The sequence below is a fragment of the Erpetoichthys calabaricus genome, chromosome 17 (assembly GCF_900747795.2).
Source record: "Erpetoichthys calabaricus chromosome 17, fErpCal1.3, whole genome shotgun sequence".
Classification (NCBI taxonomy): domain Eukaryota; kingdom Metazoa; phylum Chordata; class Cladistia; order Polypteriformes; family Polypteridae; genus Erpetoichthys; species Erpetoichthys calabaricus.
This window is the reverse complement of record NC_041410.2, coordinates 97,434,102-97,506,190: the sequence shown is the minus strand read 5'-3', so window position 1 is coordinate 97,506,190 and position 72,089 is coordinate 97,434,102. Positions and strand designations below refer to the sequence as shown.

Here is a 72,089-nt window from a genome sequence, read left to right as displayed (position 1 = left end):
TAAAGGACAAGTACAGTATTGTTTTTACAAAAGTTTTAAAGTAAAAGTGAAAATAATGCATATGTAACAATTCCCATGAAAATAACAATCTCTTTAAATTGTCTCTCCGGTAAACCAAACCTGGGGGTGGACGAGCGAAGTGAGCAGGGGGTGGAGACCCCAGTCTGAAAAGAAAAAAAAAAAAAAGCAATGGTCTCTATAAGAGCCATTTGCTACTTATTTAAGTTATATTAAATGTTTGCCTATGTATTAGTGTATAGTCTATGGTAGGTTCTTGTAACTCCCACAAACTGAATTGAATTGGTATATTCTAACTATTTGTTGTCCCTCTGACCATAGGTTATTCTCATTTTGTGACCTGCCTTCTTGTAGGTAAGGCATGAATTGTGCCTTAATGTGCTCAGTTGTATGGGCAGAGCCGTACGTTTAGAACGTACTGAATGAGAAGTAAAGCATAGTGAAATAATTCATCCTTAAGTATAGAAACATTTGAAGTTTAACAAGAAGAAACATATTTACTTTTTTTTGCCTTTTATTTTACGTGTGTAACAACTGTTCTCTATTCTTATGTGGACTGTTTGCTTGAATTTCCACTACACCTTTTTAAAACAAATCATTTTGGACTGAGAGATTTCTTTTGGCACATGTCTGACCCATGCTTGATCCTGCCTCACTTACCAGCAGCTACAGTCTCAGTAAATGTTGATCTGCTGAAATCCACAAAATATTCTGATGGGAGTTCCTATAGAAAAGAAAATTCATCAGCTTTGGTAATGTGTGATGGGGCCGAATGAGTGCACCATCAAGGCATGGAATTAAATAATGGTTTGATTAACAACAAGGATTAGCTTCCAATTAAGAAACTAGTTGGAGTGAAACTGGTTGGAGTTTGAGGAGCTGACTTAGCTGGTCTTCTTTTGGTGCACGTCACGTCTAATTTTTGTTTGCGTGACATTTCAGGAAAGAAATTAAGCAATTCGGAGGATGAAATCTTAAAAATCAAGTCAATTAACATGAAGGGAAAAGAAGTTAATTAGCATCAAAAACTGGTCACTAATTAAGAAAAGGGTAAGAATGAAAACTTGCAGCCATAGTAGCGCTCTAGGACTGGAGCTAGAGACCACTGCCCAAAGCTATATAAAGCTTGCAGGCCCCTTGTTAAAAATACATTTACTGATTACATATTTAAAACTACAGCACACATTAACACATAAAAAAAAAATCAGAAATTTTGTGAGGCCCAAAGCTGTGGTTTCTTTAGATTATGATTAACACTCATAATTTCCTCGTTGCTTATACACTAAAGTCCTGGAATCAGCCTAGTCCGCTGTTATTTATTTATTTATTTTTATAGTCCGGAGACTAAAATTGCGTTCAGTACTCCAGGTGAGGCCTCGGCAGTACCTTTATGTTTTTTGAATTGAAGATAGAACTCATGACCAATGTGATGTTAGGTTTCCTGTTTGTGAAGTGTGCTGATTTCTCCAGAAGTGTCTATTTAACACTACATGTGTTTTGCTTGTTTTGAGTATACATCTGGATAAATGACAGGTGGATTATGCATTACAAGTAAAGTGAGATTTAAACCCTTCCCCATGGGAATTTTTCATATCATTTTGTATTGTACAGTATTGGTCACCTTTGGCTTGTATTATATCATAAACTTTTATCTCATCTATGCATGAGAACATGAGATGAAAGATTTTTTCTCCATCATTACAGTCTACTTGAGGTTAATAACATAAAAAAAAAATATTTTTTGAGTAGTCTAATCTCTTCTTATTTTCTGAAACCGCTTGTAAGACAGTTCAGCAAAATCAAACTAATAAAACTGTTTTGAATACTATATGGAAAGCTCTGTGGGTGTGTATGTGTTTGTGCATTATACAATTCCACATCCTTGGTTCAATGTCAACAAAATTCTTGTAGATATATCCCACTAGACTACTAACCTAGACTACTTTGGAATCCCAAATTTTGACTTTGGGGTACTTTTTTCCTTTTTCTTACAGTGTGTTTTAAAAATAGTGCCACCTTTTGGCCGAGGGTAAGTAAGACCCCATATCAGACCAACAGAGTGTAATTGCAGCCTGCAGTACCTGTGAGGTCAGTCACGTAATGCCCAGACATGATGAACTGCCCACTCCATGCCCAGTTACACTATCGTTAAGATTAGGTTTGTATGACTCAAAGAGCACTGATGTTGTGGCCGTTACCTGACCGTGTCATAGGTACTGCAGGCGGCAGTTAGTCCTATCTCGAACGCACTGAAGTCAGATAGGCAGATGAAGAAATTGAATTAAAATTTAACAAATTACACTATGTATATGATATTGTTCTAAATCAATTTAACATGAAAATATTTAGTCAATCTAATCATTTTAAAGTATATATGTAAAGAAAACACCAGACCATATTCATTGGCTTACATATAACTTGTCTAGTTTTTGTCACTGTCGTTTGTCCACTTTAATAATAATAATAATAATAATTCTTTGCATTTATATAGCGCTTTTCTCACTACTCAAAGCGCTCAGCAGTTGCAGGTTAAGGGCCTTGCTTAAGGGCCCAACAGAGCAGAGTCCCCCTTTTTTTTTGGCATTTTACGGGATTCGAACTGGCAACCTTTCAATTGCCAGTGCAGATCCCTAGCCTCAGATGCGTCCCAGTGAATCATCCAGCAGTAGTCTGCCTGTCCTCACACTGATGTCTCAACATCCCTGGACTTTCATTCTCTTTTTCAGTCATAACCCCAATATTTTCCAGGGAAAAATGCCAAATGCGGATACAACGAGTGAACTCTGAAACTCATATTACAACCAATTCCTTAAACTTAACTAATAAATGTCTCAAAATTAATTTTGATTTTTATTGTTACCTAAAATGTTTGAAATTACTTCTATGAATGATACCCAAGCCTCTCATTCCAGGTCATTCAACACAACATCACATCCTCCATCCGAAATGAGTTTTCTAACATCGGGTCTCTCCTTTCATTTATCCTTAGACAATTCCGGGAAACTTTGGGTACAAATCCATAAAACGCTCTCCATCTTTTGAAAGGCTTTAGCAACATGCTGGGTTAACTCAGTCTTCATATGATTTGACGGCAGCAGCACTTGCCCGGGATCCACCACATTAGGACTGAGGATGGTTTTGGCACTAAGATGTTGTTTTATTCTAGCGGGTCTTCCCTTCTGAAGCAATTCTTGGCTCTGCTGACCCACTTACATAGAAAACATGGGAAGAGTTTATGCCCTGACTGCTGACCCGGTAAGATACACAGAAATGTGTTTAGTGGAAAAAAAAAATTGCATGATGGTGAATAGTGATTTTAATTTGTAATTCAGTACCTACAAATATTTAAAAACTAGGCTCGCCTTTTAAGGCGACCGACTTTTATCCTCAATTTGTGTGCGTTCCATGTGTATATCAGGCATGTAAGTGTAGGGAATGAGAACATCAAAGTGCCCATTCATAACATCTCCCGAAAACCTAAGTTTTTTATCCCCTCGAGTGCCTGTCCAAAGTCGTACAATGTCAGCCCGAATCTGTACCGCTAAAGACGGAGTTTCATGCACTAAATAAGCTATAGATGAGAATAAGCAAGCACCATCTCCCCTGATATTTACTACGCGGTGAGGCATTTGTACTCCATCAACATTAATTATTTCCTGAGACATAATTTTGTCTATTTTTCCAGCGCATCGCGCACAAAAGCAAAAGAACGATGGGAGCACCAGAACTCTGCTCACATCGCGTCGCTTCGTACCGCAAGCCGCAAGTAGTAATTCTGTGATAAGCGGAATACCGCTACGCTTTGCACTCACGGGACGGAAGGACAATCCCGACCGCTTTTATATAGTAGATAATCCTTTTTTTCAATCTACACGTGTTTTGAAATTAAAGTCTCTGTATGCTGACATCAGGAGACCTAAAATATCTCTGAAATGCTTCATCCTACTATTATATTTTACTGTTATATTAAATGTTTACATAGTTTTACTATGAGTTATACAAATACAAATACGGCACGGTGGCGCAGTGGGTAGCGCTGCTGCCTCGCAGTTGGGAGACCTGGGGACCCGGGTTCGCTTCCCGGGTCCTCCCTGCGTGGAGTTTGCATGTTCTCCCCGTGTCTGCGTGGGTTTCCTCCGGGCACTCCGGTTTCTTCCCACAGTCCAAAGACTTGCAGGTTAGGTGGATTGGCGATTCTAAATTGGCCCGTGGGTGTGTTTGTGTGTGTCCTGCGGTGGGTTGGCACCCTGCCCAGGATTGGTTCCCTGCCTTGTGCCCTGTGTTGGCTGGGATTGGCTCCAGCAGACCCCCGTGACCCTGTGTTCGGATTCAGCGGGTTGGAAAATGGATGGATGGATGGATGGGTTATACAAATACAAAAATGCCTTTTCTCTTTGAAAATGTGCAAAATATTCATCACTAACCTACGAATTTTAAGTGTTACGGTGCTTCAATAACAAATTAAGTAAAGTTCTGTATGAAAGTACATCCGCCACCTTATCAATAAGTTGTTATACTTGTATAACATTAGCGAATTTAACAAACGATGTTCATAATACTGCGGTGGGTTGGCACCCTGCCCGGGATTGGTTCCTGCCTTGCGCCCTGTGTTGGCTGGGATTGGCTCCAGCAGACCCCCGTGACCCTGTGCTCGGATTCAACGGGTTGGAAAATGGATGGATGGATGGATGTTCATAACAAACTGCAACCAAGCTTGCACGCTGTCATAATTACAAAACTTGTCCAAATGCTTGAGAACTTATTTTGTGATTAACGATTGCCTAGTCGAAGAAATTACCCTTTTATTACTAATAACTGCTGGTGAAATAAAATGAAACCTTCAGACAGACCCGCCGATTATTTGTTTTCTCTCTTTTTTTTTTGACCTTTGCACTCTGCCACTTAAGATTAGTTACCGCCCCTTTGAAAGGTCAGCTTTTCCCCCTCCTCAAAACGGATCGGTGGCCAATAACAGAATCGATTAGGGGGGATCGAGGTTCTCTGGATCAGGTCGCGGCGTGTGCTTCATATTTGGCGCAAGGCAGTCAAACAAAATCACAGTGCAGTTTTTGAAGCGTCCGAAGACGGTCTTTATTTTAAAGTTTGATATACTGAGAATCATTTTGTTGTGTGGCGTTATTTCGCGTGTTAAACGACGGCGAGCACGTAAGAGAAGTGAAACGGAAACACGGCTGCACGTGGTCTGAATGTTACTGCGTTTTCGGTAGTTGCAGGTGACCGAAACTCCGTAACTAATGTGAAGGCTGCATTTGTATTCTCTTGTGTAATAGATTTGAAGATAACCCGTGCTTCGGCATTCCCCCTTTAATCTGTATTTGCTGGAGCTGTAAATTTTCCCAGCACCAGTTGTTTTGCTTTTGAACGCTACAGCGTTCTCAATATTTGTTTCCTTTTTCATACTTATTTTCTTTTCTCCTTTCAGTCTTTGTATACCAAAGACTACTCGTATTGAACTTTCAGTTCTTCCACGTTCTTCTGTCCGAAATGATTAAATTTAAGAATTGCATTTTGTCCCTCTGGATTGGTAGAGGTTTAATAAAATAGCAAACATGTTTCGCGTTTCCCGACTGTCCCACGGTTGCGAAACCCAGGTATGAAATAGTACTGGCCGAAAAACTTTGGAGCAGACAAAGAGGAAAAGAGGCCTGAGAGAGAGGACCGGACCCGCAGCGACACGAAACCTGTTTGACCAACCTGAACCACAAAGAGACGGCACTCGGAGTAAAGGTAGGAAAAATCAACGCCAGCGGACAGGTTTAATAGTTACGAGAATGAAGTGTTAGCCGTTCATATTGCAGCATTTTCAGAGGTAACGAAAAGTTACAGGGATTCATGTGTTGTCTCATTCTGCAACAACAACAACATGGAGGCAAGGTTGGAACTTTTAGGACAGATCTCCCAGAAATAGGATTTCATTATGCCATTATCCTTATATGTGGTTCTTTGCATAAAGGATCAAGTAATGTGGTGGAGGGTAGAACTTAAGTTACCTTTACATCTCCACTGGATGGTATGTTGGGCAATCTAGATGAGTAGAGTAGGCAAGTATGTTGGGCTGAATGGCCTGTTGTCACAATTTTTCTAATGGTCATGATTTCAGATTTAACTTTTTTTTTTCTTAGTGATTCACATGTAAAATAAATAAAAGTATAGAACTGGGTCACATGTTGAGTTGGGAAGAAAAAAGGATCAGAGTTGTGAACAGGACAAAGCTAAAACTCCAAAAATGGTGCCAAATTTAATACTTATTTTTTAATAACTTTTTATACTCCTATTTTGGGGTCACAGGTGACTATCCCTCAGTCAATGGGCACAAGGTAAGTACCAATTCTGAAGAAAGCAGCAGGCCATTGCTGGACCTGCACACGCGCACCAAACCTGTGGGATTAAGCAAGCCCTACGTCTTTGAGACCCAGGAGTGCAATACAATTTATTTTTGTATAGCCCAAAATCACACAAGTGCTGCAATGGGCTTTAACAGGCCCTGCCTCTTGACAGCCTCCCAGCCTTGACTCTCTAAGAAGACAAGGAAAAACTCCCCAAAAAAAACACACTGAAGGCTCAACAGCTGAAACGGTAGGATTCCAACAGCACTTTTCACCACTGCATTCAATTTTACTCATTTCATTCTTCCTAGCCATAGAAAGTCTATCCATTTTTTAGAACCTGCTTGCTGGTCGCCAAGTCTGGTCGTGGAGGACCACTGTGGCTGCAGGTTTTCATTCTAACCTTTTTTTTAATGATTGCCCTGTTTGTGCTGCTAATTAACTTCTTCTTGTGAATTCATTTTAATTGAATTGCTTTAAGATTTATTCCCCAGAACTTCTTTATTGTTCGCCTGAATTGCTTCATTTCTTTCCTTAAATGACACCCAAACAGAAATGAAATGTGAAGTGAGGGAGCCAACAGAAGACCAACTAAGTCAGGGCCTCAAACTCCAACCAGCTGCTTAATGAGGTGCCAATCCTTGTTGTTAAACTTGTTCTTTAATTTTGTGGCTTTGTTGCTGTGCTCATGAAGTACTAGCAGACATTTCTGAAATTGTTGATTTTCACATTCTAAGAGCTCTGTTAAAATGTTTTGGGGACCTGAGCAGATCGACATTCCTGAGACCTTCATCTTTCTTTATTTTCAGATATCGTATCATGGACACCAGTTGTTTTGGCACATTTTGTATCTCATTATTGTTGGGCTGCTAATTAAGGAAAAAGAAACAAGGGGTCTGAATCTTCAAGAACAAGTCAATTAAAAGAAGTTCAAAAGAAGTTAACTAGCAGCAAAAACAAGTCACTCATTAAGAAAAAGGTTAGAATAAGAAACCTGCAGCCATGGTGGTCCTCCAGGACTGGAGTTGGCAACCCCTGCTCTAGATGTTCACGAATGTCTTGGAAACCATGCCAGGTTATTGCAGGATCCTGAAGTTTTCATTAGGTCCTTGGCAGGAGCCATTCCTGGTTATCACAGGATCCATTTACACGTGACACACACACAGAGCCAGTATACAGTTATCAGTTGACCTGATCAGGAAAAAACAAAGCCCGGGTTTGATTACAGGGTTCTAGATTTCCAAAGTAGCTATGCTAGCCATTGCTCGACCATATTGTTACCTCTGATGGTTTGGATGGACAGGTACTCTCCACACCAAATATATACATTTTATCCTATTTGATGTTTCATAGGGCGGCATGGTGGCGCAGTGGGTAGCGCTGCTGCCTCGCAGTTAGGAGACCCGGGTTCACTTCCTGGGTCCTCTCTGTGTGGAGTTTGCATGTTCTCCCCGTGTCTGCATGGGTTTCCTCCCACAATCCAAAAACAATAATGGCGATTCTAAATTGGTCCTAGAGTGTGCTTGGTGCGTATGTCCTGCGGTGGGTTGGCGCCCTGCCCGGGATTGTTTCCTGCCTCGTGCCCTGTATTGGCTCCAGCAGACCCCCTGTGACCCTGTGTTCGGATTCGGTGGGTTGGAAAATGGATGGATGTTTCATAACGTACATAAGTAGTTTTCCTCTTTGTAATGTGAGAAGTCTAGCCATGCTAAAAATAAAAGGAAACCTTTCTAAAAAAAAAAAAAAAATGTCCCCCTGTAGGTGGCCTGTGAATTCTAGCAGAAGGAAAGAAATATATGTTGTGCCTTCAGGTCAGTTTTAAATGTAGACTTTGACCCTGCTACCTCTTTTCAGTTCTTTGTTATAAAATTTCTTGCCATTGTCGGATGTTTTGCAAAAAAAAAAAAAAAAAGTCGCTGAACCTTTTAACTTCCAATTTTTACCACAAGCAAAAACATCATTTATATGACGAATTTCCTCTTTTGGGCTTGAAATATACCACACATATGGTATAATAGAGAAGTATCAGAAAATAGAAGTAAAATATAATGGGAGGGGTATGTTGTCTGGAAAGTTGATTATCACAAGGTCCTGTCTCAAGTGACTTTTTTTTTATTTTTTATATAAAGTATTAATAGTATGTGTGTACGTGTAGAAATCCATGCCCAGTGTTTTGAATTTTGGCCTAATGACCATCTGTGTCGTTTGACCAGTCTCCTCATGTTTGTAAGTTTTCTCTGGGTCCTTCAGTTCCCTTCCACACTAAAAAGATGTTCATTTTGGGTTAAATTTATATGGGACCGAATACGTGTGAGTATTCTTTTGATGGCTTGACATCTGTTTAAATGTTGCATCTTTTCCCACACGCTGCCAAAATGTGTTTCATCTCATTGCCCTGTAATCTGGTTGGGAGTAGGGAGGCAGACATTCATCTTGGCGTAGTTCTACTTTTGCTTAGTTTTCAGTTTCCCATCTAGTTTTTTTTGTTTTTTGGCTTGTGTTTGGATTACATGCTGATGATGCTTCATGTTTTTACTTTATCTGTTTCATTTAACTGATTACATAAGCAGAAATTCAAAGCAGCTGAATTGTTGAAAGTTAATGGTTGCTAAAGACTGACCAAAGTGATCCAAGCATTTGACTGCCTGTGTTGTGTTGATCAGCAGAAACAAACCACAGCAGTGCACTGGGCCGGTCTGCCATCTTATGTAACGTTTATGAAAACATGCCTTCTGTCACTTCACAGCTGCTTTGGAAGAAATGTTGAGATAAACTACGTGAATAGAACCCCATTCTTTTATTTCTGAACACGTTTGTTCAGTACAGAATTTATGGGGGATGATGATGCACATCCCAGAAATGTGAGGCACGAGTCAGGAGCTAAACTTGACTCCTGGCGCTCACACACTTTTTTACTTGCTTGCCTGCTGACATCTTTTGAATCTACTTCCTTCTCTTCAGGGTTACTGGGAGCTGCAGCCTGTTATGGTTGCGTAGGGTGCAATAAGTATGGGCGGTAAGGACGTTTTGTTCCAAGGCAAGCACACTCGCCCAGTTTCATATCTGGACATTTTAGTCGCCAGTCAGCCTATCTTGAATGTCTTTGTGATATGACGGGACATCAGAGTCTCCAATTAAAACTTAGAGGGAGTATATTTAATATATCTGGACGATGCCTTTATCCAAGGCATCTTACATTTACATTGCAGCAATTTGAAGGTTTTAGTTTACAAGTTGGTATGTGAGGTGACTATTGCAGTAGAAATACAGGAAGAAATAAAATAATATAGTGGCTGTAAAAAGCCCAGGCTCCTAGAAAGCATGGATTCTGGTACTTCAATCAGTCGCATTGGTTGTGCATAAGTGGTAGAGCGAGGTTCTTTTTCCGTGATGGTTTAATTTTGGTGACAGTCACTTTCTTTGAGCTTCATTCAGTAGCCTCGAACTTCCGGGCCGGACAGACAGGTGGTGCAGTGGTAGTGCTGCTGCTGCTTTGCAGTAAGGAGACTGTGGAAGATTGTGGGTTCGCTTCCCAGTTCCTCCCTGTGTGGATAGCACTTTGAGTACTGAGAAAAGCACTATATAAATGTAATTTATTATTATTAGATATATACTTTATTAATCCCAAGGGGAAATTCACATCAATTATTATCTATTATTATTTTCAATCTATTAATTATAGACGTTAATAATGTGTGTTGCCCTGTAAAATAAAGATTTTTTTTTTTAATACAAAATTCTATTCATGGAGTATATACTGTATATGTAACAAATGAATGCTTTCCTTATCAGTCAAACTTTGTGTGCAAGTGTAAGAAGAATGAAAAGTCAGTTGGAAAGTAAAATTGAACTCTTTAAGCTCCTATAGTCATATGAAAAAATTTGTGACCCCCTCTCAGCCTGCATAATGTACTCTCCTTTCAACAATAAAGAACAGTGGTGTGTCTTTCATTTCCTAGGAACATCTGAGTACTGCGGTGCTTTCCGAACAAAGATGTTTAGTGAAGCAGTATTTAGTTGTATGAAATCAAATGTGAAAAGCTGGCTGTGCACAAATGTGGGTCCCCTTGTCATTGTGCTGATTTGAATGCCTGTCACTGCTCAATGCTGATTGGTTGATTAGCTTGTTACACCTTGAACTTCATACACAGGTGTGTCCAGTCATGAGATATAAAGGGATTTAAGGTGGTCAATTACAAGTTGGGCTTCCTTCCCTTTGAGTCTCCTCTGACGAGTGACAGCATGGGATCCTCAAAGCAACTCTCCAAAGATCTGAAAACAAAGATTGTTCAGTCTCGTGGTTTAGGGCAGCATTTCTCAACCTTTTAAGTATTTGTGACCTGAGTTTACATAATAGGGGGTGCGATTTAAAACTAAGTTTTTTTTTTTTTTTTTTTTTTTTTTTTTTTTTTTTAACCCTAGTAAAATTCCTGTCGATACACCGCTACAAGTTTAAAATTTCCCTACGAATAGCAAAATTACGCCACATATGGCAACATTCGTGCCCCCTTTTTTTGTTACTTCCCCACAGTTTGAGAACCACTGGTTTAGGGGACGGCTACAAAAAGCTATCTCAGAAGTTTCAACTGTAAGGAATGGAATCAGGAAATGGAAGGCCACAGGCACAGTTGCGGTTAAACCCAGGGCACAGGAAAATGTAAGTATCTTTGCAGAACTGGTGGAAAACTTAACAATCTATTTGTAAACGTGATTGCTTTAGCTTAGGCTCGAGCAGGAGATGTGGACGTAGTACTATATATAAAATTAGAAATAAGTGCTGCTTAAAATGTGACATTGAGTTACACTAAACAGAATTAATGGCTGCTAAGTATTCTCAACACTAGTGCTCCTTGGGGAGCTGCTTTTCTATTATGTGCATCGTTTATTTCTGTTGCTCACACGCTGTGCAAGTGGAAGCTGGTATGCAGCCAACATTGCCATTTAATGCCAGTGCTTTAAATCCGACTAGTCTCCCCTCATTTTGATGGAGAGAGCAGGCTGTTGCAGTTACTGGCATGGCGATTCATTCATGTTTTTGGAGCAGTCAAGGTGCTAACCAAGTGGTCAGTGTCAGATTTGAGCAGTGTGTTACTGAAGTGGGCTATTTGTCAAACTTAAACCTAGACAATTACAGCCCGTTTAAGACCAGAACCAAAAGTAAAATAATGCTGAATGAATGTATACGATCTGTGTAGACGTCTTGCGACTGTATCTTGTTTGCTTTAGTGTAACATGGGTGCTATAACTGCAGCCTTAAGTGGACAGGGCCAGCCAGTGCAGTGAACAAAATTAAAAGCCTCCAGTACAGCATTTTATCATTCAGTAAAGTAAAAAGCCAGCTGAATTATTTTTATAATTTACATTTTTCTTTTGTATTTCTGCTTTTTCCACTCTTTTTTTTTTTTTTTCTTCTTGACAACCTGGAAACTTCAGAAGTTTAATAAAAGCTGAGATTTATGTTTAGCCAAGCTGTCTAAGCAGACACGTGGATTTGAAGAGGCATTAATTCCATGCTTTGTCCTCCCGAGTCTATTTTCTCCACACGTCTAGACGGAAGTCATTCATTTATATGTGACACTTTAAAGTTTTCCACTTCAGTTCCCATCACAGCAGGCCTGCTTCTAAGTTTAAATTTGGCCATTATTCATTTTTCCAGATGCAGTCACCCTGTACACAAGAAATGATAGGAAAATGGGCAGTCTTGTTATGGAGCTCAAAAAGTTTGTTGACAGTTCAAGGAAAGTTAATGTGTAGAATCGATAGATCTTGTACTTGGCACCTCGAACTGTCTGCTTTGGGATGGGCTACCCCGAAAAAATGGTATTTAAAATAATTGGTGATACACACAGGTGTATAGTTTTTAATTCAGTAAATTACATAACTTTTGACTTTTTTCCTTTCCCAGTTTTATTGAGGGCTCCATTTATAAATGAGTGAACAAGACATCTCAATGGTCAAACAAGTAATCCACTAACCTGGTGGTTACTATGAAGACCCTAGCTAATCTTCATATGGGGTCTTTTTAATGGTGAGCTCCAAGTCTGCAAGTTCATGTGACCAGTATATCGTATGTGCTGTAAGGGACAGCATGTTATCTCTGGCAGTTTGTGGCTGATCTGGAGTGGCACCCAGGAAAGAGTTGATTGTGAATTCATGTAAAATCCAACCACTAAACAGCTTGGCTCTGCAGTAATGGATGAAGTTAATCCTGCACAAAGGACAACATTGAAAATGCATTCTTTTGCGTTATGAGGTTAATTTCTATATGCCTACCCTACACACACATTTGCAGACTTTATATACTACTAGGGCGCTCTGCCCCCTGCTCACTTCGCTCGCCCACCCCCGGGTTTGGTTTACCAGATATACATTTTAATGAGATTATTTTCATGGGAATTGTTGCATATGCATTATTTTCACTTTTACTTTAAAACTTTTGTAAAAACAATATTTGGAATTAACTTTTCTTCAAGATCGCATTGAAGTTTGATTCTGTGTTTGGACTTCCATCGTGACCATGCAAAGTATAGCTGCCCGTGAGTGAATATCGTTTCTTTGTTGCTAAGACTTTTTCAAATGTTTGTCCATGCTCTCTCTTCTTCGCTTTGTCATTGACGTGTCATCTAGAATGTCAAAATTATTGTCCTGATAAAATTTATAAGGGCTGAGAGCGCAGGAAGTGTGTCTGACAAAAGCATCCACACGACTCGCAGGTTAGATGACCGCGGTCTTGTTTGAAAATAGTTGTAAGTAGGGCATGACTTGAAAGAATCTCAGGTTAAAAGTCTGTCTAATGGGACTGAATATCGCACCAACGTTTTTGGAATCTCTTAATTCTCGCTGGCATCATGAATTAGACAATCTACAAGTCTCTGACTTAGTTGAAATCTGAACAATATATTTGATTTCTTTTCTCCGTTCCTTTATTTCACAGAGTAATTTCAGTTTGTTTGCGCTAATGTGATCTGTGCTATCCTTTTTTTTGAGAGTTTTGAATTTTCGTACTTACCTCTAACCTGTGCTGCATGTGTACAGTGCCAACATTTTTGAATTCTTTATGAAGTTCTACTTTGTCATCTACTCTTGTCCTTTATTTCTGGCCCCGGGCCTGGTTAAATCTGTTTCTCGCAAAACGTACAAGTGTCTCCCTCGAAGAAAATCATGTCTCCTTCCAAGATTTTTTTTTTATTATTATAATGTGTGAAAGTGTGTATGTATGTAGATTATATAAAATACACAAACCTGTTCAGAAATTATTCAGACCCCTACCCTTTCATTCTCTTGTAGATTTAATTTAAAATGCATCAATCTACACTCGGTCACCCTTAATGACCAAGTGAAAACAACATGTTTTCAAGAAAGATCTTCAAATTTATTAAAATCAAAAACTGAAATCTAGAAGCATTCAGCCCTTTAATTCGGTACTTTGTAGAGACCTTTTGGCAGCAATTCCAGCTTCAAATTTTCTTAGCTAAGTCCCCACAAGGTTTTCACACCTGGATTTAGACCATTTATCCCATTCTTCCAGGCAGATCCTTGTCAAGCTCCATTAGTTTTAATGGAAAGCGTCTGTAACCTTCAGGTCTCCCCCAACATGTTCTATGGGGTTTACGTCTGGACTTTGGCTGGGCCCCACAGAGACTTGTTCTGAAACCACTCCAGTGTGGCAAGGGCTACCCTCTTAAAATTAGAGTAAATCCACAACACAGTAAAACCGAAGAGGTCTGAATGTCTGTGGGTCTAGAGAGATTTTTGTCGTCATGGGAGGTTTATCTTTTTACAGAAGCTCAAATATAACAAACGGCTCCCCTCAAATATATCCATACACATGTGCAGTGTACTTGGGACTTCTCCAGCACTATTGTCCGTCCTGCCGGTCGTCGTCTTCAAGTCAGTGTTTCCCAACTTCGGTCCTGGGGACCCCCTGTGGTTGCAGGTTTTTGTTCTAACCAGATTCCTAATCGGTGACAACACCTGATAGCACTGATCTCATTTAATTAGCTGGTATTATTTTTGTTTTATCTTGCATTCAGAAAAGCACAGCAGCATGATTTTTACATTTGAGACATTTAGAAACATTTGTGCTTTTGCTATTGATTTAAATACTTAACACTTTTGGGTTGATTTCATTATATTTTGCCCTTTTAATAAAGTTTCCTATCTCTCTCTATCTATCTCTCTCTCTCTCTGTGCAGTTTTCCCCTTCGTTGTATCTTTATAAATGACAATTAAAAATGAGCAGAGCAGACACTCCGGCAAACAACACGAAATAATCAAAGGCTGCAACTACTTTAGCATCAAACCCACTAATTAGCAAATAATGGATTAATTAAACAATTAGAACACCTAGAAAAGTAGAATGAAAATCAAGATGAAAATATTATTAAAAAGCAATAAATACATTATTCCCATATAACTGCTTGGTACATTTAAAAATAAATAATAAATATATATAATGTTGCATAGTTTACTGTCAAATAATGCAGAGTACGCAACACGTATTTGGGCTCATCAGGCGCACACACTCTACTGCTCCCCTCTTGGGGATCGAACCCGTATCACGTACCCTTTGCATTATTTAACAGTAAATTATGCAACATTCCATGATCTGCTTCTCGCAATTGAAGAGGGCCCCATGGCGGATGTTTGCCGAATGGCAGACCATTCACGAGCGTTACCTGGTAGATATCCACCCACACAATTCAGGTCGGGACTCAGACTATGAATGCAATGAATATATATATATATATATAGCGGCACGGTGGCGCAGTGGGTAGCGCTGCTGCTTCGCAGTTGGGGGACCCGGGTTCGCTTCCCGGGTCCTCCCTGCGTGGAGTTTGCATGCTCTCCCCGTGTCTGCGTGGGTTTCCTCCTACAGTCCAAAGACATGCAGGTTAGGTGGATTGGCGATTCTGAATTGGCCCTACTGTGTGTGCTTGGTGTGTGGGTGTGTTTGTGTGTGTGTGTCCTGCGGTGGGTTGGCACCCTGCCCAGGATTGGTTCCCTGCCTTGTGCCCTGTGTTGGCTGGGATTGGCTCCAGCAGACCCCCGTGACCCTGTATTCGGATTCAGCGGGTTGGAAAATGGATGGATGGATATATATATAATTTTACCAAACTTAGTTTTCTAATTTCTATATTGTTCCCAAAACACAGAACTTGGGAAATAACACATCACTTAATTAGCCCAGGAGTCCAATTAAAAACAGCAGCTGGTTGGAACAAAAACCTGCAGCCACAGGGGGTCCTCAGGACTGAGATTGGGAAACACTGTTCTAGTGGACTGGTGTCTCATTCACTGTTGGTCCTGGCCTTGTGTCCAGTGCTGCCAGAATAAAAGTTTAAAAAAAAATAAATAAAAAAAACCACCAGGCCCCAACAAGAGCGAATTGAATTCCTGGAGTTTGAGTTTTAATGTTTGCTTTATTTTAGCTCTTCCCTAGTCTGTAACTCACTGAACACACAAAGTTCCCCGACAGGGTTAATGTCCTGCTAGACAAGTTCATTGTTTCCTCCTTCACCTTGACACTTGTTTCATGTAATGTCAGACTGCAGGCAGATTATTTTTCTTTTCTTTTTTTTTTTAATAAACGCTGAGTCAGTCACATGGTGACTTGTGCTGTTTGGATTGCTGTACAGCAACAGGTAGCTGAGTCACGGTCATAAACATTCTGCCATCCCTTCTTTTTTTCTTCTCCCTCCTCCTCCCTCTTTGCTTATCACCATTGGTTTTGCTAGTTCCTATTTTTGAAGATCTGATAAAAGGCAGCTGAAGATTTGATTGCACTCTTAAGTTTTTCAAAAGGGGAGGAGAAAGCTTGAACAGGAAGACCTCCGAGACAGAACAACTGAATCTCTTGAGCGTGCATACAACTCCGGAGGGAAAGCAAAAGAGAAGCACAGCAGGTGACGAGGGCGTGGGGAGCAGAGGTGGGGCATTCCGATTTTGAGTGTCATTTGAATGCTGTTTTTATTTAAGTTGAAATCTGGGGAGAGGGCAGCACGAGACCATTTGGAATTGAGCATTTTGGCAGGTGACACATGGCTTTCATTATAGAAGGTGTTGCGGTTGATTGACTTGTGTTTTCTAAATCATTTTTGTTTTTTAATTGTAAATTTCACTTGAATTTATGGATCGGAGTGCAGTGATTGGACAGTGAAGTTGGTTGTTAGAATGTGGTCATGCAGCCGGCAGTGCACAGTTTATTCACAGCATCGCCAATTCAGCAGCTCCAAACATAACAACACAGAAATGTAGAAGAGGCCCCTAGAGGTCCTCCAGGTTTGCTTGCTGCTTGTTTACAGCACATGGTGATCACTGTGAGTTATGAAAGGTAGTGCCAAGTGGGCCAGGGCTACACATGACAACACACTGGATCGCTGAGTGTTGAGGATGATGTGAACTGTTCTTGTGTGAGTGGCCCCATTTGCCCGTTCACTTGCTTCCTGTTTATTATTTTTTGGTATACAGTGTCATTTACTCTGTGAAGCACTTTGTTGTGGTGCCGCTCGTCATGGAAATCAAATGTACAGGAAATGCAAATTTTCTGCTTCGTTTAAAAAAAAATAAAAACAAAAAAGTGAACTTTGAAAAGCTCTGTATGAGACTACAGCGTGAATAAAAAGAAGGCGGCAGGGAGGAAGGTAGTGCTGCTGCTTTGCAGTAAGGAGACTGTGGAAGATTGTGGGTTCGCTTCCCGGTTCCTCCCTGTGTGGATAGCGCTTTGAGTACTGAGAAAAGCGCTATATAAATGTAATGAATTATTATGTATTATTATTATTATTAAGGTATAGCTGAATGTGCTTTGTAAGCACACTGGCTGTGTGAGAGGATTTATTGCCTTAATATAGCACCTTTCAAGACCCTTGTACTTTGGGTGGTAATGACATTCTACAGGACTAAAAAGGGATGCACATTTTAAGTGCTTTGTTTTACTTGTTGATTAAAGGCATTTGTTTTAGTAAATATGTTGTCATGGTGAATGAAAAGAACTATTATGACACTGAAGAATGGTCTGTAAACAAGCTTTTGATATATTTTTTTTTTTTTTATTAAAGAAATTACTTTTTAAAAAAAATCAAACTGGTTTATTGGATGATGCTTGTCACTAATAAATCATCTATTGAATGTAATACAGCCGGATGGTTTTAACCGGAAATGGTCTGCGACGGTGTCTTTCATGAAATGTGGGATAAAAGATTTATTTTGAATTACTTAGAAAAATTGTTTTAATGTAAAATACGTTTTTATTTATCTGCTTGTTTAATTTTACTAGTGTATAATGCTAAGGATTTAGGCTCCCAGTGGTCAAAAGTAATCAATTTTTAAAATTTCTATACTTGGGGCCTATTAGCATTTTGAATTCTTGTAATTTTAAGGATCCTGATGAATTATTAATGTGTAATTAATTATTAGAGTTAATTATTCCTTAATCTTATGTTTACGGATTATTAGTGTCTCTCTTGTCTGCTCTTGTAACAAAGTTTTATGTTTTGTACTTGCATGCTGCATACACATTTCCATCTAAAATAACAATAGTTTACCTAAAAAAGAACTGTATGATTTGATTTGATCAGTCAGTCAGGAATTATCCAACCCGCTATATCCTAACACAGGGTCACAGGGGTCTGCTGGAGCCAACACAAGGCGCAAGGCAGGAACAAATCCCCGGGCAAGGCACCAGCCCACTGCATAAAACAGAATAACACATCTTAATGATGAAAGTGCTTCTTAAATATAAAGGTGAATGTTTGTAGCGTATTTGTCTGGAATGAAAAATTTACACTTGAGTGTTATTAGAAACATTAGAACACTCTAGATGAGAACCGGCCATTCAGCCCAACAAAGCTTACCTGTCCTATCCACTTATTTCTTCCAAAAATCATCAAGTTGAGTTTTGAAAGTCCCCAACGTCTTACTGTCTACCACACTACTTGGTCGCTTATTCCAAGTGTCTGTCGTTCTTTGTGTAAAGAAAAACTCCCTTGGAAACCCTTAAGTTTCCAACTGTCTCTGTGTTCATGATGAACTCATTTTAAAATAATTCTCAATCCACTGTACTAATTCCCTTCATAATTTTAAACACTTCAATCATTCCACCTCTTAATTTTCTTTTGTTTAAACTGTAAAGTCTCGGATCTTTTAATCTTTCCTCCTAACTTATCCCCTGTAGCCCTGAATCAGCCCAGTTGCTCTTCTCTGGACCTTTCTCTTGTGCTGTTATGTCCTTTTTGTAGCCTGGAGACCAAAACTGCACACAGGACTCCAGATGAGGCCTCACCAGTGTGTTATAAAGCTTGAACAGAACCTCCTGTGACTTGTACGCCACACATCAAGGCACTATATAACCTGACATTCTGTTAGCTTTCTTAATGGCCTTTGAACACTGTTGGAAAGTCCACTATGACTCCTAAGTACTTCTCATAAAGTGGACTATTATTTTTCACAGATTCTCCATTTGTGCTGAGGAAGACCATAGGCTGTTTTTTGGTTTCAAAATGTAGTTGGTACCCTCACCCCAGCCAGCACCTTGTACCCCCTGCATATATTTGGCCAGTATGTAAATCCACACTGTTGAGTCCGTCTCTACCAGATTTCCTACAGTTCACTCCTTTGTACAGGACATTAATAATGCAAGGCAACTTGGTGATGATGTGTGTTTTTTTTGCCATATAAAATATGAGAGCTAGAAAGCACTTTATTTAGCATTTTCGGGGGAAATTTGAGCTTAACAGAGGTTTAATAAATAAACAACATCATTACACATCAGAATTACAGAGAGGTGACCACAGACAGAGAGCAGTCCCACTGAGGCACTATAAAGGCGTATTGCCGGTGGTATAAAGGAGTCCCAGTAACATTTGTTGGTTGAATGATGATGATGATGATAAACCTCCGTATTATGAAGTGTGTTCTGTAAGTTATGAATTTTTTTTTCTTTATCCAAATCTATTTATCCCTCCTTTCCCCATTTGTCTTCTGCTTCTTCCACAGTAGAGCACTGCATGTGTGTGCTGCGTGTTACGTTAATAATAAAGTTCATTACCAGGCTTCCTTTAAGCCTCCTCTTTCAGTTGAACTGAACTGCTGTCTGACCAGTGGGATGCACCTTGTTGTGTTTTTTAGATGACGAACAACATGGCTGTGTTTGCTGTACTGCTATCCACACTTCCCTTGGTGCTCTGCTACCCTGTGCTAGATTTGGATCTGGAGTCCCGTAAGTCATTTTCATGAGATTCTGGGGTATCTCTTTTAAAAAACGTCTTGTGTTGATAAACGTCGTTAAATTGTATTAAACCAGTAAGCACACAAGCATCTGTTTCCTCCAAAGAGAATGTGAAGGTGGGTTCTGAAGTTAGTTTTTAAAGTGGTCAATTTTTCATTCCCTCCCAGGTAACAGATCATCTATACGGTTTATTGCACTTGGAGACTGGGGAGGCCTTCCCTACGCTCCTTTCATCACTCCAATTGAAAAGGCAACTGCCCATGAGATGGGCAGGGTGGCGGAGACAATGGGCGCAGATTTTGTGCTAGCACTCGGTGACAACTTTTACTACAGTGGCGTCCGCGATGTGGATGATGCCAGGTTTAAGGTAAGGCCTGGCTTGGATGCTCCTGTTTTCTTAATCGGCCCTCACTTAGGATGGCTGTAACAACTACTCATTTGTTGTGTAATGAACTTCCTTTAGCAGTGTATTTCAAATTAGTGAGGTGGTACCCCTGCACTGACCCCAGCTCTGTGTGTGTGTCCTGCCAGGAGACATTTGAACAGGTGTTCACAGCGGACTCTCTCAAGCACGTGCCATGGTATGTTGTCGCAGGAAACCATGACCACTCTGGAAACGTGTCGGCACAGATCGCCTACAGCCAGGTGTCGAAAAGATGGTGAGCACTCTAGCGTTCAAACTTAAATACCAGACTAGAAGATGTATCATTTATCACTGAGAGGATACTTTATTATTGCCCCTCATTTCTTAGTAAGTAATTTTTGTACAACAATGTATGCACTAGTTGATTAATGAGATAATCTCCGTAATTACAATAGTTTTAAATCATTTTACATCAATGTATACGTAATACAGTACTTTGCAAATTAATGTTTGCAAAGACACTTCTAATACAAATGTATGAGTATGTAACAACAATGGTATGGATTGCAAATATTGTCAGTGTTTCTTGGACATAGAAGTGGCATGCTAGAATGTTGTGACAGATCGTTTTCTCGTAATATTGCACAATTGGTAACCACTATTGTAACGAACTACAAGTGGGGTGGGGTCTGAGACCTGGTGCTGTTGGTTTTGGTGTTGGTAGCTGTGGTCGAGGGCTTGCCATGTGACACCCCTAATAATTCATTTCAAAGTTCACAAAATCCCATTAAGCAGCACAGTGCCTCGGTGGTTACTGCTGCTACCTCTTGGATCCAGCGTATCGCACCCAGTCGTCGTTCATCCGAGTTTTCATCTTTTCCCAGTGTCTGTGTGAGGTTTCCTCCTACGTCAAATTTAAATGAAATTTGTATTTGTCACGTACAGTGTGTAGTAAGGTTTCAAATGTCCAAAGACTGCATTAGCAAAAGGGAAATAAACGGAGAGATACACAACTCTGTAAAATGAATACGATGGCGGCAGTACTATATGCATTATTATAAGTGTATATAAATGTGTATGGCTCAGATAGTGTTTACAAATGTACAAATTGCTATTTTACAATATTTACAGGTACATTTATCTACCGTATTTATGAATAATATACAAAATGTAGGGAGAGTAAAGTATCTATGTAAAACATGAACAGACATGCACACGTTACATTACAGATGATGAAAATGAAAAGTTAGTGAAGGGTGAACACATTTTACAACAAGTTCAATTGTTGTAGGCCGTTTGCTTCGGGGGGGTGTGTGTTTTTTATAAATTACTAGCTGAAACACCCAGCGTTGCCCGGGAGGAAAATAGTGTTTGTTTTTTTTTTTTTTTAAATTGTTTGAGAAAAATATAATAAAAAAAACAAAAACACAACTTTAATAATAAAAAATAAATTAACAAATGATGAAGACTCACTAATGTGCTTGTCTTCAGTCTTGTTTGGATGTTATCATCCAGTTGATGCACGTAACTGGCCAACGCAAAAGTAATGGCGGTGGTGGTGTTCAAATATAAAGAATGCTGACAGTCACCTCCAGTTCGCCCTCTGGTGGTCATTCCAAGTGTCAACTGGATGATAACATGGATACAAGATTGCAAGATCACCCCCTCCGTACCCAGAAGGGGGTGGGTTAGGGTTGATTTCACCTTACAGTATTTTTTAAATTTTTATTGTAATCATTCCATACAAATAGATCAATTTATAACCCAACAAAATTGAAGACAAATCAAACCCCACCCCTGAGAAGGAGAGCTTAGCTGAAGGAGAATTGCTTAGGGCTTCTTAATAAGGCAACAATAAACAAAAGAAAGGGAGAAATAAATATATAGGTAAGTAAGAGATGGAGAAGGGAATTAAATGCAGTAATAGTTATTTCTCTTATTCTAAAATAATATTGATTAAATCCTGCCATGTTTTGAAAAAAAAGTTTGTACAGATCCTCTAACTGAGAATTTGATTTTTTCCAATTTCAAATAATCTAAAACATCAGTTTTCCACTGACTTATCAGAGGAGAATTAGGATTCTTCCAATTTAACAGAATAAGTCTGCGTTCCAAAAGTGTAGTGAATGCAATCACCGTTTGCTTGTCCTTCTCCACTTCAAGTCCATCTGGAAGAACACCGAACACAGCTGTTAATGGGTTAGGAGGGATTGTGACCCCAAGGCTGTCTGAGAGGCACTTAAAAATTTTTGTCCAAAATGATGATAGTTGGGTGCAGGCCCAGAACATGTGACCCAGTGAGGCAGGAGCTTGGTTGCAGCGTTCGCAGGTTGGATCTTGCTCTGGAAACATTTTGGACAGTTTTAAGCGAGACAGATGAGCTCGATATATAATTTTTAGTTGAATAATTCTATGCTTTGCGCATATGGAACTCGAGTGAATTCTTTGCTTTGCTACCTTCCACTCCTTTTCTGATATATTAGTTAATATATCTTCTTCCCAATGTCCTCTTGGATCTTTGAAAGGTAGGGACTCTAATTAAAGATTTTATATAATGCGGAAATGGTGTTTTAATTCCTCGAAATTGAGCAGTATTTTTTCCAGCATTGTGGGGGAAATCGGGCAATTTCTGTTTAACAAAATTTCTAATTTGAAGATAGTGAAAGAAATGTGTAGCTGGGAGGTTGAATTTTGAACGTAATTGTTCAAAAGATGTAAATATGTTGTCTATGTAAAGATCTCTGAGCATTTTAATCCCAAAACTTTTCCAGGTATTAAAAACTGGATATACTTGCGAAGGTTGAAAGAGGTGGTTCTCTTGCAGAGGTGCCACTGATAAAAGATTTTCCATCTTAAAATGCTTTCTAATTTGGTTCCATATTCTGAGTGAGTAAAGCACAATTGGGTTATTAGTATATTTGCGATGACTTGTATTTATTGGAGAGCAGAGCGGGGAGTATAAAGAAGTACTACAGGATTTTACTTCTATTGCGGACCAAGCCTGTGCATGTTCATTTATTTGTGTCCAGGTTTTTATGGCTTGTATGTTTGCTGCCCAGTAATAAAACTGAAAATTAGGTAAAGCCATGCCACCTTCTGCCTGAGGTCTTTGTAGGGTCGCTCTTCGGATACGTGGGTGTTTTGAGTTCCAAATGAACCCTACAGTATTTTTAGTTGACCAATGGGAAATGTGTACCAAGTTTCAAGAAAATCGCTCCAGCCATTCGGAAGTGATGCTGGAACATACACACATTGACCACTTTTTTTTTCTATCTATCTGATATACATACATAGATAGATATAGATATACACGTTGTATATATAGATATCTCTATCTCTATCCTCATTTAGGGTGCAGATGGACTGTAGAAAGAAACTCCTTGGTCCCGTTACCACTATCTGAAGGACCAGTGCTGTGTTTCCCTGACTGCAGCACAGACAAAAGGCCACTTTTGGGATGGCTGCTACCTGTGGTTTTGTTTGCCCAGGTCTGCCGTCGCTGTTGTAGGTGGTTAGAGCTCACACTCCCAGTACCGTGAGACAATACTTCACCAGACATATGCAGTCCATTGTGTGTGCAGGTGTGGCCCACTGACCTGTCCAAGGTTGGTTCCTGCCTTAAGTCTCTTGCTGGTAAGATTGTCTGAAATCCTCTGTGATTTTCATGCATAGAAATGTACAACTTTACAGGTTCTTCTCTTTTCAAGTTCCCGTATTCGTTAACAATGTTTCCATTATTTCACAATCTATTCTCACTGTTTAATGTTGTTTTGATGACACTGTAGGATTATTCTCGTATTTCACTGGCCTTTTTTAACACACAATTCTGTTAAGTTTCCTTTTTTTGGGGAACAAAGGTTGTTGCAGGTGCCCACGGTGAATGCAGAACTGAAGTTTGTACCTTCAGCCAATCATTTTTAAACGTTGCTTGTGAGATGACATAAACCAGGAAGCACACGTAAAAAGAACTCGCACTCCCCCATTTATAGCAGTAAGACTCATCCTACAAACATGCGCAATCCTCTCAGGTTTTGAACTGCTAAGATTTTTTTTTTTTTAATCCATTTTTAAAGAATGTGAACTTCTACGCTTCTGTGCAGCTAACCTCTCAGACTTGCTCTGGGAAGAACAGAAACCTGACAGTCATGAGGTTGACCACATAACTAAAGCTCATATTGTAAAGGTTTGCTTTTAGTATTTCAAGTCTGGTCCACAGGTTGCTGTAACTTAGTCACTGGGCTTTAAATGGTGGTCTGACTGTTCTGTTCTCCTTTAGGCACTTCCCATACTATTACTATGAGCTGCGCTTCCGTATCCCTCATACCAACGCCACACTCAGCATCCTCATGTTGGATACCATCCTGCTGTGTGGAAACTCTGATGACTTCACAGACGAGCGTCCACGAGGCCCTGTCAGCTTGGGGGCGGCGGAGGAGCAGCTGACGTGGCTCAAAGAGAGGATGCGGTCATCTCGGGCTGATTTTCTGCTGGTGGCCGGACACTACCCTGTGTGGTCCGTGGCTGAGCATGGCCCCACTCACTGCCTGCTAGAAAAAGTGCGACCTCTCCTGCAGAAATACCACGCTACGGCCTACCTCTGCGGACATGACCACAATTTACAGGTACGTATTTTCCACGTAATAAAGGAAATGTACGGAATGTTCAAGACTTGAAGGCAGGGCTGTGGAGTCGGAGATAATTTTGGGTACCTGGAGTCTGCAAAAGTGTACCGACTTCTAATAAATTGAAATTATAGTGGGGGAAAAAAAATACAGCAAGTTCAAATGTCCCATTTCCCATAGTCCTAATGAAGTACTTGTCTGATGTAAGAATAAAGCTCGGTGCAAAGTTCAGCTGACATTCACATATTGTAATCTGGATTATGGTACATTTTCATTTTATTTCAGATCTAATGTGTTTACACTCACGTGAACTTGTTAATGATGTACAGTAGATGGAGGTGTGTGGCTATGACCTGATGTGTGGTCAGGGGTTCTTGTCTTTTGTTTAAACTGGCCAATACTGTAGAGAGTCCGCTTCCTAGCCAGTAGTTCTGTGGTTACATGACGTGTGTGTCTTCATTCAATCAACATGGAAAATACTTCAGCATATTAAGAGGAGTCAGAGAGTTGAAGGATTTATCTACCGACTCCACAGCCCTGCTTGAAGGTCTTTAATTCCGTCAGCCTCTCGGAGGAGGACATGGCTTTGGTACAATAAGATATCTGCATGTTCCAGGGGTACTGATAGAGGCCCTTGTGACAAGTAGTGCCCATCGTCTCCATGATGTGTTCTCCTGTAGCGCCTTTACCAACCTCCTCATACCACCAGACTTTACTGAGCGGTGCTACGGAATGAAAAATCAAGTTTTCACTGGCAGAAATGTCCCTGTGCTTACTTGACAGATGCACCGGTAACATTTACCTAAATGAATGACGTATTCCTTTAACGGCAAGAATTGGCGTCTAATTGAGTAGCACTTCTGTGGAACTGACCCTGCAGTGTGTGTTTGTATTCAGTATTCTTAATGTGTGTTTTTCATTTTTCATTCACCTCACCCTCTCTGCAGTACATTGAGGAATCTGGGATTGGCTACGTGCTGAGCGGGGCTGGAAACTTTATGGAGGAATCCATGAAACACCAGGATGAGGTGCCACCAGAGTCCCTGAAGTTCTTTTATGCAGAGTACACCTCACTTGGTGGCTTTGCACACATTGAGATCAACGAGAAGGAAATGACTGTCACGTTCATTCAGGCACGTGGGAAATCTCTGTACCGGACCACCCTGCCTCGTCGCACCCCCTTTTAGAGCTGGGACTGGGGGTTCTGTAGTCCTAATGATCCACTCAGTGTGTTTATGGTAACTAACATGTTTGTTCTTCACCATTTTGTTTTATGTTCTGAAGGACGAGGTATAGAAATGGAACCCTGGCAGGGAAGGCCGGTTATACGAATCGGGTTAACATCCAAAAACGTGGCACAGGAAAACCAAATGCAAATGTTGTTTGGCCTCCAATGTGAAATGTGCACAGATACAGGACAGTAAGGCTTTCCCTGGCTCTGTCCCTTCTCCTATATTTTAACATTCTGTGACTGATGCTCTTTCTAAGGTTTTCACAACCACTTGACTCTGAAGGCTGTTCAGTGCTAGACGAGTGTGTTTACCAGCGCTCTCCAGTAGGTGGAGCCGTCAGACCGCAGTGTTGTGAGCCCAAGTTAAGACTTTTTCTTTTCTTGATTAATCCAAAGAGCTTGAATTGAAATATTTTACTACTTCTTTACTAAATTTAGCGCTTTTAAATGACTCATTTAGTGCAAAATGAGCAGCAGTGAACCATCTGAAACTTCATTTTGGAGTCCAGTTTTAATTTTTCTTTTTTTTTTTTTTCCCCTCATTTGTTTGCCACATTTCTGCTGTCATTTTAATTCTGCGATTCTGCAGTCCTCATAAATCCTGACAATCCGTGTCTCCGTTAAAGTGGGACCTCTTTCTGTATTCATCAAGAAAAGTGAAGTGTGTCTGAAGCTAGTTAAAGTGGTTCTTTATCCCTCCTAACTCCAGTTATATCAGTGTGACCTTTTGTTGTTTGTGTTGCGATTTCAGTGCTGGGCTCTGAACATTTTGTTTTTGTTGAATGACTTTTAATTTCTGTTTTATGTACAGTATGTTCTTCCACTTTCCCCATACCCTTGTAGTATTTCAGTGTTACTAATAGGAGTAATTTATCTTTAATAAAATGATTTTAAGACTGCCATGCCATGAGATGTTTTATTTCCTCAGAATACGCTGTTTTTTTGTCATCCATGCCTTACCTGTAAGCCTTGTAAGATCCTGAGCTCAGTCATTCATAGATCCTTCTGCTCATTTAACTCAATCCAGTTCAAGTTTACAAAGCCCAAGACTAACCTGACTGCATGTTGCAAACTAGCCCATAGGGGGCATCCAAAGTACGGTAAAAACATAACGATTTAAACAAAAAAAAAAAAAAAACACACTCCCACCGTGAGAAACTGAAGACAAGATGTGACAATGCAGACAGCTGACCACCTGGACTCGAGGTACACTACATTGATAAACTGAACTGGAAAAGGAAAAAGTGGTTTAATTTTGTGTAGTTCTCTGGTAAAATGCAATTACAAACTTTATTAAGCAAGTAATGAGTACATAAAAACACAAAATAGTTTGAAACTGAGTAACAGAAATCGGGGCCCAACACTACCTGTCTGTTCCTCAATTGTGGAACTGTGGCCAGATGACAACAGAGAAGAGGAAAACAAACACACGACAGCATCCATGGAGAAAATAAACCTCTGGGGGGTCCACAGTCAATTAAAACAAAGTTTTAAAGACACATTCAGGATGCAGTTCTAGTCCTGGAGACCACCGCCAACTGTCTGCCCACCCCCTGCTGGTCATTCTACAGTAGAGTCCATGGTGGGCCATCTAATCTGACGAGAGAATCTTTCTATCCCGGCTGTACAGCAGTGGCACCAGGTGCCACAACAGGATAGTGAGAAATGCTGCCATTTTGATCCCTAGGTGAGGTTGATGGCTGTCACCCCAAGTTGTCCGTAGTTGGTATTATTGGCTTTTGTTGACTGGAGGGGGGTTACTTTCATTAACGGTGTCCCTTCAGTGGCTGGAGCACTCCCTCCTTAACTTTCATAAGTGGCACCCGTTAGATGGCTGCCTAGGGATTTGCCAGCACCTCTGAGAAGGGAACCTGAATAGAGGAGAGTTAGTAACGGTTCAAGCTGTTCCTGCTGATGGCTACTCACTCTGTCTATGAGATTTCATTTTTCTGCAGCACATAAACATAACGTACTTTATAAGAGGATTAGTTGATCTCATAGATTTATAATTCCTGGGTCAAGGAGAACTGGGGTCTTTCCAAGGCTTAAGAGGGGCACCAGTAGGAGTGGATTGGCATCAAATGCAGCTGCATACACCAGTTTTTAAAGGGGAAGAACACATATTTGGTATATGGGAAGAAATGCCCCCAAATGCATGTAAAACATTTTACACTATGAACCTGAACATATTTCTTTGCTACCATTAAAAGAATGAATTTCAAATTCTAAAGAGTCAAGTAAGTGAGAGGATAGGCGCTCTTCAAATCAGGGTAAAAAGATTCAACAATTCTTAACGTGCATTTAAACAGCAAAATAAATTGATGGGGTGCTTGGATTAAACAGATGCATAAAGTCCAAGACTGTTTACATCTGATAGAGCAGGGGTAGGCAACGTCGGTCCTGGAGTGCCACAGTATGTGCAGGTTTTTGTTCCAACCCAGTTCCTTAACGAGAACTCAATTATTGCTGATGAAGCACATATTGCTTAAGTGACATTTTAATGCTTCATTTTAGTGGTCTCGCTTGTTAAGGTTCTCCAACCTTAATTGCTTATTTCAATCTTAAACTGCTGCATTCAGTGTTTTAATTGCTCCTTATTAGCAATAAGATGTAAAACAGGGGTAGGCAATGTCGGTCCTGGTGAGCCGCAGTGGCTACAGGTTTTCATTCCAACCCAATTGCTTAATTAGAAACCAATCATTGCCAATCTCAGACCTTATTTAATTTTATGCCTTGTTAGTCTGTGCAATGTAAGGCTTTTATATTGTAGATTTTTTTCCTTTCCAAGGATATCATCCAAATGATTTGAAGCCTAAAACAGCTCATTTTCAGTCTGTCACATTTTTCTATTAAGTGTTTTATTAAATCAAACCGTGCATGATGAACACACACAGATGTAATTGGAAAAAAGCTAGCTGGAGAACTGCTGGCTGCTTTGTCTTTTACATCTTATTGCTAATAAGGAGCAATTAAAACACTGAATGCAGCAGTTTAAGATTGAAATAAGCAATTAAGGTTGGAGAACCTTAACAAGCGAGACCACTAAAATGAAGCATTAAAATGTCACTTAAGCAATATGTGCTTCATCAGCAACAATTGAGTTCTCGCTAAGGAACTGGGTTGGAACAAAAACCTGCACATACTGTGGCACTCCAGGACCGACGTTGCCTACCCCTGTGATAGAGGATCTCGTTGGCGGTACAGCGTGCTGGAATAGCAAAAGAGCGCGTCTGCCTCGCAGGCCCGAGGGTGCAATGCAGGATCCAACTCTCTAGGGGGTGCCAGAGGCCAGGAAAGGAGATGCGCACCAGCTTAGCGTGGATTCGCACCTCACACTTGACCGCGTCTTGTTGGAAACCCGTACAAATTCAACTTAAAAAGGAAAAAAAATCAAACTGCTTGGCCTACTGCTTTTATAATCTTGAGATTTTCAGCTTTTCTGCGCCTGCTTTTATAAAATAAAATCTTAAAAGCCTATGCCAGACACACACTGTGGCCAGTTCAGCATCGCCAGTCCACCTAAGCTGCATGTCTTTGGACTGTGGGACACTTCGTCAAATTCATCCTGGCGGTAAGACCAAAGTGACCGACTCGGGATGGATGCTGATGCAGAATCTGAGTTACCCACTCAACATGGAGACTGACACCGCTGCCTGTGAGGTTTCAGCACCTGCCTAATGATACATTTACAGTGGATTATACAGTTAGTTATTGACTCGGAGCCTCCGAGAAGCCGCGATTCATCACACTTAACAGTAGTTCTACACCTTATGACGTGTGCCTAAAGGTTCCGCTAAATACCCACTCAACATGGCGATTTATTCGTCTCGCTCCTACAGTCGACATAGCGCCTCGACCGTCTCTGTAAATCATAAAATATGTTTTTTTAATTAAATTCTAAAATCGCGGAACGACAGTAATTATTATTATTATTGTTATTATTATTATTATTACTGATTCAGAAAAGACGAGAAGACAACAATCCCACGCTTACATTGAGGTCAAAGATGAAAGGGCTCTTACGTCACTTCCTTTCGTTCCTGGCGCCGCCGCACAGGCGCAGTTGCTTGCTCTCAGCATGGCAGACGGTGTAGTTGTGGAGCCTTTGCTTCAGTTACTGGAGAAGGCGGATGGCGGTCTGGACAGTCTTCAGGTGGCGGCGGGTTTGAGAGTGGATCACCAGCTGGTGGTCGGCGTTGTCAAGAGCCTCCAGTCCCTCGGAGAGGTAAGCATAAACGGGGCGGTGGGGATGAATGAGACCTGCCGGCCGGCTGACTGACTGACTGACTGATGCAATCGGCTTGTGTGCGGCTGCAATACGGCGAGCCGGGCGGGTGGTGCGAGTGTGAGCCGAGAACCAACTGCGACACGAAGGAGCCTGAAGGCGTGAACTTCCAGCGTTTTGGAATGCCATTGAGTTCTTACCGTTTTTACGCGAATTTGTATTTTGTATAAACAAAATGTTTATGTATCTGTCCCGCTCATCTTGTCGTGTTTAAGGCTGCCACCTTCACTTCTACACTGTAAATGTCATAACGTCTTTTAACACACCGTTGTTTGCCTCCCAGTTGTAGATGCCAACTAGTAACAAACATCAAATTAATTTAAGCTCGGCATGTTTTAGGATATTTTTTGTCTCGGTTACAGACTCGGTGTTGGTTTTCACTTCATACGAACGATTTGTCTGTGGCGGTCTGTAGTTCGATTCCAGGTGTTACAATCACAAAATGGCTTAAACTGCATTTGAAATGCTCATGACCATAAAAGCTACTACATAATGTGGAATGAACCGGCGACCGCAGCTTCCTCATATTGTGAGCCCGCGTCACTTAAACTGTCTGCGCTCAGATTATAGCAGTAAGGAAACCGAGGGTCCTGATTTGTGACATAATCTAACCATACTATACCATTATCTAAGCCCGCTTAATTCTGGGCAGGGTCTCGGGATTGGGTGCAGCCTGTCCCAGCAAGCTTCAGGCACAAGACAGGAACAATACCTGATCAAGGTGCCAGTCCATCGCTGGGTGGGATGCAGTATAACATTTACGGTTGAGACTGGGGGGCTCATCTATCACAGCGTCTGCACACTCACTGGAGAGATTTAGCATAGCTGAATTGTTTGGAATGTCACAATTCAGGAAGTGCATGTACAGGTGGTCCACTCCTAAAAGTATTTGGGGGTCCACATTAATGAAAGGTTGTACTGGTCTTATAACACAGAAGAAAGGGCAGAACAAGCTCTTTTTCCTTAGGAAACTGTGTTCCTTCAGTGTGGGAATCCTTCACATCTTCTTGTACAACTCTGTGATGGCCAGTGTGGTGTGCTGGGCCAGTAACTTCACTTCAAGAGAGGACCACCGAGTCAAGAAGCTAAATAAAAGTGCAGGCTCAGTTATGGGACTCATCCTGGACCCCCAGGAGGTTAAAACAAAACTGTGCCATTATGAACAATGCTGCACATCCCCCTCTCTCTGTTACACACCAGCACAGAGGATTTTCAGCCAATGCATCATTTAGCAGAAGTGGGTCAAGAAATGCAACAGGGGTCTTTAATACAAACAGCATTACATCTGTATAGTGCCTCACGGGGACTGGCAACTTTTTAATTCTGTTGTTTTTTAGTCATTCTGGTGTGTGTGTGTGTTTATTTATATATGTATGTTATGCATGTATGTGTCTATTTAGGTACTTTTTTATTATCATGATCCAAATTGAGCTTGTGTCAGACTTTTGTCGATTTCAACACATAGTCCCTTTCCTCCAATTTGTGTCCTCTCGTGATAACTAATGTCCAACGCGCAAACTGTGCAGTCAACTACTGTTCCCTTCGCCGAGTCTAATTGTTTTTTGCACCATTTCACTGACGTTAGCTCCTCACTCCACAAATAAGTGAACCGCACCACAGCCTTGAATGGTGATGGGGAATTCTCCTGCCAGTTCCCTTGTCGAATGGTGACACTTGTGCAGCAAGTTTTCCTGGAGCACCTCCACTTTACATGAACGGAGAAATATAATTTTCATAGGGTGGTTTTGGGGATGCTGACTTTCTATAGCAAGAATACCTGTGTCCTGAAGAAAGAACACAGATGTCTCCTCGCTGGTGGGTAGTTCCCAAATTTTCATTATTCCAGGGTACACTGCACTGTCAAACAGAGAGCGCGAAAAGATTAGTGGCAGGGAATCAAAGGTCCACATGACGTGCTGCGCATGCGTGACTCACAGTGGAAGGTAGTGGGGGTGGCAGGCCCACCGATTTTCGTCACGGTAATAGAAAAGTATCTATCTATTATATAGCTCCTTTCCTATCTACAGTGCATCCGGAAAGTATTCACACCGCATCACCTTTTCCACATTTTGTTATGTTACAGCCTTATTCCAAAATGGATTAAATTCATTTTTTTCCTCCGAATTCTACACACAACATCCCATAATGACAACGTGAAAAAAGTTTACTTGGGATTTCTCAGTTTTTTTATTTTTAATAAATTTGCAAAAACCTCATGTCCATAAGTATTCACAGCCTTTGCCCAATACTTTGTCGATGCCCCTTTGGCAGCAATTCCAGCCTCAAGTCTTGTTGAATATGATGCCACAGCTTGGCACACCTATCCTTGGCCAGTTTGGCCCATTCCTCTTTGCAGCACCTCTCAAGCTCCATCAGGTTGGATGGGAAGCGTCGGTGCACAGCCATTTTAAGATCTCTCCAGAGATGTTCAATCAGATTCAAGTCTGGGCTCTGGCTGGGCCACTCAAGGACATTCACAGAGTTGTCCTGAAGCCACTCCTTTGATATCTTGGCTGTGTGCTTAGGGTCGTTGTCCTGCTGAAAGATGAACCGTCGCTCCAGTCTGAGGTCGAGAGCGCTCTGGAGCAGGTTTTCATCCAGGATGTCTCTGTACATTGCTGCAGTCATCTGTCCCTTTATCCTGACAAGTCTCCCAGTTCCCCACAGCATGATGCTGCCACCACCATGCTTCACTGTAGGGATGGTATTGGCCTGGTGATGAGCGGTGCCTGGTTTCCTGCAAACGTGACGCCTGGCATTCACACCAAAGAGTTCAATCTTTGTCTCATCACACCAGAGAATTTTCTTTCTCATGGTCTGAGAGTCCTTCAGGTGCCTTTTGACAAACTCCAGGGGCCTCATGTATAAACGGTGCGTACGCACAGAAATGTTGCGTACGAACCTTTCCACGCTCAAATCGCGATGTATAAAACCTAAACTTGGCGTAAAGCCACGCACATTTCCACGGTAACTCATACCTTGGCGTACGCAATTTCTCCGCTCGGTTTTGCAGACTGGCGGCACCCAGCGTCAAAGCAGTGCTACTGTTCATGTGTGGTTACTCTTTCTTAGATCCACATCCACGGCGGCGGCTTTGTCAAATACACTGAAATTAACCGCATATCGTTCATAAATTTAATGCATCTGATTGTAATTAACCTGTAACAATATAATGGTCCACAGAATGGTCAAACTACTGTTCCTGTGTGCTCATCCTTTCTTTCTTAGCTCCACATTACTGACGCGGCTTTATAAATCCACTGAAATTAACTGCATATTGTTTATTAGTGTAATGCATCTGATTGTAATTAACCTGCTGCAATATAATGGGCCAGGGAACAGCCATAGTATTCCAAATACCATAACTGCTTTAGCGTTGTTACGCTCACTGCATCTTGTTCTTCTTTTTGCTGCTCCCGTTAAGGGTTGCCACTGCGGATCATCTTTTTCCATATTACTCTCACTGCACCACTCGGAGTATTTATATCACTGTATCTGAGTGTGAATCACAGCAGCAGATGATCGGAAAGAGAATTATCGGTATATAGTTTCAAGTACACACTACCTCAACCACGGCAAAAAGCGTCAAAGCCTTTCCTGTACGGACCTTGCGTTTCAGAAACAGTTTCATCACAAGAACTCTAAACGCACTCAATCACCTCACTGTAAACTTGCACTACAGTTATAATATTGCACAACCTGTGCTACTTTATAAAGCGCGTATGATGACAATATCATTTTTAAGATGAAATGCAGCAAAATATGTTGCTTACAGTATACAGATAAAACTTCAACTTCATTTAAATAATCTGTATTGTTAATAATTAAACATGTGAGGACACAGTGCCGCAGCGTATAGCTAGTTCAAGGATAGCTCCTGCCTTGCGCTGTGTTATTGTTGGTGCTGACTCGACACTGGAAGGAGACGGATAGAATAATTAAACATGTACTACGAAGATATTTCAATGTTCCTTAAAAGTTTTGAAGAATCGGCGTTCTAAGCTTACAAATGGCTTAACGTCTATTACAGAGCTGATTGTGTGGCGATTGGAGAAAGAAAAGTATGGACAGGAATTGGAGGTTTGAAAGAGACAGTACTTCTGTAATAAATTATTTCATCGAAGGTCGCACATGGTGCAGCAAGCCTCTTGCGTGAGATATGAACAAGCACTGCGTCACTGTGTTCCCATGTTTAATAACATGCTTTCATTCCTATCATCATGAAAATAATATCACGTATACATGTCAGTATTTTAATTATTCAGAGAGCTGTAATATGTCGAATGTAATGCATTCTGTGCCCTGTCGGAGAAAGAGAAAGAACGGAAGCACGTAGTGATTCACACACACAGAGCACATAGAAGATCAAACACAGAAAAAAGCATTTAACATGCTACTTGAGAAACTAGTAAAATAAACGATTTTAAGATGAAGTTTATGATGTTCTACTTTAATGGCAAAATAAACAACGTGATTAAAGTGGAAATTTCGAGATTAAAGTTGACATTTCGTGCTTTTTTCCCACTGTGTGCCTATGTTTTTTGTTTGTACCCTAATAAGCTTTCATATGACACTCAGACGGTGGGCTACGACTCGCCTTTTCACAGCGACTTTGATATGTGATTTCTATTTTATTTCGGGCACTGTGCGACTTTGTGAATTTGAGCCTTCGAGTTTCTCCGACACTCTGTCACTCGATCAACTTCATTTTGTTGATTATACCACTGTTTAAACCAACAAATAGTACGTTTTTCCTTTGCCTCCACTTGGTATTCGCTGAAATTCTTATATTTTCCCCTGTGCTTTTCTCATTGTCTTTTCACAGAAGGCTATTTATATTGATTTGCATATTCAAAAAGGCGTAATTCTGGGAGGAGTTGGGGCGGGACAGAAGGCGCGTGCACGTGCGTTACTTTTCACGCTGATCGGGATTTATGTAGTGGAAGAACGTGAAAGTATGCGTGCGCACAGATTCCTGCATCTGGATTTTTCAGTGCGTACGCACAATCCCGCTTTTGTGCTTACGCCATGTTATAGTGTGAGTTCTACGCACGGCGTTATACATGAGGCCCCAGGTGGGCTGCCATGTGCCTTTTACTAAGGAGTGGCTTCCGTCTGGCCACTCTACCATACAAGCCTGATTGGTGGATTGCTGCAGAGATGGTTGTCCTTCTGGAAGGTTCTCCTCTCTCCACAGAGGACCTCTGGAGCTCTGACAGAGTGACCATCAGGTTCTTGGTCACCCCCCTGACTGAGGCCCTTCTCCCCCCGATCACTCAGTTTAGATGGCCGGCCAGCTCTAGGAAGAGTCCTGGTGGTTTCGAACTTCTTCCACTTACGGATGATGGAGGCCACTGTGCTCATTGGGACCGTCAAAGCAGCAGAAATTTTTCTGTAACCTTCCCCAGATTTGTACCTCGAGACAATCCTGTCTCGGAGGTCTACAGACAATTCCTTTGACTTCATGCTTGGTTTGTGCTCTAACATGAACTGCCAACTGTGGGACCTTCTATAGACATTTGTGTGCCTTTCCAAATCAGGTCCAGTCAACTGAATTTACCACAGGTGGACTCCAATGAAGCTGCAGAAACATCTCAAGGATGATCAGGGGAAACAGGAGGCACCTGAGCTCAATTTTGAGCTTCATGGCAAAGGCTGTGAATACTTATGTACATGTGATTTCTCAATTTTTTTGTTTTTAATAAATTTGCAAAAATCTCAAGTAAACGTTTTTCACGTTGTCATTATGGGGTGTTGTGTGTAGAATTCTGAGGAAAAAAATGAATTTAATCCATTTTGGAATAAGGCTGTGACATAACAAAATGTGGAAAAAGTGATGAAGCGCTGTGAATACTTTCTGAATCCACTGTAGGTGGTTTGAGTCGCACCATTTAACAAAGTCCTTGATTAGGTTCCTATACTCCTCCTCCTGCCCACTCCTGATGCAGCCCACCATAGCAGTGTCCTCAGTGAACTTTTGCACGTGGCAGGACTCCGAGTTGTATTGGAAATCCAATGGCTGAACAGGACCGGAGAAAGTCCAGTCCCCTGCGGCGCTCCTGTGCTGCTGACCACACTGTCAGACCTGCAGTCCCCGAGACGCACATACTGAGGTCTGTCTGTAAGATTAATTAAGCACAGAAAGCCCATTGAGGTGTTCCTTGTGTACATTTTGGGCTGTATGAAAGTAAATTGCTGTTTTTAATCAGTTTATTAATTCAGACGATGTTCCCAGCCCACCACACCACACTGGCTATCACAGAGATGTACGGTAGATCATTATTATTACTTTTTGTTTTTGTTGGTAACAAGTGCTGAATAGAGTGACGTATCAAAGACATCTTCCTTTTTTGGTTTCTACTACCTGTACCTTGTGGTGATTGTTTTAAAATTAAAAAAAATAAGGCCTCAGTCCTTGTGTTTGTGTTGCAGGTGATCTCTGCTGAACAGCGCTCCTCAAAACGATGGGAACTGAGCAGTGAGGGGAAGGAGATTGCAGAGCAGGGTAGCCATGAGGCCCGTGTTTTTAACAGCGTGCCGCCCGAGGGATTGGCCCAGAGCCAGCTCATGGTAAGTTGGAGCTTGGAAGTTGTCAGGTGGTGTTTATCATCTGTGCCACCAACAACAAACATATTTTCTGTTGAACTGATCGAGCCCGATCACTATTCGGGGCACACTCTCAGCAGATTGTAGTGTTAAACACATACAGTACAAATGTAATGAGGTTTTATTAAACATGGTGTCATGTGCAGTTGTTAATAATGAAAAATGGAGAACAGAACAGGCCATCCACCTGCAGCTAAGCACGTTCAGGCCCGGCCAGTACTTAGGTGAGATACCATCTAGAAAAAGCTTAGGTTGCTGCCAGCTGGAGTCACTTACCCCATGGTCTGAACATAAATACAAAATGCCCCAGTGCAGTGACGGGGGCAATGCGTTGTAAAAATGGCACCGTCCTTCGGATGAGATGTAAAACCAAGGTCCTGACTCTCTCTGGTCATTGAAGATCCCTGAACATCCTTCATAAAAAGCAGGGTGTATCGCACTGTCCAGGCTGAAATGACCATCATTGCCTGGTCATTCTGGCTGTCTAATCATCCCCTGTCTCTAATTGGCTCTCTCTTTCATCCCTTCACCACCTGACAGCTCATGTGTGGTGAGTGTACTGGCGCAAAAATGGCTGCTGTCGCATCATCCAGGTGGATGCTGCACATTAGTGGTGGTTGAGGTGGCTCAACTCTCCTTACGTAAAAGTGCTTTGAGTAATGTGAAAAGCGCAATATAAATGTAAAGAGTTATTATTACCTAAACACAAAACACATACAATACCACAGCTACAATAACACAGCAAAGAAAACCACAATATAATATTATGCAAAACACAATCACATGCTGGCCAATGTAACAGTAAATCAAAAGTGTTGACCAAATGTCCTGGCACTGGCCCCCAAACGGATAAAATAGGTTATAGGGTTCACACATTTTTCTTTGTATCAACAAACAAAGTTCTCCACATGCAGGTTCAGCAAACCGCACGTTAAACATTATAAAATATATAAATATATACAGTCATATGAAAAAGTTTGAGAACCCCCCCTCAGCCTGCATAATAATTGACTTTCCTTTCAACAATAAAGATAACAGTGGTATGTCAGTCATTTCCAGGAACATCTGAGTACTGCGGTGTTTTCCGAACAAAGATTTTTAGTGACGCAGTATTTAGTTGTATGAAATTAAATCAAATGTGAAAAACTGGCTGTGCACAAATGCGGGTCCCCTTGTCATTGTGCTGATTTGAATGCCTGTCACTGCTCCATGCTGATTACTTGGTGTGATGAGCTCGTTAAGCCTTGAACTCCATAGACAGGTGTGTCCAATCATGAGATATAAAGGTATTTAAGGTGGTCAATTGCAAGTTGTGCTTCCTTCCCTTTGACTCTCCTCTGAAGAGTGACAGCATGGGATCCTCAAAGCAACTCTCAAAAGATCTGACAACAAAGATTGTTGAGTCTCCTGGTTTAGGGGAAGGCTACAAAAAGCTATCTCAGAGGTTTAAACTGTCAGTTTCTGTAACTGTAAGGAATGGAATCAGGAAATGGAAGGCCACAGGCACAGTTGCTGTTAAACCAGCAGGTCTGGTAGGCCAAGAAAAATACAGGAGCGGCATATGAGCAGGATTGTGAGAATGGTGACAGACAACCACAGATCAACTCCAAAGACCTGCAAGAACATCTGGCTGCAGATGGAGTATCTGTACATCGTTCTACAATTCAGTGCAATTTGCACAAAGAACATCAGTATGGCAGGGTGATGAGAAAGATAGATAGATAGATAGATAGATACTTTATTAATCCCGATGGGAAATTCACAAAGAAGCCCTTTCTGCACTCACGCCACAAACAGAGTCGCTTGTTGTATGTAAATGCTCATTTAGACAAGCCAGATTTATTTTGGAACAAAGTGCTTTGGACTGATGAGACACAAATTGAGTTATTTGGTCAGAACAAAAAGCGCTTTGCATGGCGGAAGAAGAACATCGCATTCCAAGACAAACACCTGCTACCTACTGTCACGTTTGGTGGAGGTCCCATCACGCTGTGGGGCTGTGTGGCCAGTTCAGGGACTGGGGCCCTTGTTAAAGTCGAGGGTCCAATGAATTCAACCCAATATCAACAAATTCTTCAGGATAATGTTCAAGCATCAGTCACAAAGTTGAAGTTATGCAGGGGTTGGGTATTCCAACAAGGCAATGACCCAAAACACAGTTGGAAATCTACAAAGGCATTCATGCAGAGGGAGAAGTACAATGTTCTGGAATGGCCGTCACAGTCCCGTGACTTGAACATCATCGAAAATCTATGGGATGATTTGAAGCAGGCTGTCCATCAAATTGAACTGAACTGGAGAGATTTTGTATGAAGAATGGTCAACACTACCTCCATCCAGAATCAGACACTCATCAGAGGCTATAGGAGGACAACGTCTAGAGGACAAAAGGAGGCTCAACTAAGTATTGAAGTCATATCTCTGTTGGGGTGCCCACATTTATGCACCTGTCTAATTTTGTCATGATGCATATTGCATATTTTTTGTTAATCCCATAAATTTAATGTCACTGCTGAAATTCTACTGTGTCCATAAGGCATGTCAGATATTAGAAGGAAGTTCAGCCAATGAGAAACAAAAATCCAAAGAATTAAGAGGGGGTCCCAAACTTGTTCATATGACTGTATGATGAGTATGTACCGTATTTTTCGCTCCATAAGACGCACTTTTTTTTCTCCAAAAGAAGGATGGAAATGTCTGTGCGTCTTATGGAGCGAATGTTGCGTCACAGACCGTGATGTGTATTACCTGACAAAAGTCGATATCCAGGGGTAGAGGGCGACAATCAGCTGTTAATGGCAACAAAACTCGCCATTACATCACAGGCATTCCCTCTCTGCTTGGAGGACTCGCCATCTAATCCTTGCGTGTGCGTGAGTTATGAAATGTAAACAAAGGCAAGATGGCATCGACATCTCATGAGAAAGTGAAGAGAGTGCAGAAAACAAAATACTCGGCAGACGATGTTTTGTGCATTATCGCCGAGTCGGACTCTGATTTTTCAGAATCTGATTTTGTTGAGAGTCATCAGCTGATGGGACACCAGCAGATGCCGCCCCAGCTGAGCGCATTAGCACAGCCAATGCACCTACAGCAAGGTTCATGTGGGAGGAATACACACACATTGATCCGTGGGAGCCAAACTGGCTACTGGACTTCACAAGAGAGTATGGCTTGCTGTTGGACTCAACAGATTACCAGTCGCTGGACTACTGCAGGCTGTTCTTTCAGCTACTGTCAGACGAGACAAACAGGTACGCAGAGCAATTTTTTGAATTGTGGGCTGCACTTGCACCGCATTCTCGTTTTTCAAAGTGGAAACCCGCCACAAAAGACGAGATGAAGGGCTTTGTGGCATTACAAATAGAGATGGGACTAGACTGGCGATATAACTTCAAGGAGCATTGGTCCAAACGTGCGTTGTCCCCTGGTGGCTTTGGACAGGTTATGCCACGTAATGATAGGTACGTGCGTCTGCAAACTGAGCTTCATAAATTCTGACACTATGAGGATGAGGAGTTCTTGGGGTTTCCAGAAAACTAGAAGAGTGCTTGAACCTTAAAGTCTCTCATTTGTTAATGGCAGTGATGATGGTCCTTAATACCACTATTGACTTTACATGGTTGAAATATTATTTGGCTAGATTTTATTAAATATATTCGTACACCATTTGGTTCAGAATATTTTTTTTTTCTTGTTTCCCTCCTCTAAACCTAAGTGCATCTTAAGGAGCGAAAAATACGAAATATATCTTCATTGATCCTCAATGAGACTTCATTTGTTCCAGCAGCACAACATAAAGCATAAATCGTGTGCAGACACAGCACAACGCAGTGAACATAAAATGCAAAGCAGTACCAAAACGTAAGATCCGGAACTAAACGATTGCTTTACCCAGTGCCCGTGGCACCAGAGGACTGTGGCACACATGACTCAATGCAGTGATTGATTTACAAAGTTGACCTTTTCTAACAGTAAAGTATGAGAAAGCCGAGCACTGGCTCATGAGTGACCGCGTGATGATTGTTATTTTGCAGCGCAGTGACAGTTCTAGTACGTATCTGACGATGTTTGCTGTGAGATGTACTACGTACCAAAAATAGTCACAAGGCTCTTTACAAATAAAACAAAAATAAATTTCAAAGACACACAAGATAATCTCTCGGAAAATCTCTGAAGTTAGGGCTGCAGCTTCAAACTTGCAAGTCTTCATCGATGATAAGCCTGGGAGTTTCCTTCCCCATTTGTCATTGTCATGCTGTTCCTGTGGAGTGTCTGAGGGTCAGTGACAGTGAGGAGGCTCTAATAGCAGCTTCCTGAGTAGGACGAGTATTTGTGTGTCTGGGGCATTGATCGTCAGCTCCACTGTGTAGTTTTAAGAGGTGTTGGTGAGCACTCGCCTGGTACTGACTTTGTTACCATTGATTCTTTCAGAACCTGCCCAGTGGTAAGGTGGGCTTCAGCAAGGCAATGTCAAACAAGTGGATCCGACTGGACAAAAATGCTGAAGGAGGCCCTCGTGTCTACAGGGTGGTAAGTTGGAGTGGCCACAGTTTTATGATTTGTTTCATAGCTTTATTCTCACTCTTTTAAGTAATGAAGCTGACTACCAATAATGTATACATTGTTTAGATATGAATAATTGTTTGCAGATGTATCCTGGTTTGTGATCACTCAAGGTCCCATTCCTCCTCCACTTCGAGTCGTCTCACCAAGAGGAAGGCCAACAATCCACACGTTAAAGCTGCAGCTTGTCTTGTCTAGTTGAGCGAAAAAGGATTTTCTTTGTCTCAAGTGAACAAGCAGGCTTTTAACTTTTAAACTACAAATGGGATAAAATCATATGGCATAGCAGCAGGGGCACTTTCATAGCCTCGTCCCACAAAACCAAGGCTAAGGACAGCAACATGTGCTATATTACAAAGAGTGTACCATTGACAGTCATGTAGGCCACAGGTGGGCTCTGTGACATAAATGTGTGCCATTCCTTTTTAAACAAAAAAGTAAAACATATTGTGTTATTGGAAATACTCCCTTTTTTTTGTTTTTGTTTTACAGCCTTAAATGAAAACACACAAACTAATATTTCTTCCCAGCTTTACTTACTCAATGCAACCTCTAACATCCAAGTGAAAGATATCACAGCTACAAAAACCAAAAACAAGACCTACTGAGATTTATAATGGATCACCCCCAGTGTCATTTTGTTGACCCCCCTTTTGCTTTAATGACAGCCTTGAGTCTGTTAGAGAAGAGAGAACCCTAACCCATCAGCTTTGCACATCTAGACTGAGCCCACTCTTATTTACAGTTTAACTGTTCAAGTTCGTTCAGATTGGATGGTGAGTGTTGGTGGGCTGCTATCTTCAAATCTCTCCACAGATTTTCAGTGGGGTTTAGGTCTGAGTTCTGACTGGCTGCACCAGGACATTCACTTTTTTCTCCTTCAGCCACTGTGTGGTTAATTTTGCTGTGTGCTTCGGGTCGTTGTCGTGTCGAAAGGTGAACATTCTGCCCATCTTCAAGTTTCTGGCAGAGGGTAGCAGGTTTTCCTCACGAATTTGATAATATTTTGCCCCATCCATTTTTCCTTCTACCCTAACGAGAGCCCCAGGCCCTCCACAACAGGATGCTGCCCACTCCATGCTTTACTGTAAGTATGGTGTGTTGTGGTTATTGAGCTGCATTGGTGTACCGTTTGGTATTGAGGCCAAATAGTTTGATTTTGGTCTCCTCTGACCATAAGACCTTTTTTTCCACTTGGCATCAGAATCTTTAAGGTGGCAAAGCTCACATGAGCCTTAATGTGGCCTTTCTTGAGAAGTGCGACCCTCCCGAACAAGTCACCATTGTGGAGTGCTTGTGAAATTGTTGTCACATTCACACCATTAATGACCACTCTTTGCCATCAAATCCTGTAACTCCTTCAAAGTTTCCATTAGCCTTTTAGTAGCCTCTCTTACCGGTTTCCTCCTTGCTCTTCCATCCAGTTTGGAGGATCCAGGAAGGGTCCTAGTAGTACCAAACACTTCTTTATGATGGACTTTACTGGGCTCCTTGGGATTGATGAAGCCTTTGAGATTTTTTTGTGTCCATCCCCTGCTGAACAGGATCATCTCCAGACAGAGGAGCAGCTTCAGCGACAGACTGCTGTCACTGTCCTGCTCCACTGACATACTGAGGAGATCGTTCCTCCCCCAAACTATGCGACTCTTCAATTCCACCCGTGGTAAACGTTAACATTATTCAAAGTTATTGTCTGTTTTTACCTGCATTTTTATTACTCTTTAATATTGTTTTTTGTATCAGTATGCTGCTGCTGGAGTATGTGAATTTCCCCTTGGGATTAATAAAGTATCCTATCCATCCATCTATCCATCTATCTATCCATCCATCTATCCATCTAATGACTGTCCACAACTCTGTCCCTGAGATCTTTTGAAAGTGGTCTGCCACCCATAGTCAGTTGTTGGCTGTCAGTGGCACTGCCAAGGAAGGGAATGAATGAGCCAGGACAGCTTCACTAATCCCACTCATTACAACTGAGCACAGCCAGTAACCTCAATGGACATGGTGGGCACTGACACCTGATGGAATTTGGGGGGGTCCTTTATTAATCTCAGGATTTCTTGTTTTTGATTTTTTTTTTTTTTTAAATTCTTCTTAACTGTAGCTGTGATGTCTTTCACTTGGATGTTAGAGATTGCATTGGGTAAGTAAAGCTGGAAAAAATGAGTTTGTGTGTTTACATTTAAGGCTGTAAAGCAAAAAAAAAAAAAAAAGGGAATATTTCGAAGGGGGGGATTCTTTTCTATACCCACTGTATATAGAGATATAGCTACAATAGATATATGGATATCTTTAAATAAAGATATATAAAATTTAAATGTCCCCGATTGACCATCAAGAAATTCTATCAATTTTAGTTTCTGAAAAATCCAAACTTAGTTAAAAGTTGAAATTATAAAGAAATTTGAGAGAACCACTAATTACATATAAACATACATATGGAACAGCCAAAAGTATTGGTCACCTTCCACTATTTAAAAGAAGGAGAAACTGACAAAAGAAAATGGCATCCACTATTGTTTATTCCACAGAGCAGACACTTTGCTCTTCATTTAGGGCTTGACATATCATTTATAAAAATACAATAAAACAATGGAGGATGGCATGGGCAAAATAATTGGGACCCCAACCTCCGATTTTGAAGCAGTAAGTGCAGTGAAGCCGCTTCTGCACCTCTCGGCTGGCAATTTGGCCCACTCTTCTGGAGCAGACTGCTGCTGTTGTCTTCGGTTTGGTGGGTTCCACCTCCCAACTGCAAGTCTGAGCTCTTTCTACAGGCGTTGATTTGGATTCAGATCATTTAGGCCACTTCAGAACATTCCAGTGGTATTCAGTGGTTGAATATTATGGGCTGTTATTCTGCGGGAGGACCTGTGACTGAGGTGGAGGACGTGACTTGACACTGGGTAGTATATTTCACCCCAGAATGCCTTGATAATCTTCTGATTTTTATTGGCCTTGCATTCAAGGCATCACAGCAACCCCATAACAATAATGAGCCTCCTCCATGTTTCTTGGCATTTGTTGTAAACACCGTTGGGTCTTCTGTGAACGTAGAACTGCCGTCATTTACCAAAAAGCTCTAAGTTAGTTTCATCTCTCCCAAGGACATTCTCCCATTATTATGTCCTTTGAGAAAGCTCGTTATCAGCTGACGACACAGCAGGTGCCCTCTTGAGAGCAAACATGTATCCTTCCGTAACTACAACTTTGACTGTAACATGAAGTCATTTTTAGGAGAGCAAAACCAAACAGTGAGACACCTCTGACGTTTTACACACCAGCATGTCCACAGAAAGTAAGTGGCTGCCTTGGGATATCCATAAATAACCCAGTAAGCGACCAGAAAGCATCATTGAAGGGCTTAAAGTACTGTTCTGTCAATACTCTCTTAAAGATTCCCCTCGGCCAACATTTGTGTTGCTGTTGTGTAGGTGAAGCTGTGAGGGTTTAAACAGGAACAAGAAAACGCATCTCCAAAAAAGATCAAAGAGGGAAACAAACGTACTGCCTAAGCATTTTGACATTGAAGTAGCCGTTGAAGAAAGAAGAGCGACTGGCGGAGTTTTGAAACTTGGTAGCCTTTGGTGTACACACCTGAACGTTTTAACAAAGTGAAGCAAGCCATCACCCAGTACAGTTTGTTTTAAATGACAGCTGCCAGTCATGAACATGGGCATTTCTGTTTCTTTACTGCAAGCTGATACAAATTTCTACCAAAATATTTTTTTTTTCATTCTGACCCAGTCTTGTATAAGTTTGAATAGCATAATCCAAAAATCAAATATTCAAAATAGCATTTTTTGTTTTGTTTGGAATCCTAAATCATTAGCTGTTAAATTTTGGGGTGTGATAAGCAACTGTCATTTTGGTAATTGTTTGAATATAATCATGAAAATAATAGTACATAAATAGAGAATTCATCTTTACCCCCTTTATTCATTGAATATTTTTCTCCCAGATAGAAAATCTCTTTATCTTCTTCTTCTTCTTCTTTCGGCTGCTCCATTAGGGGTTGCCACAGCAGATCATCTTCTTCCATATCTTTCTGTCCTCTACATCTTGCTCTGTCACGCCCATCACCTGCATGTCCCCTCTCACCACATCCATAAACCTTCTCTTAGGCCTTCCTCTTCTCCTCTTGCCAGACAGCTCTATCCTTAGCATCCTTCTCCCACTATACCCAGCATCTCTCCTCTGCACATGTCCAAACCAACACAATCTCACCTCTCTGACTTTGTCTCCCAACCATCCAACTTGAGCTGACCCTTTAATGTCCTCATTTCTAATCCTGTCCATCCTCATCACACCCAATGTAAATCTTAGCATCTTTAACTCTGCCACCTCCAGCTCTGTCTCCTGTGCCACCGTCTCACTACCATCCTGTAGACCTTCCCTTTCATTCTTGCTGATACCCGTCTGTCACCAATTACTCCTGACACTTTTCTCCACCATTCCACCCTGCCTGCACTCTTTTTCACTTCTCTTCCACAATCCCCATTACTCTGTACTGTTGATCCCAAGTATTTAAACTCCTCCACCTTCACCAACTCTACTCCCTGCATCCTCACCATTCCACTGACCTCCCTCTCATTCACACACATGTATTCTGTCTTGTTCCTACTGACCTTCATTCCTCTCCTCTCATATCTCCATCTCTCCAGGGTCTCCTCAGTCTGCTCCCTACTATTGCTACAGATCACAATGTCCTCAGCAAACATCACAGTCCACGGGGACTCCTGTCTAATCTCATCTGTCAACCTGTCCATCACCATTGCAAACAAAAAAAGGGCTCAGAGCCGATCCCTGATGTAATCCCACCTCCGTCACTCCTACCGCAGACCTCACCACGGTCACACTTCCCTCATACATATCCTGTACAACTCTTATGTACTTCTCTGCCACTCCTGACTTCCTCATATAATACCACAACTCCAATCTTGTCACTGTGTCATCTGCTTTCTCCAGGTCCACAAAGACGCAATGCAACTCCTTCTGGCCTTCTCTAAACTTCTCCATCAACATCCTCAGAGCAAAATTTGCATCTGTGGTGCTCTTTCTTGGCATGAAACCTTCCTGCTGCTCACTAATCATCACCTCACTTCTTAACTGCGCTTCCACTACTCTTTCCCATAACTTCATGCTGTGGCTCATCAATTTTATCCCCCTCTAGTTACTACAGTCCTGCACATCCCCCTTATTCTTAAATATCGACACCAGTGCATTTCTTCTCCACTCCTCAGGCATCCTCTCACTTTCCAACATTCCATTAAACAATCTGGTTAAAAACTCCACTGCCATCTCTCCTAAACACCTCCATGCTTCCACAGGTATGTCATCTGGACTAACGGCTTTTCAATTCTTCATCCTCTTCATCGCTGTCCTTACTTCCTCCTTGGTAATCCGTTGTACTTCTTGATTCACTATCTCCACATCATCCAGCCTCTTCACTCTCTCGTTCTCTTCATTCATCAGCCTCTCAAAGTTCTCTTTCAATCTGCTCAACACACTCTCCTCGCTTGTGAGAACGTTTCCATCTTTATCCTTTATCACCCTAACCTGCTGCACATCTTTCCCAGCTCAGTCCCCCTCTGTCCAGCCCACCGGTCCTTTTCTCCCTCCTTAGACAGATAGATAGATAGATAGATAGATAGATAGATACTTTATTAATCCCAAGGGGAAATAGTGTCCAACCTCTCATACAACTCATCATACGCCTTTTCTTTAGCCTTCACCACCTCTCTCTTCATCTTGCACCTTATCTCCTTGTACTCTTGTCTACTTTCTGCACATCTCTTTATGAATAATGAAAAGTGCCCCTCTACCTTAAACCACAAAACATCCAATATTATTAATAAACTTTCAGATTCTTGAGCTTTTTTGTCTAAACATGTGACACTTGATCGTCTGTTTTGTTTTCTGTTATTCAGAATGGAGCACATTAGAGACTCCCTCAGGTGTCCTAATCTGTTGTCTTCACCTTTTGGGGTTTACTGGCCTGGACAGCTGATTGCTGTCTCACAGCCCCTGAGGTTATGGCCCAGCTCAGTTGCTGTTTTTGAGGAATGTGCATGTTGTCTGGATGCCTCAATGCTTCTGCCATAGCAGCAACCCTATAATGGAATGAGCAGTTTGGATAGTCAGAGAGAAATTGGTGCCACAGTGGCATCACACAATCTGAATGTACTGCTTCTTTTGTTTTCACAGGTGGAAAGTATCGAGGACCTGGTGCAAAAAAAGCTCTTACTTGCTCTGCGAGGGCAAACCGACAGTTTGGAAGAGAAAGATAAAAACGAGCTGAAGAAGAGAAAACTCCTCAATGAAGTGTAGGTGCAGCGGTCGTTTTTACTGAGGCCTACAGGTGGCAGCATTTCCCTGCAAGTCGGGCCATTTGTTTAATGGAGAGTGAAGGTTCTTCCTCACTTTCAGGTTACGTTAACTTGCAGACTCCTGTTTTGAACCTCTCAGGAGATTTGATGCTTTGTTTCTATGTGCACCTCTTCTGTGTAGTGATACCCTCAGGTTTATTGTGTTTTGCTTGATAAACCGTGTGCTTTGGCATATTTTAGACTTACAACACCTGTCTAGCATCCAGATACAGTACAGAGTGCAAGACATAGGAGACACTTTTCCCATAATGCACTTTTTTCCCCTCCAGTTTTTTTTTTTTTTTTTTGCTCAATCCCCCTACGTCAGGATCAGAGAATGTCAGCGCAAGAGAGAGAGAGAAAAGTAAGCTGGGTAGCTTCTCAGCCATCTGCCAATAGCGTCCCTTGTATGAAATCAACTGGGCAAACCAACTGAGGAAGCATGTACCAGAAATTAAAAGACCCATTGTCCGCAGAAACCCGCGAAGCAGCGAAAAATCCGCGATATATATTTAAATATGCTTACATATAAAATCTGCGATGGAGTGAAGCCGCGAAAGGCGAAGCGCGATATAGCGAGGGATTACTGTAGTGCCAAAACGGGGTCTTCAGCAAGCCCTTTAACCTGAAAATGAGTCCAGGGGCACTGTGCAATGGCTGACCCCCAATGGTCATGCAAAAACAACAACAGCGTTTATTTCTATAGCACATTTTCACACAAATGTTGGAGCTCAAAGTGCTTTTCAAGTCGAAGAAAAATAATAAAATAAGATCAGGGGATAGATAGATAGATAGATAGATAGATAGATAGATAGATACTTTATTAATCCCAATGGGAAATTCACATTCTTCAGCAGCAGCATAATGATACAATAAATAATATTAAATTAAAGAATGATAATAATGCAGGTGAAAAACAGACAATAACTATGTATAATGTTAAATGTTAACGTTTACCCCCCCCGGATGGAATTGAAGAGTCGCGTAGTGTGGCGGGTGAACGATCTCCTCAATCTGTCAGTGGAGCAGGACGGTGACAGCAGTCTGTCGCTGAAGCTGCTCCTCTGTCTGGAGATGATACTATTTAGTGGATGCAGTGGATTCTCCATGATTGACAGGAGTCTGCTCAGCGCCCGTCGCTCTGCCACAGATGTCAAACTGTCCAGCTCCATGCCAACAATAGAGCTTGCCTTCCTCACCAGTTTGTCCAGGCATGAGGGGTCCTTCTTCTTAATGCTGCCTCCCCAGCACACCACTGCGTAGAAGAGGGCGCTCGCCACAACCATCTGATAGAACATCTGCAGCATCTTATTGCAGATGTTGAAGGACGCCAGCCTTCTAAGGAAGTATAGTCGGCTCTGTCCTCTCTTACACAGAGCATCAGTATTGGCAGTCCAATCCAATTTATCATCCAACTGCACTCCCAGGTGTTTATACTAAGTAACAAAGAATAAAGTAAACTCTGGGGGGCTGGAGAGAAAAAAAAAACAAAATCTGCAGGGGCTCCAAGGCCACGAGACCACCCAGCACTCACGAAAAGACGATTTCCCCTCTGGGATTAATGTCAGTGTCAATTTATTTCTATAGCACATTTAAAACAACATATGAATGCTGTGGCCAAAGTGCTTTACAATCCATATTACTAACTGAGAATGGTAAACCGGATATGGACGCAGGAGACATAGTGCGCAGGCGCCACACAAAGCCCCCCCACCCCAGAGTGAAACGGGAGAGACTACGAACCGTCTGACATGCCGCAAGCAGGATAAAGCGAGGTCAGAAATGAAAGACAGAGTAGGAAACAAAGTAAAACGTCATAAAGAGGTTAAAGAACGGGGACGAACACATGGAGAGCAGGTTACAGATGATGAAAACTGGAATGCAACAGCTTCAAAAAAACCTAGGCACGAAACACATGCACAGCGAGATACAGAATATAAAAGCAGAAAAAACGACAGTTAAACGTCCACACCACACAGCGCAGGCAGACCTGGAAGGTGCGGGCGCCTACATCGTGCGTCTAAAGGCGCAGGAAAGTATGAAAGGCAAAGGCGCCTACACAGCATGGTGAAACCCAACATAATATGGAAGGCGCAGGCGTCACCGCCATATTGTGCGTGGCACTACTGCGGAGTGAAGTTAGGAATAATGTGCTGCTTGGGATCGTACAAAACGCCGAACGCGACCCACCGTCTGAAACTGCGGAGGCAAAGCCAGGCACAGGTTCAAACCGAACGAGCTCGACTGATGGATATACGCCTACCACGCGTGTCTAAAACCGCAGAAGCAGGGCAAGCACGGGTTCAAAACAAAGCAAGCTCCTGCAACGCGCGTCTGAAACTACGGCTGCCCAGCGGGCATGGGTTCAAAACACCGGGGGTAGGCGAGCGAAGCGAGCAGGGGGCGAAGCCCCCTTGTAATAGAATAAAAGAAAAACAAACAAATAACATAAATAGAAATAAAAATATATGAACATAAAAATAAATAAGTGATGTTATATAATCACAATGAGGAAACCATCAGTATTACTGAAGGTCACGGAATGCAAGTGAATAGAAATGAGTCTTTAATCTCGTTTTAAACTGTTTAGTTGTAGACGACTCCTTTATGTGATGAGGTAAAGAGGTCCACAGGCGAGGCGCAGCAGCTGTCTGTCCCCCTTGGTTGTACACTTGGTACGAGGGACAACAAGAGACAACTGACCAGAAGATCTAAGCACTCTGGATGGCTGGTGTAAAACACACAATTCGGATAAATAGGCAGGAGCAAACCCATGTAACGATTTAAAAACTAGCAACAAGATTTTAAAATCAATTCGAAAAACTGACAGGCAGCCAGTGTAAAGAAGCTAAAATAGGAGAAACAGAGTCAGACTTTCTTGCCCCAACCAGAAAGCGAGCGGCAGCATTCTGGACCAACTGTAACCTGCGTATCAGAGATTTGCTAATCCCAGAATACAGCGAGTTGCAGTAATCAAGGCGAGAAAAAAAATGCAGTGTACCAAAATACCAAAAAAAAAATATTTGGAAAAGAGTGCAACCGTGTGTATCATACGTGTCCACTTTCATTCACACTGTTGGGTTATCACGGTTTCACATAAACACGATGAAATATTTTTCTGCAATGCCAACAACTGTTTATAATGAGGATTGACGTCATACATTCTGATGGCTGTGGGCAAAACAAGTCCCTAGTAACACCTCCAGGCAAATATGGTGGAATAAACTCCCTAGACATCCACTAATTCGATTAGATTGGAAACACTTTATTAATCCCATGGGGACATTCAGATGCATACAGCCACAGAAACATAAAAGCAGAGAAACGCAGAACAAATAATACGGCCAATCTATCAGGCAGTGAGAGAGAAGAAGCAGCAGCAGTTCTGGTCACCGTTCTCGCCATCACGTCCAGGCTCGGTGTTACTCCCTCATCAAACTACAGCACACAAGCGGCTATAGACTGATGGACCAGCCCACCAGGTTACGTTCGTGCGCCTGTGTCCCTTTGAACAGAGGAGCTTTCTCTGGTGTTCGGCAGGCCTGTGTCGTCCACGTAATGCAGTCTACTGATCAGATGGCCATGCATGTATTTATAAGACTGTGGCACTTCCACTTCTTCCCCCATGATGGCAGCTCCATGTCACGCCACATCTTGTGGTTTACCCCACACCTCATCACAGGGCCCACCATCACCTTTCTGCACTCCTCCAGCTTCTCTGCTCCCCTCCATGTTTGCTTTCTATTAAAAATTTCCAAAGGAAACCGCCCAACGCCATTGTGAGGAGTGAAGTTTGGTACGGTGTGCGATATTCAAACATGTCTAAAAAGGGGCTGCGAGTTCAGCGTTATTCATTAGCAGCAGTGTAGTAAATGACACAAAACAGACCAGTTTTAATGGTACGAGATTCCATCCAAGGAACAACTGTTAGTTCTAAAACCAGTTAAGCTGTTAATAGGCAGTAACCCATTTGCCAGCCTTTGATGAAGAAGCCGATTACAGCCAGCCTGTTCAAAACAAAAATCAGTAAAAGAGAATTAGAAGGCCAATTGGAGTACTTAGTTCGCTATCTCTAGAGGAAAGGCTGTCGAGCCCGGGACGCTAAGCGTGATGGATTTGTGCCTCTTTGTAAATTGGGTCTACCTGCCTGACCTTTGAGATTTGAAATGTGCCGTTAAGTAGGGTTGGTGGCTTTTGTTTTTTATTTTTTTTTAATTTAACGTGTTTGATGTAATGCCCAAGCCATTTCTTAAACACAATCAGGCTGACCTCCAGTCTCAAAGACGAGGCCTGCAGGGGCGGCACTTTCACTTATCCATATTACTAACCGAGAATGGTAAACCAGAGGGCACAGACACAGGTCTCAGTAAACTAGAAGGCACAGACGCAGGTACACGGCGATGGACCCAGGAGACATAGTGCGCAGGCGCCTACAGCCTGCGTCTCATAAACCGCAAGCGACATCTGATCCGCCGCAAACGAAGGAGTTACGGCTCAAAAACGAAAGATCTCAACTGACATAAATAAGACAAGAAGCAACAACGCGCCCATAGCTAACGACTAACGACACAGCCACACAGAAAAGAGGATTCTGCACTGCACCCCAGAGTCAAATGTAAGACACTGCGGGGTCCGCAAAGGTCCATAAAGATAGTACGAAAGGCGCACGCGCCTACAACGCGTGTCTGAACTAAATGTCTACACTACACAGCATGGTCCAGGTAATAAGAATAAACGAACTCTCCGTATTAAACGTACGGCATCCTCACACGTCCAAACCATATAACATATGTGAATCACATTACAGTGATGCATTATTAACAGTACAACCACAGACAACGCTCCGTATTAACAGTAAGTGCAATTATCCTTATTACTAACGGTAGACAACGGATAACTAATGGAGTCACGGTCACGGCTCCAAAACGATCCAGCTCAACTAACGGAGCTACAAAAGCGAGCCCGCATGGATAAAAACAATAGACATAGGCGCCTACAACGCACGTCTGAAACCGCGGAAGCAAAACTGTCTCGGCTCCAAAACCAAACAGCTCGACTAACGGAGCTACAAAAACGAGCCCGCATGGACAAATACAATGTACATAGACGCCTACGACGCGCGTCTGAAACTGCGGAAGCAAAGCAGGCACGGGTTCAAAACGAAAGACCACAACTGACGGAGATACAAAGACGAGCCCGCCTGGATAGAATCAATGAACGCAGGCGCCTACAGCGCACGTCTGAAATGCTGCAAGCAAAGCAGGCACGGCTCCAAAAAGAAAGAGCTCGACTAACGGGGCTACAAAAACGAGCCCGCCTGGATAAAACAAATGAACGCAGGCGCCTACAACGCGCTTCTCAAACGACGATTCGTCAATGTATTTCGGGTTACCCAACACCGGGGGTAGGCGAGCGGAGCCCCCCTGTTTCACTTAACATCTCGGTTCTTGAGGGCGCCTGTCCACGCGATCAGCAAATGTGTCATCTTTGCTTTTGTGGCACACAATATTGAGTTTCTCATTTGTGGCAGTACAGCAGTCGTAATTGTGTAAAAGCTGAATTTCTCCACTGGGACAAATAAAGTCTCTCTATTTATTTATTTATTTATTTATTGGTTGGTTGGTTGAGTAGACTTTGCCTTGCCTTACCTCTAGGGTTCAGGTGTGAGAGGGCATCTCAAAGTCTGAAAGGCCAATGGAATTACGTAAAATAAACAGTTTGTATGCGTTTGGTTTTCCCCACGGGTGTACGTGACAGACGCCTCTGAGTAACCGATTATTCCGTAGAACTCTAAAGTGGCCCAGTTTTAGTTCTGTTTTGCTCTTTTCCGTTATAATTTGCTGTTTAAATACACCATTTAGTTTTAAAGTGTCCCCTCGGTCGGGACATCTGCAGCGATTGTCTTCTCCCTCAGTTGCTGGTGCATGTCATGTATAAGCTACTCAGACCAAGAGAGCAGCAGCTTCGTTGTCTGTATCATTCTTGGCAGTACGTCAGCGGGCAAATTACCAGCTCTGCTCAACTTGAATAAACCGTGTCGCTAATGTATCTAAAAGCCTTCGAAGTGCCCACCTCGCCCATCAGTGCTTTAATCCCAGTCCCCAACCTTGAGCCGTTCAGCATCTGTGGTAACATCTGGAGTCGGTGTCAGCTCGGTTCAGCATGTCCCGTAACTGAGCTTCAGGCTGCTCTCTTGTGATTTGGTCTCTTTCACGCTGTGGATCTTTCCAGAACCACACAGTGCCTTTCACAGAGAGTACTGTTACAGTGAGTTGTATAACACGTACGACAGATTGTTCAGAAGGAGCCAATTGAAATGCCCAGGCCACAGATGCCCGAGGGCTGAGTCATGGGTTTAAGCACCTTACCCACTGGAGGCAAGCTTGCTGGTTTGATGGCCATGCTGTGGGTTTATTTTGTAAGAGACCGGTGTTAAATGCGTTCATACTTCCATCCATTATCCAACCCACTATGTCCTAACTACAGGGTCACGGGGGTCTGCCAACACAGGGCGCAAGGCAGGAACAAATCCCGGGCAGGGCACACACACTCACACACTAGGGACAATTTAGGACCTAACCTGAATGTCTTTGGACTGTGGAAGGAAACCCACGCAGACACGGGGAGAACATGCAAACTCCACACAGGGAAGCAAACCCAGACGGGTCTCATTACTGCGAGGCAGCAGCGCCACCGTGCCACCCCTGCTTTCATACTTGCATTCTGTTTTTTTTAAATGTGGACGCACGGTAGCCTCACTTTCAGCATGTGTTGTGTCAGCACTTGGTGAGCCAAATGACATGCAGTGCACAAGACGCTCTGAAATGCCAGGACAGAAAAGCTTACTCAAAAAATAGTCAAATATCAAGAGTAGGGGTGACAAAGTCCTCGTATATTAACTAGCAAAATACCAGCACTGAGAAGTAGCGTGTTACAGAAAAGGAAACATTTTAAAAAATAACGTCACGTGATTGTCAATGTAATTGTCGTAGGCTGATTTTAGTATTGAGAGTGAATCTGATGATTGTAAAGAGTTTCATTCAGGATTGTAAATGTTGTGTAATTGAAATGGCCATTTCTAGGATGGAAGGATCTGCAGTTCTGCCCTCGGGCTGTAAAATGACCAGGCTGCTGGTCTGCTGAGCTCACTCTTGAGCATGTAACGTACAGTCGGCCATGTGAGAAGCCATCTTGTGTCAAGTCAGTGGCGACCTTTTTTAGAGTCTGGCCCTGTGACTTATTTATTGTCATAGCGAAGCAGACCCTTACTGGACATTGGAATGGGAGGTCAGAGGGTATGAGAGGGTCTCCCCTGAGCCGGTGCCAGTGAAGACAGTGGCCTCAATGAGGCTCTTGTGCAGAGATTAGATCTGAAGCCCGGTGCCGTTACAAAGTTTTAGTGGTTGTAAGTTTCGTAGTCGCATCATTGGTGCGCCGACCTTCAAAAGTAGAGTATGCGGAGGCCTGCCCGGAGGATTAAGAGTGTGAAGAAACGAAATGAACCGGCAGGAAGACGTGAAGGAAGGCCAGAAATAGCAGGAGTGAAGCAGTGGAGTAAAGAAGAAGAAGGGAGCAGTGAGCACGACGAACAGCGGAGGAAAGTAAGGAAGCGAGTGAGGAGGCACATGATGTCATTAATGTATGGGGGCGGACAGGAAGGGGGACCGGGGGCGGCCCTTGTGCGTCTCTGCTGTGACATAAATTGTCTCTTAACGGAAATAAGGCATGAAACCGCCAAAAGGAGAGGTCAGTTCCGGAAGTTCCTTACAGCATAATGGTAAGAACCGCCAAAAAGAAGACGTTCGTTACGGGGCAAGGCGCAAAGTGAAACATACTTAACGTTTGTAAGTACAGTGTAAAGCAAGAAATGTGGGCTTCCTACGTATATTGGAAGTCACAGAAATAGTGAGGAGGGGGTTCCCCTGTCTATATACACAGTTTAGGGGGTACTCCCATTTCCTTCCGTGGGGACATGAAACATGCCTAACTTTTCTAAGTGCACTGCAAGGAATGAGCACGCGGAATTTCAGCTTCCCACCTCTATGGAAAGTGGGAGAATTGGTGAGGAGTCAGTGAGGGCTTTGCCTTTTCTTGGTATAGAAGATCAATTCCTGGGGGCCCGATGTAAATCCTGCAATTGCTTCCCCACCACTGTTGAGGTGACGCTGGTTTCACTGGGTGCTTCTCCCTTTTTTCTTTCTAGGAACGTCAAGTCTTACTGGATCACCAAGGGCAGTGCCTTTAGCACTTCTGTCACCAAGCAGGAGACGGACCTGACTCCCGAAATGCTCAGCAGGTAGGTGACGTCAACACGCAGGCGTGGTGTGTTCAAGTTGATTACCAGGCGCTTTTTGGTGCTCATTTTTACTGAATGCAGACAGGTTAGGCCTCGGGGCCCATTTCCATTACTGTGAACTGGATAAAGCGGCTTTGATAACGGCAGGATGATTTTATATAAGAGCTGCTAAGCTGTAGTGACCAGTTACTCCTGAACCGAGCTCCCCGAGTCAATGGGAAGTGGATTTTTTTTTGGGGATTAATGCTGATTGCTACCTTTTTAGCTGTAATTATTGGCAGTTGATTGCCCAGATTTGCAGAGATACAGAGCACAGCAAAAACAAGTCCCATTTGCCCACACAGATGGGTCCGGCGGATTATCGGTGGAGAATTACTATTAGGTTGCAGCCACTCTGCTGGGAAAAGCCTTGTACAGATTAAACACTAAAAGCAGGCTTTAGCAGTGCCATTAAAGGAGTGAGTGGGTGTCTGCGGACCACTCTGAACCGACCAGCTGCGCTTTTTGTGTCTTTGACGATAAGGGAAAAGCTGACTTAACAGTCCAGCCCAGCAGACGCCAGCTACACGACTTCTAACAAAGCAAGCGAGGCACATGACACTCATCCATCTTAGACGTGTCACACGTCCAGGCTGCCAGTGTCGTCACGGTGAACAACAAGATTTCTTTCTGGACGGCATCTGTTTCGTGCCCCCTGTTTACATTTAAGCTGCCAAGTTCTAAGAGAGAGAAGATAAACATGGCCTGTTACCTCCAAGTCTATCTCAGCACAGCAAATGAGTCAAGTCGTGTGGGAAAACAGCAACGTGTCCAGCATCACATCAGTTCTGCATTGCATAAATAAATGACTGAAGAAGAGGACTGTGGACGCTGAAAGGCGAAAAACAACAGAAGGCGGACACCAATTAAAAGTTAAAAGCAATTTCTTTATTCTTGGTGGTAGAGAAGCTTCCAGCACCTGCTTGCTCAAGTTGCTACAGGCAGCTAGCAGGAAGGAGAGACTTCATTTAATACTCAGGTTCATTGACAAGAAGGAAAAAAGTGAAATGCGTCAGTTCATTTTGAGGTCATACGTAGATCGTTGTAGCCGGATTGGAACATACAGGAGCGCACAGTGTTTCTAACAGTTAAGAGTTATTAGCACATTCACAGTCTTAAGCAGTAGCCCTGGTCAGCATCAATACACACAAGACCACTGCAGCGATCTCCCAGCTAACTGTCGCAGATTTAGACGACACTCACTTCCTCATTCTTTCTTGCAGGCACATTGCTCATAAAATATCAAGGGTTACATAAAGATTAGTTCAGTACATTACATTAACTGTAAGAAATTACATTCTTATAGCTTTAGTATCTGCATTAGATTACATTTGTTCAGTTAGCGTAACGCATTCTTATTTAATACACAAGTGTCACGATTCTTATAGTCCTGTTAGCATCATACTTTTATTATTTGGAAAGACTGACGCACCTTAATTCTAAATATTCTTTCTCAGGAGCTAGGATTAGGTTATCAATTACAGATCAGTCTCATCCACTTGGAATTCTAAGTCAGTCAGTCATTTTGTAACCCGCTTAGTCCTGTATGGGGTCATGGGGCCTGTCCCAGCTAGCATACAGCACAAAGCAGGAACAAACCCTGGACAGGGTGCCAGTCCATCGCAGGGGGAGCATCCCAGCCACACACTAGGATCAATTTATACATTCATATAATGTCCATTAATCCTTAAAGTGATTTAGATAGTAATTTTAGTCCCAAAGGGAAATTTAGATTTTTACACAAGCTCAGATTATAAGAAACTACAATATACAGGGTGAGTCAAAATTCTGTGAACACTAATGGTACTGCTATGTTTACACTTGTATACAATTTATGTGCCCCATATGGTCCATGTGTTGAACATGATGGCAAACGGGTGGAGACATTCCTGTAAATCATCTTGCACATATGAAATACTGGGGGGCTTTGCTCGGCAACCCCCGGACATGCGCTAGCCCCTTTGAGGCTCTGCCACTCGCATATGGGGATGCGGACGTACAATTTAAGCAGATTTTTATTTTCATGTGACGTGTTACATAGGCATCAACACAACGTACAACTGTCCATGAGTGAATATCGTTTCTTTCTCTCTGGTAAATAAAATGAATGTTTGTCCCTGAGATTTGTTAATTGTCTTTGCCAAAGCTATTGTAACAGGAAACTGTAAACATTTTAATACGAATGGCATATCGAGATCTCCTTTGGTGTCTCGTGTTCTCCCCATGTACTACATGACCTTTCTTGGATACATCCTTCTTTCTACGGTAATTTGTGCAGTGGAAGACTGGACGGTGTTAACAGTTGTAGATATTCTTCGTGATTTTGTAAGTTGATGTTTTCATCTTCTGCAGCATCACCACCAACTGTTTCAGCACAGTCTTCTGATACACATTTCACCAATCTGCCGTGTAACCGATTGACATTTTTGGCGTTAATTCTTTTGACTTCCTTGTTTCTCGATGCTAGGATTGCCCATGTACTCATTTTTTTTATGTTGATAACCCCTCGTGGCGAAGTTCTTCAATAAGATTTGAACATAATACGTCATCTTTAATTGGAAACTTAAAGTGAGGAAAACGTTAAAATGTATAAGAGCTGAGAGTGTAGGAAGTGTGTCTGACAAAAGCATTCACAAGACTGAGAGTCGAGAGGGCGTGGTTTGAGAGGAGGGCGGGACTTGAACAAATCTCACAGCAAAATTCTCGTCTCGCGGGACTTCCAAAATGTCTTGTCGCGTCAAAGGATTTATTTTTTAAATAATAGAGAGATGCTTTGTGAATAAATTGTTTCCGCCGTTCAAATGTTAACATGATTTGGACTCCCCCTGTATACACACTGCATGTTAATTGAGAATTGAGAATTCCCATTTGCTGTGCTTTCATGGCAGTGTATTGAGGTGTCTCGGGCATGTCACCAACTGTGACTCCCACCGCACTACTACACTCGGTGCCTACGAATGCATGAGGCTATGCTGGGTTTGTTTTTCCCGATGACAAATAAGGAAAGGAAATAATGAATTAGGGATGTCGGCCTTACTGAAAATGACATGTAGTTGTGTGTTTTACATATTAAAGGTGTTCTTTATTAGGTGTGGTGCTGTTGAACGCATATGCAGACATCTTGAATTTTCTTTTAAAAGCGTGAACTTGCTAAAAGTGGCTGACATTGTCCCACACCTCCCAGTCCTGCCTCCATGCACTAGAATTCAAATCTTCCTTCATCTTGTAACTCCTAGTACACCATCAAAAAGGCGTTTAGGTTCAGCTAGAACTTATAATTGAGGGTAAAAGAAGCCTGCAGCCCAGCGTGTCTCTTCATTTTTATTTTATAAGACATGGCTGCAGTGTAACCGTAACTTCATATAAGAATACTGGAAACAGTAAACAGTATTCTGACTGTTAGTCAGTCCAGTAACCGGCCGAGTGTGACTTGGTGAAGTCACGTTGTGTTTGTGGGAGCCTTTTGTTAATCCACCACGTGGTATGAGCTGGCAGTCCTTGGGCAAACACGAGCTCATGGAGGTAACGGTGTGGCACAGAGTGCTTCTGCTTGGTCTTTTTTTTTCCCTTTCTGTAATATCTTCTGATATTGTAGCCATGTACAATAACGACTGAGGAAGCATCTGTTGGCTGAGGGTCTCCTTTGCATGTTGTTTGAATTAGCAGTAGATGAGTTTAGAATTTCACACGGATTTCCAGTGAAGCTGCATTGGCAGCAGATGTTTTTCTAGATTTCTCCTTTTATTTTAGCACTTTACACTTTTCTTCCATGTTTCCACTCAGTGGTTCCTGGCATGACAAAAAGTTCAAGCCCTACAACTTTGAGGCACTTGGCATCATCCCGGACTGTGGCCACCTGCACCCCCTGATGAAGGTGCGCACCCAATTCAGGCAGATCTTCCTTGAGATGGGGTAAGTGAGTGAGTGAGTGTTTGTGCAGCTACCCACCACTTCTCTTTTTGATCAAACTTCATCAACTGATACAAAGGTGATGCCACTGTAGCACTTTACTGCAGTGCAGATTATATGAAAGGGCAGCAGACTGGCATTTCAAGATCTTGCTGTGCCTCACCTCGGTCTCTTTTATTTTGTCACAGCTTCACAGAAATGCCAACTAACAACTTCATCGAGAGCTCCTTCTGGAACTTTGACGCCCTTTTTCAGCCACAGCAGCACCCAGCCAGAGACCAGCACGACACCTTCTTCCTGTCAGGTAGGAGATTTCTTTCCTGGTCTCCTGTCGGTCTTGGAGTCTGCGGTGCATTTTGCAGCTCTCTGTTTATTCTCTTCCCCCATCTTAAACATCTCAATTGGAGGGTCTCAGTTTACTCTGGCCAAGGACATGGTGCTTTTTATTGTCCCCTCCTATTGATATTAATTTAAGATGTAGAATGCCTGTAATTGATCAAATTATTAGGGTTTGCCCTTTCTACCCTTACCTGTTTGTCAGGCCTTTATTACTCGGTGGGTAAGTTGGTGTCACTAAAAGACTGTGGGAAGCAAGATCTGTCTGTTTAGGATTGTAAAGATCTGTCAGATACAATTTCACTATTCCAGCATAATTACAATGTGTTAAAAATGTTCATTTGAAGGACATTTGAATGCGGAGTATAAGAAGCAGTGGTTTGCCTTACCTCACACTAATTTCAGGGCACACCATACAGTGGTCAGGTGTTTTTATGATCTTCTTTTTGCACAGCATTTTACGAATCGGACATTTCAAAAGGAGAGTTTAATGCAGGGGTGGGCAAAGACGGTCCTGGGGGGCCACAGTGGCTGCAGGTTTTTGATCCAACCCAGTTGCTTAATTAGAAAACAATCCTTGACAATAATTTCATTTCATGGCTTGTTGGTTTTTTTTAACTCTGCCATGTCAGGTCATTCTCATTGTGGTATAGCCGGTCCGGGGGGTGGGGGGGGGTCCAGTTTTAAATCTATACAGCCGTGTCGTTCTCCGTGGGCGCGTTTGCACGACCACGGTGAGTTAATAAGGTAGTTGGGCGAGTGCGGGTGCTATCGTTCTCAATTGCTTCATTGACTTCCTGCAGCGTGTGATTAAGGCGCTGCGCCCACAGAGACGTGAGTGTGTGTGTGTATATATATATATATATATATATATATATATATATATATATATACACATATATATACGGGTTGGCACAAGGAAAGTGTAAGAATCAAAGACGAGAAGAAAAAAAGATCAAAACCGAAGGATGTGAAAGGCAGGCTTGGGAACGACGATCTGGCTGCTTGGAAGGAGGAGAGACCGCACGAGCTAAGGCCTCGTGAAGGAGCATTGGCTGTGGCGCTAGAGGGGCTAGTTCACCCCACTGAACATTCAGAGGGAGTCTGGCGAGCAAGGCAAGTGCCCTCCCTAGGCTTCCGAGGTGTGAGCGCCAAGGAAGAAGGGAGGAGAGCAGCCTGCTATCACATCCCCCTGCCACCGCACAGTTTTCTCAGCTCAAGTCTGTTTACCTGCATGTCAGTTGCTTAGGGTTGTATTGAGTAAATACTATATCGTTATGTGGAGCGCACGCATTTCATGTGTGTAACCATGTCTACAACAATCTAGACGCTGACGGAGAGGTGTGAAGGGATTTAAGGTGGGACAGATTTATGAGTTTTTTTCGTAGACTTTGGTAATTCTAGTGTCAAGACTAAAATAAGCAATAAGGGTTCAAAATCTTAATGAGCGAGACCACTAAAATGAAGCAGAAGTGTCAGTTGTCACTGCAGCCCTCCAGGAACGACTTTGCCCACCCCTGGTTTAACCAAGAGATGTAGAGTGTCCAGTGGGGGGGCTGTCCAGTCTTTTGGACCCCCTGGCACCCCAGCAGATTTTTTTTTTTTTTTTTCCTATCCTTCCAGTCATCTGACCTCATCATCATCATACTTATCTGTAGAGACTTGGGATATTGCATGTAAGGACGCAATGTTTCTACTAATTGTATATGTTATGTAAGCTTGTATGGATTCATTTTTGTTGCTCATTCGTTATTATTCTTGCCTACTTTAATTTGCTGTTCTTTTTGTGTAACTCTCTCTGCTTGACATCTTGTAAAGCACTTTGAGATCCATTCCATCCATCCATTCCATCCATTCATCCTCTTCCGCTTATCCGAGGTCGGGTCGCGGGGGCAGCAGCTTGAGCAGAGATGCCCAGACTTCCCTCTCCCCGGCCACTTCTTCTAGCTCTTCTGGGAGAATCCCGAGGCGTTCCCAGGCCAGCCGAGAGACATAGTCCCTCCAGCGTGTCCTGGGTCTTCCCCGGGGCCTCCTCCCGGTTGGATGTGCCCGGAACACCTCACCAGGGAGGCGTCCAGGAGGCATCCTGATCAGATGCCCGAGCCACCTCACCTGACTCCTCTCAATGCGGAGGAGCAGCGGCTCTACTCTGAGCTCCTCCAGGATGACTACAGTACAAATACAAATACAATCATTGTATTCAGCGAATACAAGCGGCTGACATGAGATCCATTCCTTGTATGAAAATGTGCTGTAGAAAGACACAGCGGCACCGTCGTCGTATGTTTTAGTGACACAGATGGTCTTCTGTTTCTTTGGGGGAGGCTGGGTGGTCTTTTGGCCTTGGAACCCCTGCAGATTTTGTTTTTTCTCTCCTCCTGGCCATTTGACCGTCGCCTTTTCTTTTGTTACATACTTTATAATATTATTGCCTAATCGAAAGCACTTTGAGCTCCATTGTTTGTATGAAGACATCTAAATAAATGTTCTTTATAAGACCTTCCTTTCAAGCCTTCAGGGGCTGCTCTTTCTACCCTGCTGCCTGGCTACATGGAGATACGAACAGCAGGGCTGCGCAGAACATTTTGTAAACCATCACTCTGATGGTGTCTTATTAAGAGGTTCTTTTATTCTCCTTTTAATTGTCTAAAAATGGCCTTTTATTCACTCGGCAGTCTGGGCCAAGACAAACCGATATTTATGTATCTTTGTGGCTGTGAAGACTTTTACTGTAACGACATTGGTGTGACTGCTGCCATGGCTGTGCTTCATGAGCCCCTTTTCTCTCGTAGACCCTGCTTGTGCCAATCACTTCCCAGAAGACTACCTGGAGAGAGTTAAGAGGGTCCACTCGGAGGGAGGCTACGGCTCACAGGGGTAAGAGGAACGGATGGCCTGCTGTGACTCATTAGGGGGTGGCTACCATCCAGACTCTGTTTAGTTAGTAAATAATTAGTAAAAATATGACTTAATTAATCTGCTGTTTATTAAAACAATGGATGAGAAGAGACCATTCAGCCCAGTAAAGCTCACCTACTCCTCCACAATAACATCAAGTTGAGTTTTAAAAGCCCCTAAAGTCCTACTGCCCACCACACTTCCTGGTCACATAGTCCATGTGTCTGGGCTTCTCTACGTGAAGAAAAACTTCCTCATGTTTGTGTGAAATTTATTCTTCACCCCTGTGTTCTCGATGAACTCGTTTTAAAGTCACCGTCCACTGGACTGATTCCCTTCATCATTTTAAACACTTCACTCAGGTCTCCTCCTCATCTCCTTAAGGCTCAGCTCTTTAAATCTTTTCCTCATCACTCATCCCCTGTAGCCCTGAATCAGCCCAGTTGCTCTTCTCTGGACCTTCTCCAGTGCTGCTGTGTCCTTTTTGTATCCTGGAGACCCAAACTGCACCCAGGACTCCAGTTGAGGCCTCACCAGTGTGTTATAAAGCCTGAGCAGAACCTCCTGTGACTTGTACTCCACACGTATAGGCGCTATATACAACCTGACAACTTGTTGGCCTTCTTAATGGCTTCTGAACACTGTCAGTTGATAGTCGAGTCCACTGTGACTCCTAAATCCTTCTCGTGAGGCGGACTTCTGATGTTCAGACCTCCCATTTTTATTTCCTATGTGTAATTCTTCACATTTTACTGACATTAAACTTCATCATCCACAAATCTGCCCGAGCCTGTCTGCTGTCCAAGTCCTTCTGTGATGGTTCAATGGATTCTCAATTATCTGCCAATCCATCGAGCTTGGTATCATCTGCAAAATTAATCAGCTTATGTTTATTCCTATCCATATCCTTTATATATGGACTCACTAATCACAAAATCTCCCGGACCACGAGGACTTGGGACATGAAATTTGGAATGGAGGTTACCCTCGCCCCATAGGTGCTCGCTAAGAAACGGTTTTAAAAATTTCGTGGTCCAAGCGCGTTCTGTTTGTATGTCTGTTCGCTTTTCACAAGAGAACTACTTCACGCATTTAGATCGGGGTTCTTTCTAGAATTTGCTTGAACATTCTGGTTGATTTTGCGACTTCTCTCCTTGCGCTAAGTATCAGAGTTCACTTGTGGTACCGATTTATTAGCGGAAATCCGAGAGTAGTCCTCCTCACTCATGTGTCTGCCTCGAGGTGTAACCTTAACTCCTCTTAGTTAGCGAATGAGAGAACTACTTCATGGATTTAGATTGGGGTTCTTTCTAGAATTTGCTTGAACATTCCGGTTGATTTTGCGACTTCTCTCATTGCGCTAAGTATCAGAGTTCACTTGCAGGAGTGAGATATTCACGCTAATCCAAGACAGAGGCTGCATGACAAGGGGAGTGGGAAGAGTGACGTCAGGGGTGGGGGGCCGGGCTGGGCCCTCCTCGCTGTCCTGTTTCACTAATATGCGGGCGAAGCCACGGAGAATGGCTAGTCATTTATATATATTAAAAGTAGCAGCTACACATGTACTGCCCCCTGCGGGACACCACTCTTAATGGCACCCAGTTCTGATAAGGTTCCCCGCACCATCTCCCTCTGCTCCTGTGTGGGTGCCGCCAGTCTACAAAACCGAGCGCAGAACTTGCGTACGCCAGGGAAATGTGTGTGGCTTTACGCCAAGTTTAGGTTTCATACATTGCGATTTGAACGTGGAAACGTTCATACGTAACATTTTTGTGCGTACGCACCATTTATACATGAGGCCCCTGGTAGAGTACTTGGCGTGATACCCAAGGTGCACTAGAAGGGTTTCCAGTTTGCTGCTGCTCAGTTAGTAATGGTGGTCAGGAAGTTTGCCAGATGCTAACAAAGACAGTAATAAAGCCTTTCCACTCGGGACGCCGGCCGTGATTAAACGGAGGTGGCAGCACTGGGTGATTTCAGGGGCACTCTGCCCAGTCCACGTAATTGTTTTGTTTTCTCTCTTTTAAGGTACAAGTATGACTGGAAGATTGAGGAGGCAGCGAAGAACATTCTGAGGACTCACACCACTGCTGTGAGCGCAAGGATGTTGTACCGCCTCGCTCAGCAGGTAAGGGGGGCTCACAGTGTGGAGTCGGGTGTTTGTAGATCATTGAGGGGACGTCGATGACACCTTTGTCCTTTCTTCCTACAGAAGGAGTTCACCCCAGTTAAGTACTTCTCGATAGACCGAGTGTTCCGCAATGAGACCCTGGATGCCACTCACCTAGCAGAGTTTCATCAGATTGAGGGAGTGGTGGCTGACTATGGACTGACTTTAGGTGATCTGATGGGCATCTTACACCAGTTCTTCACCAAGCTTGGTAAGTAGGATCTGAATTCTGCCTTGTAGTCCACCCTGATCGTGGTGGACAGAGTGAGACAGGCTAGCAGAAGAGTTTCCTACTCATTGAAATTAGGAGTCCACCGACTTTTATAAGGCAAGTGGTGAGATCCTGAGTGTCAGGTCATGTATGGCTGGAAAAATCCATGCAACACATGTAAGCAAGAAAACTTGAGAGGAACTCGACTGAAATGTTTAAGGAAAGTACGAAGAGAAAATGAGTCCAGTGAATGGAGACCTCGGTGACCTTGCGATGAGCTCATCAAGAACACGGCTGGAAACTTGTTGAGGGGGAATTTCACACAAATATGAGGAACATTGTCTTTACACAGAGAACCACTTGGAATAATTGGCCAAGTAGTGTGGTGGACAGGAGATCTTCAGGGACTTTCAAGACTCGACTTGATGGGACTGGCGAGCTTTGTTGGACTAAATGGCCTGATCTCGAGTGTTCTAATGTTCTAAATCAAGACTAGCTTAGGTGGCTGTCCTGGCACAGCTTGAGTGGCTCTTCAAAGCGACTCGCCTCCCTGGTCTACTGACGTGAAGCTCCTGGTGTAGTGAGGGGTCTGTCTGTCGTCAGCTGAGAGGATTTCCACCGTCTTCTCCATCGCCCTCTGACACACACACTTAACAGATCCTCCACATCTGCCCCTGGCACTTTAGCTGCATGTTTGATCATCTGCTGACGTTGAGAGTGATGACCGACTGGACCACATGGTGCTAAAAGGACAACGTGAGCTCCTTGTCTGCTTTGAACGGTTCGACGTTACAGAGGAGGACGAGGCCCTGATTGCCTTGATTTTTTTTTTTACCAGTTGTATTCCAGCTACTGCAGATTGTTGTCTAGGGTGGTCTGCAGCTGCTTCTGTTTAGTCATTATGAGGGGCGATCACGCCGAATTCTGACCCTTTTAGGTTCTTTTTGACATGCAGAGTAAGATGGTTCTTATTGCACCATACAGTGGCATCCTGTCAGCGTACTGGTTGGTGGTCAGTGGTGGGCACTCGTAAAGGTGCGAGTGAATGAAGCTAAATCTAAAACTGTGTAAGTGAGTTTGAACCCATGGACAAGCGTAGGCCCCGTTTTCACAGATTGTGATGGCTGTCCAGTCCTTAGCTTTGCTCTCAACGTGACCTTTCTGATTTTTTTCCCTAGGAATCACAAAACTACGCTTCAAGCCAGCTTATAACCCGTACACCGAGCCCAGCATGGAGGTGTTCAGCTACCATGAAGGTAAGTGGCGGTGCACAGAGGGGCCGCAGCTCAGCAGTCAGCGTCAAAGGGCGAGACTTCACCGTGAAGGTGTGGAGTGATGGCGCAGGTGGCCGTTACGTTACAAGCTGCCTGACGAGGCGTATTTTTAAAGCCGACGTGTGTGTGTGTGTAGAATTCCAAACGGATGTTCTGGACGGATTGTCGTTTTTTTGAATAATTCTTATTCCGGACCCTTAAGGGTCTTTTTGTAACCAAAGCCCACCGGTATATGAGCAGTGCATTCAGTGGACAGTCGCGTAGCTAGAGGACCACCCGTTTAGGGAGACTGATTGGAAAATGACGAGAGCCTCACTAGAGGATGCCTCTGATACAATATATACAGGACGCGGACCACACGTCACCAGGAGGATTGACCGTCCTTGCCCTCCAGTTGAGCGTTGGGAGTCCACAACTTCTCTCTACTCAAAGTTATTGAGTTCACCAAAAGGAAAAACCAAAAAGTACAAATACACAGAGATTTAAGGTCCTAAGGTAAGTCCACGGGGCGTTGGCGCTGACCTGCTTGTTTTCATCTCATCCCAGTTATGACCCCCAAGGAGGGCAAACACAGGAGATGAGTAAAGGGACAAGTTTATTCTCACACCTTGACGCTCCGAGGAACACAAAAGGCACAAAGGAGTTGTCAGCAAAGTCCCAACACAAAATCGAAATCTCTCGATTATAAAAAGACAATCTTGGGATGCGACGAGACTTTCACGTCCCGCAAGACGGTCAAGTCACGTCATACTTGTGACCTTTGGAAGCAAGTCCCGTGATACACGTGCAGAGCAGGTTAGAGATAATGGAAGGACGAACTGATAGGAAAGATGGCATCCGCGCAAACAAACGGTGAAATAACGGAACAGCGGAAAGAGACGGAATATATTGTTTGGATTTAAACTTGTAGGTCGTCTCATTCGTGTTGCCAGCGAGAATTAAAAGATTCCAAAAACGTTGGCGTGGCATGAAGTCCCGTGAGACGGAGACCTTTGCAAGTCACAATCATCTTCAGACAAGACCCCGGTCATCTAACCTGCTTTTGGCAGACACGCTTTCTGTGCTGTCGGCTCACAGCTGGGGGAGACGGAAAAAGACAAAGCAGAACGTCGTAAAGAATTCAAACACGTTGGCGATTCACACGCAGAGCAGGTTAGAGATAACGGAAGTCGGAAAATTCAAAAGTCTCCAAAAACTGAGAGTAAAGTTGGCAAATGGACGGAAAATATGACTTGGTGAGATAAGGGGTATCAGCGAAAAAGAGATGGCACAGTGTGTGAGGATGTCTGGGGGAGCAGAGCGACACGGCAGGGCGACGACGGCTGCTGTCCAGGCTTTTAAACGTTCAGAGCGGCGCACGAGACGAAGATCACGCGGCACGACAACTGATCGAGCAAAGAGGAGGGAAACAAACAAAACTGGATTTGTTCCCCATTGTATCACTGTTTAAAGAAGAGCGACCGCGTCTCCTTGCCCCTCTTCACAATGGCACGGGCGAAGGGGTTGGCGAGCGAAGCCCCTCAGTATCAGAAATCTGATAAATCAACAGAAGTAACCAACCTCACCGACTCCTTAGCGCGTTCACAGTGAGCCGCCAGGAACTTGTGGGAGATCCTGTGGATTTGTTCCTGGCGGTGATTGGCAGGGGGGACCACCCACAAATTGTATGGAAAGCAAAATGGGCAGCGTGCCTACGTAACCAAACTCACAACACATGTAATCAACATAAAACATGGACGTGAACCCCAGCCGGGGCTCAAATATGACAATCCTGACATTGTCCTGCATTCTGGTGGTCTTCAGTAAAGGAGCTGTAATGCCAGGCTAGGGCTGCTGTGAGTGGTGGGCTCAGCAGCCTCACCGTTGGACTGTCAAGTCACTTGGGGGGGGGGTGTAGGGTGCGCACCCCCAGTTTGTTCAGCTTGTTCACCCCGTTTTAGGTCATTGTTGGTGGTCCCCCCCCCCCCCACAGAGCCCTCACTACCCAAGATGCTCTCTCATGTTGTCTTATTTTTTTTTGTTTCTCTCCAGGTCTCCAGAAGTGGGTCGAAGTGGGAAATTCCGGAGTCTTCCGTCCTGAGATGCTTCTGCCAATGGGCCTTCCAGAAGGGGTCTCGGTGATCGCCTGGGGTCTGTCGCTCGAGCGGTAAGCTGTGCTGCCCTGTCCTTGTCATTTTAAGAGATGGCGTCCCGGGGTACACACGACTCGGGGTTGGAGGTGTCTGCTGTCACAAAGGTGTCATTCAGGTCAGTGTTTCACCAGCCCCTGGACCACCACCGGTTCATAGGAAATGCTCCTGCCATGTCGAACCCGAAGCAGATGATGATTTAGTGCCTGGAGGATCAATCTGTCATCATTACACGACTGGCTCAAAACTCCGAGGGTCCGTCACCCACTTTTCAACCAACCAAACTCCCCCGCCGTCGTCACCAAGTCCCATTTTACCTGACGGCGGGTGTCTGGCGCTGCGATTGTCGGCATGTGAAGACCCTTTTGGATGAAGGCTTTCGCTGCTGACCTGTTCGTTTATTTGCCGTCATCTTAAATCCGCTTCACTAGGTGGGTATCGAAGCCCACCGATTAGAATGACGTCTTCAGCTCGTGTTACCCCGGCACCTGCCTCCCTGCATTGTTTGCCGGTGTGTTTTAGGGCTGGTTTTGAGTTTCTGGTCACCAGGATGTTGAGATGGCGCAGATCATCAGACCAGGACTTGCTGTTTGTCCTCAGGTCAAAGTTCAAATCTAGGCAGGGACGGGGAACTCGCCGTGAAGGCTCCAAGATGGTGGAGCAGCCTATTCGGTGGTCCCGGGGCTTATTGAACCTTACAGTCGGTATGAACACGGTAATAAGGCGCCTCTGTGATACGTGACTTTATTAATCGTGCGCTAAATTGATAAATTGTGGATTATTATTGGGCCGTAGAGACCAGAAGATGGTTTCAAAGGCTGCTGTCCTTCTCTGGGGGTCTCTGGGTGCACCAGGAGGTTGAGGGGATTCCAGAGCGTCGAGCCGGGCTGCACTGTCCTCTCCCCGCTGCCGTATTGATCGCGCACTTGAGAGCGGAGCGCGCCAACTCCTTATGCCAATTGATTTTCGGCTCTCCGAGGGGGTGCAGGCCGGTGTTGGCTTTCCACGTCGAGGTGCCAAGCCGTCTTCCGCTGGTGACAACTGGCTTGGAGGTCATCGGCGGGCCTGCAGTGACAAAGAGCAGCCATGTTTGAAAAGTGTTGGCGCGTTGCAGCGTACGCCCATTCTAGGGGGGTCTCGTTACCCCAATCAGATTACAGCCGAGTTGAGGCGACTCGAGAAACTGCCAGAGCCCACCGCAGTCACAGGTCTTTCCTTATTTTTCCTTTAAGGGGGTCTCGTGTGGTATTCTGACCCTTGGGACTTCATGCCCTTTAAGGTTTGATTTGCTGGGCGCAGCTCCAGGTGGCCAATTCCTTCGTATTCGACCCTCACCCGTGTTTCTCAATGTTGGGGGTCCCGCAACCCAGTTTTGCATTTTTAAATTCATTGACATCCCACTGGCAGCAGTGGCAAACCGGCCCCCCCTTAGTGAAACGAGCACAGTTGGGGGGTGCAGTCCTCCCTGGTGAAATGCGTGGCACAGCCAACCACTCGGGTGACTCACTGTGACCCAACAACAGCAGTCTGTGTTGAGACGCGGGCTTTAGGCGACCCACCCGTGAACCAGAGATGCCAACCCTTGTCCCATCTGGAGTGCGGCCCACCGCCTTACACCGACCCGAATTTCAGCTTGTGCAGCTCCACCCCAGACCACCAGCACAACTCCTGGTCCCGTCGCGTCTGCACCCCTGGCAGGAGTCACCAGCATGTGTCACCAAAGCCACTCCAGGTGACACAGAACGACACAGCAGAACATCAACCAGCTGAGGTGGGCACTCGTCACTCCTCTTTGCAGACCACCACATCAACTCCATGTAGCAGCACACCAGTTAAATCCTTGATGCTCACTGGCAGAGTAGTAGGACCCCTGGATATGGGGATGCCCGTGCCGTGAGGCTCTCTGCTCCTTGTCGACCACCCGGGTCTGCCGATGAGACGTCACCAGTACGGGGTATCGAATCCCAGTCCAGACTCTTCTCACGTGGAACGAGCGGCCCACCTCTCCAGAATTCCGACTCCCTCAAGGTGTTTATGGAGCGTTTGAAGACCCCCTTGTGTGGACGTGTTGTTCGTGTGTGTTTTGTTTTAAGTTCCTCACTTGGCGGGGATCGGTTTGGTCACCTTGTCCTGTCACACTTGGTCCCAAACTATCCCCCAGACTTTGTAAGTCGCTTTGGATGAAATTGGAATCGTCATTTTGTTTTCTTTTATTTCTCCCCCCCCACAGGCCAACGATGATCAAGTACGGAATCAACAACATCAGGGAGCTGGTGGGTCACAAGGTCAACCTGCAGATGGTCTACGACAGCCCGGTGTGCCGACTCGACTGCTAGTCCTCAGCGGCCCCTCAAGTTGCTCTATTTATTGACTGCTCCCTCAGAAGCCCCCCCTCATCCCGGACCACCTCCTCGTCTCTGTTCTGCTCTCCTCTGCTGCTGTCAGGGGTCAATGTGAGAGGGAAGGGGACATTCGTCTGTCTGGCGTCGGCCTGTCCAGGCCAAGGACACTTCATGTTGACGTTCTCAGCTGAGAGACTCTGATAGGTTGAATGTCACTGCGCTACCCCCCCCCCCCCCCCCCACCCCCTGTTTCAATAACACCAAATAAATGGGCGCCACACGCTCCCCTCGTGTGCTCCTTGCTCTCTGTTCACCCGGACGTCCCTCCATTCCTGCGCCACCTGTTGGAAAAGCTAAAGAGCAGCAGTGCCCCCTGGGAGTCGAGGGGCTTTGTGACCTTAGAAAGTCCACTGAAAATGTAAACTAAAATAACAAGAAGTCAGATAAACGTTGCTGACCCCCCAAGCGCTCAGAGGGTGCTGCAGGGTGGCACAGAGGTTAGTGTTTCGATGCCCGGGTTCAAGTGCTGGCCTGGTCTCATCCCCTCTGGTCGCTCCTCTCATTCACGCGGATGTCTGGTTGGGTGAACTGGGTGTCGGCAAGTGGGCCTGATTTGTACCCCAATTGTCGAAAAGCCACCTCATTGGGTGTGCAGCCCCCTCGCCACAGGGGGGACATCTCAAGGCGGTCGCCGCTCTGGTGACTTTCAGGCCTCTTTCCACACACTATGATGACACGACTGTCAGTGGCGCTGCTCGGCCAGTGTGAGGCGGTGGTCCGTCAGCTCATCCATTGGCCCCTCTGAAATTCTGGAGCCGTTTACAGGGAGGAGTTGAGTTGGTCAGTGACC

At 43.4% G+C, this 72,089-nt stretch overlaps 2 protein-coding genes across 6 annotated transcripts in view; both read left to right on the top strand.

Moving 5' to 3' along the window:
- The window catches only part of acp5a (acid phosphatase 5a, tartrate resistant), a 28,483-nt gene extending 1,991 nt beyond the window's left edge, over positions 1–26,492 (top strand). Inside the window, exons 1-6 of one of the 5 annotated variants that reach the window (XM_028822503.2) lie at positions 5,096–5,766; positions 19,491–19,581; positions 19,758–19,957; positions 20,122–20,249; positions 24,231–24,576; positions 25,524–26,492. In XM_028822503.2, coding sequence (XP_028678336.1) covers positions 19,491–19,581; positions 19,758–19,957; positions 20,122–20,249; positions 24,231–24,576; positions 25,524–25,763 — 1,005 coding nt within the window. In that variant the 5' untranslated portion in view covers positions 5,096–5,766 and the 3' untranslated portion in view covers positions 25,764–26,492. The other 4 variants (XM_028822501.2, XM_028822504.2, XM_051920404.1 and 1 more) reach the window with 4 other exon arrangements.
- Positions 26,493–29,851: 3,359 nt separating this feature from the next.
- Positions 29,852–71,704, top strand: farsa (phenylalanyl-tRNA synthetase subunit alpha). The gene is made up of 13 exons (XM_028823032.2): positions 29,852–30,032; positions 36,525–36,662; positions 41,133–41,231; positions 47,475–47,593; positions 55,839–55,931; positions 59,754–59,882; positions 60,068–60,183; positions 63,008–63,092; positions 65,142–65,241; positions 65,326–65,494; positions 66,673–66,750; positions 68,800–68,914; positions 71,128–71,704. Exons 1-13 carry the CDS (start codon positions 29,886–29,888, stop codon positions 71,231–71,233), a joined length of 1,494 nt encoding a protein of 497 aa, XP_028678865.1. The 5' UTR covers positions 29,852–29,885; the 3' UTR covers positions 71,234–71,704.
- The last annotated feature ends 385 nt before the right edge of the window (positions 71,705–72,089 follow it).

Coding starts and splice junctions, on each gene's coding strand:
- farsa (XM_028823032.2), top strand. CDS start 29,886: ATGGCAGACGGTGTAGTTGTGGAGCCTTTGCTTCAGTTACTGGAGAAG. Junction 59,883..60,067: donor CAGATCTTCCTTGAGATGGG/GTAAGTGAGTGA, acceptor ATTTTGTCACAG/CTTCACAGAAATGCCAACTA. Junction 65,495..66,672: donor CCAGTTCTTCACCAAGCTTG/GTAAGTAGGATC, acceptor TTTTTTCCCTAG/GAATCACAAAACTACGCTTC.